The following is a 72089-nucleotide window of genomic DNA, read 5'->3' as shown; positions in this document are numbered from 1 at the left end:
GCTCTCTCTCCTTTTTTACCCCTATGCTCATCAGTTATGCTTCTTAAATTCCACATCTGAGTGAAATCCTATGGTATTGTCTTTTCTCTGACTGGCTTATTTCAATTAGCATAATACCCTCTAGATCCATCCACACCCTTGCCAATGGCAAGATGTCATTCTTTCTGATGACTGAGTAATATTCATACACACACACACACATTTCACAACTTCTCTATTCATTCATCTGTCAAAGTCAATTGACTTTTGGGCTCTTTCCATAATTTGACTATTATGGATAGTGCCGCTATAAACATTGGGGTGCATGTATCCCTTTGAATCAATATTTTATATCCACTGGGTAAATATTTAGCCATGCAATTGCCCAATCTAGGGTAGTTCTACTTTTAACTTTTTGAGGAACCTCCCTCCTGTTTTCCAGAGTGCCTTCACATGCCATTTCTAAGGTCACTTCAGCATGGTAGGAGAGGGAGAGCACCGGCTTGTAACTGCCCCAGCCAGGAAGTAACATGTGTCATCCTGTGCCTGATTCTTTGGCCAAGAGGACTCATGTGGCTTCCACTAAACTGCAAGGACAGTGAGGAACAAGGGGAAAGCATGAAATAGCTGGTGAGCAGTAACGGTCTCTGCCTCAATTATACGATTGATTTGATGCTGGGCTAAGCCAAGCTCAGAAGAAGCACATGGGGACCATGGGATTTTCAGCACATTGAAATCACTATCAAGAAGGAATCTGGAGTGCAAAGTATATGTGTTCCGAAGACAGTACACATACTGTCTGGCTTTGTCCATTTTCACAGACACTCTGAGCCTCAGAGTCTTCATCTGTAAAATGAGGAGGATACTGACACAGCAAAGTACATTAGGAGGAGCAGAGGTATTGATTGTAAAATATCTAAAAGAGGCCAAATCCATATCTAGCTTTAAAAGTAGCAATTATTATTGCATTTTAGTGATAATGACAAAATGGCAATATTATCATTATGCAAAATAATTAATTAGTTATATTTAATTTACCAAAAATAATGAAAACAATTTTGAAATAGAAGCATCTCTGCGACTCCCTAGTTGAGTTCAGAATCAGCTTTGACCCTACATTTAATTTACTTTTAGCAGAAAAGGTAGCGTATTATTACCTTTAGAATTTCTCATTTCAGTTAGAAAAAAATCAAGCTTTTAGAGTAATTGCAAAATTTTTAAAGGGACCTTAGTGGAAGCAGAGAGGGAAGTTTCCATGGCAATATCTGAACGACACAAAGGGAAAGGAAGAAGAGAAGGGGGAGCATTTAATGAGCACTTACATGATGTTAAGTGGTGTGCTTGGCATTTTACATCCAGTATCTGTCTAAAACAAGGGGAAAAGCTATGAGATCAGTAGGATGGTCACAGTTTTATAAGAGAACAACAGACCCAAAGGTAGAGAGACTTTTCTCAGTCAATTGTTTAGAATGTGATCCAATTGGGATAGGAGCCGGTGTTTGCTTATAGGCTCTCCCAGCACCACTGAGCCTCCTGCAACTGAATCTTCTTTCCACTTCCTATGCTGAATGTCGCATTTTCCCGAACTTATTTCTCTTTTTGTTCCTAGCCTTTCTTGGGGCTTCTCCGCGGTTAACGTACAAAGCTGTCTCCAGCCTGACTTCTCACCAGCTTCTATTTCCTTCTGACAATAGGTTTCCTTAGGTCCATTGCCTTGCCTACTCAGAGCTCCTCCTTATAGGAGGAAACCAATGAGACAAGTGGACAGAGCCGTGGGGGTAGTGCAGTCGCCAAGGGCAAACATCCTAGCGAGGATCCCCTGGGCAAGAATTATCTGTGAAGCCCAATCCAGGGGAAAATGTGATGAGGAACAAAACACTTCCCTGGTCTCAAATGGTCTCTCCACAGATTGCTTATTAGTTGAAAGGGAAAAACAGTAACTATGCAGTAGAGAAAGTAGATGGCATTTTGTATGATCAAAATTAATGCTTGCAATGAGGAACAGGTGGCTATCACATGCCTCTAGGTGTGACGTGTTGAGAAGGAAACATCACGTATGAGTATTGCTATCGGGATGCATAAACTGCATCTAATCACAGGGAAACAGCAGACAAACCCACACTGAACAGTAGTCTACAGCTGGCCTGGATTCTTTCAAAACTGTCCATTTGTGGACTTCAATCTGGAACCTTCCAGATTGAAGGAGGCAAAGCAGATGTGGCTGCTAGATGGACCAGATCCTGTACTGGAAGAGGGGCTTTAAGGACATTATTGGGACCACTGACAAATATGGGATATTGAATGTTGCAACAGTGTTACATTTTTTAAATGTAACAATGCTGTGATTAAGAAAATTTTGTTATTTTTAAGAAGTACACACAGGTATTTGCAGTAAAAGGGTGGAATGCATGTAACCTATTTTTAAATGGTTCAGAAAAATGACTAATTATTTTGGAATTTATAATTTACACATAGTTGTGCATTATATGCAGATGTGTGTGTGTATATATATGTGAGGGGGAGGGAGACAGAATGAGAGACACAATTTGATACAACAAATGTAGCAAAATGTTAAAAAATTTTAAAAATTTAAAAAATTTAAAAAATTGCTGGATCTGGAAAAAGTATATTGTATTTCCAGCAATTCAATGAGCTTTAGAAGTTTAAACAAATTGAACTTACTATTAATAGCAAGCTATTGCTATGTGCCCATAATACGCTATGGATTGTCTAAGGCAGACCACTGGCATTCCTTCCAAACTGTTTTAGAGTCTCTGGATGTAGAAATTATGTCTTCATTTTCATGTTTAGACATGAGCAAATTGAAACAGGCTACTCACTGCAGGACATGCTAGGGTCCTAGATTTGAATTCACATCAGGTTTACTCCTCGTCACTTCACAATGGGAAAATTCAGGTGATGTCAGTCAGGAAGAAGTGAGGCTCCAGCCTCCAGGTCACAGCCCATTGGGAAGGTAGGGAAAGAAGGTAGACAAAGTAACTAGATTCCATAGTGTGCTGTGGAACGTACTTTTAAATTCTTCCAACTAGTATTCATTGCACACCTACTATGTGCCACATGTTCTGCTAGGCCCTCTGGCACCAGAACCATGAGCAACAGAGACCCAGACTCCACCATCCCAGAATTTTTGTAGCAGTGGACAGGCATGGCTGATACTGGTAAGCATGGGTGCTGGGGGCTCACAGGAGGGGTACCTACTCTAGACCAGGAGGTTAAGGTAGGCTTCCCAGAGGATATCTAACTGCTGTCTTTTTTTTTTTTTTTTAAGATTTTTTTTAAAAGATTTTATTTATTTATTTGACAGATCACAAGTAGGCAGAGAGGCAGGCAGAGTGAGGGGGGGAAGCAGGCTCACCGCTGAGCAGAGAGCCTGATGTGGGGCTTGATCCCAGAACCCTGGGATCATGACCTGAGCTGAAAGCAGAGGCTTTAATTCACTGAGCCACCGGGCGCCCCTCTAACTGCTGTCTTAACAGATTCTCAGAGACAGAGAAGAACATGGGAAATCTTGCTCATTCCCATGGTCCAAAAACCTGGAACATCAGGAATCCACTACTGGGGAATCTGGAAAAAGGACATACAAGTGTTCTCTGTTGTGTATAGTCTGTACTAGTCCTGATTGCATGGATGAATGGATGGATGGATGAATGAATGAATGAGTGAATCCCCACCTGCGACTGCAAGGAGCCCAATGGGATCAACTTTCCAAGGAGATTAGCCTACCTGGTTAACCTCTCCCTTCCAGGTCACCAGAGCCAATGGGTAAGTGCCACCAAAGGGCCACAAAACCTGTCCTCCCCTGATGCAGCAGTGAGTGGCCATGGATGTGAAGGCAGTGTGGTAACTAAGCACAGCCATGGGGGCTCCTGCCCTCCCAGGTTTCTGTGTTTTGGTTTTAGATGAAAGGAAATGCTTTATCAAGAAAAGCTTTTCTTTATCAAGAAAAGTTCTCTCTCTTTCTCTCTCTCTCTCTCTCTTTTTTTTTTTTTCCTGAGTTGCTCAACACTTTTTTAAAGCTCTTATATTCACAGAAGAGAACAAAGGCATCTTCCTGAAACTGTACCTTGGGTTTCATTCTTGTGCATGCCAGACAAAGCCAGCGGCCCATGCACCTTTATAGGTGAGAAACAGGTGCCCTCCAGCTCCGTCTGATCTCCATCAGAATCAGCTCAGGAACGACACAATGTGCTTTTGGTTTTACTCAGTGTTTTCTCTGGCATGATCTCATTTCATTTACAGAATAGACGTACAAAATGTTTGAGAGTCTTGTGAATAAAATACTCAGGGATCTTCACAATCTTTTTGGTGATGCCCCAGGAACGTGGGAAGGAGCCTCGGGCCTGCCCCTAGGGAAGAGGAGGCCTCTTCGAGGCCGGAAGCCCAGCTGGCTCTTTTTTCTGCCCTTTGCTCAGTCAACCATGCCAGCTGGAGCTGCGGGCTTATTCTTGTTCTGTATACTGGAGTTCCAGGAAACATTCCGCTTGAAAAATATATCTCGCAGCTGGGGGCAGGAAAAAAAAAAAAAGGTTTGGAGATTAGTGATCAGTTTACACACCTTCATAAACAAATTCAGGCTGAGAAAGGGAATCATTTGCCTAAAATCACAAAGCTAATTAGCCATAGAGCAGGAACTAAGCCCTCATCCTGTGTATCTTTCCACTTTCTTTTCTAGGGCATGAAATTGGTGGATCTGGCTAAACCAATCCTGGTGAGTGGAAAGACCCAATGATTTGGTCCAAGAGGAGATAATAATAATAATAACATTATTATTATTATTTTTTAAATCCCTGAAAGCTGCTGTTTCTGGCATGCCCCTTACTGTTCTCCCCCACATACACCCTTTGTGTCTTCTGGAATCTGAGTTCCTTGACGCTGGAGGCTGTAGATGGCCTAGTGCAGGCATCTATCCCTCCAGGAGAGAGAGAGCAATATTGATAATATCACTTTCCCCTCCAAAAACTGCTCTGGGCACAGTAACTCAGCACCATCTCTCTTGGTTACTGAGTGTTCTTGCAGGTAGTTAATGACTAGGAACATTTAGCCCTGTCCTCACTCATGAAAAGATTGAACCTGAGGTGTAACTGAAACCACAGATGGGAACACTTTCTTTCTAACATAAAGTGACAAGGGTTCATCATTTTCAAGCTGCTCCAAGCTGCCTTGCTGGGGGCACAGAAAGACAATCAGCTTCCAGGTGAGAGAATGGAGCCTCCCCCACAACTTTCAAAAACCACAGAAGGAAGCAAGTCCCCAAACTGCACAAAGTTCCTTTGAGAAGGCAAACGTAGGTCTATTTTAGCTCCTTCCCAAGAGGGAACAGTGGGCTGGGAGAGGCTGCCCGGAGGCTCAGGGTGTCACTCTGGGCCATCTGGAGGCCCTGGGGCGGGAGGGGGAGGCCAGGTACCACTGCACTGAGCTAACAGCTCTGGGACCAGGAGGGATATCAGGCAAACCTAACCCACTTACACATGTGTCCTTCTCCCATAGAGATGGTCTGATAGTCTCCTCACTTATAACTTCTTGGAGTGGTTTTCATACTGTCTCTTCTTTCCTTCCTTCCCAGTGATCTCTATCTCTCTCTTTTTCTCTCTCCTTGGCCCCCTCCCTCTCTCAGTCTCTCTGTCTCTGTCTTTTCCTCTCTCCCCCTCTCTCTCCCTTCTTCCCTCTTCTCTCTCTGCCTGCCTCTGTCTCTCTCTCTCTTCTGCTCTCTCTCCATCACTATGTCTCTTCCCCTCTCTCTGTCTTTCTCTTTCTCTCTCTGTTACCAAAACATACCACTTTTCCTGTCTGATTTCTGAAAAGAGCACCGATTTTATTTATTTGTAAAATACTGACAACAGTGAAATTACTGAAAACCATAAAAAGCAGTGAAAATCTAAAAGATTGAAGTGTTGATGCTCTCCGGAATTATCCTGATTTGATAGATTCTAGAGCTGGCATTGCCTCCCTCTGTCATGTGAATAAAACATTATCTTTTCATTTTTAAAGAAGTGGTTATATCAGTGTCTCTTTGGTAATGTCTACTGGTTGTTTCTTCTCTGTGAAGATACAATGTTCATTTTCATACTCATAAAAGAAATTTGGGAATATCTACTCAATATTTGCAGTTCAGGGTCTGTACTGATATTCCTTGTTACTTTTCTGCTCTGACTGCCCAGCTGAGCAGAAGATAAACACATTTTGATGTTGTTTATTATACTGCAAGATGGTAATACTGACCAAACAAACAAATGGAATGACCTACTTTATTTTTTTTCTTTTCTTTTTTTTCCCCCAAATCCCTTGTCTTGGAATCAACCTGGGTTTGACTCTCCCATCGTACACCTGCCAAATCTGTGAAGCAAGCATATTGCCCTGCTCCTCAGGGCATCCCTGTCTGAACATGGAGAACGGAGCTAATCCGAGTACTTCAGAGGGTTGTGGGCTGGACTGAACAAGAAAATATATACTTTGGCATGATAACTTACATACAATAAGCTCTTAGTCAATGTAACATCTTCTAATTTCATAGAGCTACTGATAAGGTTTACGGTCCCAGCGCTGATTTGCAACTCCTGCTCCACAACGCAGGTCACTGAGCTCAGAGAAGGACAATGAACTGATCCAGATCACATAAATGGTAGGCATCAGTGGAAAGCACTGGTTTGCCATCAGGGGTCTTCTTGCCTCCCGGGGACCTTTGTCCATGTTCAGAAATTTGGGACTGTCACCACGGAGGAATGATAGTATTGGCATCCAGAGGTCAGGTGTGCTGCTAAACATCCTGCAATGCCTAAAAGAGCCCCTATCGCAAAGATTTGTCTGCACTAAATTGTTATTAGCCCCAAGGTTGAGCAACCCTGGTTTCAGATCTATGTATTCTGACACCAAATCAAGAGTTATTTTAATTCACCTTACATGTCCCAAAGTACCTCAAAGCACATTGTAAAACTAAAGCACTATTTTTGTTTTTTGAAAGGCAGTATAATATAATAGAAAACTTTAAGGTTTGACATATCTGGGTCTCTTCTCAACTCTGCCACCTATTAACATTTAATCTGAGTGACCTCAGGCAAAAATGAACTCATCTGAGTCCTGGTGTCTCTGTTTGTGAAATGTATCAGGATGCTTTAAAAATTAGGAAGAATATATATGACTAAGTATGGTGCCAGTACACAGCACAGGTACCTTTGCGGTAGCTATGACAAAATTATCGTTATAGTTGAATTTTCAGTCATGGATGTGTGTGTAGATACATGGGATAAATTTCATTTTTGTCAACAAATATTTATGAGTAACTACCATGTGATAAACACTACAAAAATGAACCAAATGGAAATGTTCCTGTCATGATGCAAGTTACATTACAGATGAAAGGAAATGGGTAAGACATAGGGATAAAGAAAGAAATCTCAGATAATTATAGACAGTGGTCAGGGTGGTCTTCTGGGAGGAGGCAAATGGAGTAGAGATCTAAAAGGGGAGAAGGCATAAGAGAGAAAGGAAATGAAGACCACCCTAGAGAGAAGGAGTAACAAAGGCAAATAGACCAGGTAAAATGTATTTGGGGAAGGAAATCAAGGATGTGGGAGTGTGGAGCAGCCAAAGGAAGACTGTAGAGCAAGGTCTTTCACCCTGCAGAGAACCATGGGAGGAGTGAAGGAGGGATAATGAATTGTTGCTTGGCCCCAAATAATGCTTTTTGCAGGTTTCTACTTCCAAGAATAAACCATGAGGTTTATCACCCCAGAATCCTGTCTTGAACAGAAACCATCAATCGACTTGGGTTCTCGTGCCGGACCTCTATAATGAGGCTTATTACAAAGAAACATAATGTTCTGAGTTCCCGTAGGTTCTGTGGAGATTGAGAGCCAAGTGGAACCTACTTTTTAATTACTGAGGAAGACAGAACTCAGGGCATGGTATAGTGAAGGTTGAAATATGCCCCTTTGGACCCCAGAAAATTTTGGGGAATTAATCAATGGCAGGAGTAGACTGAGCAACTAAGAAGGAGTGGTCCTCCTTTGTCTCCAGCATGGGGTTTGGCCTGGGCAAGAGTGAGGGCTTGAAACACATTCAGAAAGGTTTGGGGGAACTCAAAACATAATGAGTAACCAATGACATGGTTCTCTAGGGAAAACTTTGGAAAGAGGCCAGCCCCCAGGAGAAACACTCCCCATGGCCACACTCTGCATAAACAGAGGAGGATGAGGCTGAACAGAAGTTGAGGGAGAAGGCTAGACAGCTGGCTCTGAGGAGCTAGTGACAGTATCCAGAAGTTCCCCACTGATATGTTGGGTGGGGCGGATGGAACATTACTGAGAGTACAGATGGTTCAGCAGATGCTGAGAGTCATTCCCTGAAAGAGGGTGGGGTGTGAGAAGATGCTTGTCTCTTGGTAGAAAAGTCAGGATCTGGAACTCCAGTTGTGAGGTTTATAGGCTGACCTCTGGGCAGTTTTCAGTTCAGGGAACACCCCAGACTGGTCATTGGCTGATACCGGTGCAGACTCAGATGGTATGCATGGATCTATGAGCCCCTCTTCCCCATGTACCCTGATGCCATCTTGGTGAAAAAGAGGGGTATGGGAAATCTGAAAGACTCTTTCATGCTGTAAACATTTAACACTAAAGAAATGTGTTCTTCCAAAAAGATCACTTCAATTATTAGATAGGACTTAGCTTTCCAGATTGAACTTAATTTAGATTCTCTTCCACAGCACAGTGGAGTAGAAAGACTAAATAGGAAATAGAAAGGTATTTTTGTTTTTGTTTTTTCATGTTCTAGTGTACTACAAATACATGTGACCCCACAACAGGGGGAAAAAAATGAAATAGCAATCTAGAAGCTTCCCAAATCTGAGCTGAGCAGAAAAGTAGAATTGTCTGCTTTTCTAAATAAAAAAAGAAAATCAGGTCAACATCAAATAGGAAAAGAGACTATCCTTTTGTAAGAGGGCCAACTCCTCTATGAATGCTGGAGATGTTTAATCTTGTCTTTCGTAACTGGTAACCTGTCTTTTCCTTTTCTTTGTCTCTGGGACAGGCACTGAGGGTCAGCCTGGCCCTCTTTCTACAGGCCTATTCATTTCTGATGTGTCAGTTCCCTGCTAGAAAGAGCCTATCTGTGGTGAGAGCTGCCAATTCGAGGCCCAGGGCTTATGACCGGGTTTGCTAGATAACATAGAGAGTGTCCACTTGCATTTGAATTTCAAGTAAAAAACATTTTTTTATAAGTGTGCTCCAGTGTTCCCTACAAATATTATGAGACATAACTTTACTTAAAATGTATGTTTTGCCTGTTTTAAATGTAACTAGAAACTCTATATTTATATTTGTTAATCTGTCAACTCTACTCTGAGCAATGCCAAACCTAGACCCGGATTCTGTGCCAAATGGAAGGGTAAATGGGTCCCTGCCTCACTGTCCATCCATACACTGCCTCAAATTGAGAGACAGGCAGGACTTACCTCTAGTATTTATAGCTGTATAAATACCAACATAAATATAATTATAAACACATATGTATTTAAAACCAGGTTTCTGGGACAGAGTACCCTGGAGGTTTGAAAATGTCCACCCACCCTGGATTTCATCATGGAAAGAGGAGTGCCTTCTCTTCACATCAATAACATTGGACTGCACAAGGATATCCTGGTAGGTATTCTAGTGATGGTTTCACTGAAGGGAAACTTAGATTCAAGGGGTAAAGCAACAGTGAATCAGGGTAAAAAGTGAACTAGATTTATAGTGAATAGTTTTACAGTTTACAAGACCAAAATTTGAATTTCAACTATACCCAGATATTACTATGAGAACTACCTTGACATTTTTAAGTATCTAATAGTCATCTGCAGGAAACTAAAACATGGAACACTGGGTAGAGGGAGTATTTCATGTATTGATGTACACAAAGTACCAAATAGCACTTATGGAGGTACTGACATTAATTTCTATGTGGTCAAGTTTCCCATAAATAGTGATGCCATGACTAAAACCAGGGACCTGGTCCATAACATAATCATGGGCACATGGAGGTATTTTAAAAAGCTGGTTTGAATTCATGTCCAGTATTAAGATAACTCTTTCAGATTAAGCATGTGCCTCCTTTATAGCACTATTTTGAAATGCAAATAGTAATGGGGTATTCTAGTAGTATCTTAAATCATGGACTCTTTATTTATTTATTTTTTTTAAAAGATTTTATTTATTTATTTGACAGCCAGAAATCACAAGTAGGCAGAGAGGCAGGCAGAGAGAGAGAGGAAGGGAGGCAGACTCCCTGCTGAGCAGAGAGCCTGATGTGGGGCTCGATCCCAGGACCCTGGGATCATGACCTGAGCCGAAGGCAGAGGCTTTAACCCACTGAGCCACCCAGGCGCCCCTGGACTCTTTATTTTTTAAGATTTTTTATTTATTTACTTGACAGAGATCACAAGTAGGCAGAGAGGCTAGCAGAGAGAGAAAGGGGGAAGCAGGCTCCCCACTGAGCAAAGAGCCCAATGTGGGGCTCGATCTCAGGACCCCAGGACCGTGAGTCGAAGGCAGAGGCTTTAACCCACTGAGCCACCCAGGTGCCCCAATAATGGACTATTTTAATGACTTAAATTTATTGAATCCATTTTCCCATCAACATCAGATTCTGGGTGAGAGAAATTTCCTGGGTATACTATTAATGTCTTCTTGTGGGGTGGACCCAAGCTTTGGGTCACCTCTGAATAAACATAAGTGGAGATAGTACTAGAAGAGGGGATAGTGACATGAGCAAAGGTAAGGATGTGGAAAAACCTGGAGCACAAATGGGGCTAGTGAAGGTCAGTGAGTGACTGTAGGAACAATTTTGATTCAAACCACTTCAGTGACAAATCATCTTCCTCAATCCCCACCACTTTAAGAAATACAGGGATAGCCACAGTATTTCTTAATGAGGCAGAATCAAAGGATGAAATTTAGTGAAATATATATTTGAGTGAAACTCAGCTTCCTTTTTTGTACTGGAATTAATAGCCCGGAATCCTGGCAGGTGGAAGGGGAGGGCTGAGTATGAGGGCTACGAGTTCACACCACACACCCTCTCTGCCAAGGACTGTTGACATCACACCTATTTCCAGCTCCTAACCACCTCAGGAGTCCTGCTAGGAGGTTTACTTCTAAAGTAGTTTATGTGTATGTAGAAAATCAAAGACACTATCTGCCCTTTCTTTAGTGTTCAATGTAATTATACTTATAAGTATATTAAGTGAATTTCTCTAAATGTTTAAGCTTACACAACTAACAAATCAAAATATAAACTTTACTAATCTTCTTACACATTTAGAAGTTAATTACAAACCTTAGTCAAGTTCTTGTCTCAATAAAAGCATAAGCCTAATGTGCCATGTCCCCTTAAGTGCTTCAAACACCTTAAAATAGGCATGATATTCACAAATTATCACAATAATTATAAAACATTTATATTTCTATTCAACCTATGAGAAAATTGGTGATTCTATAGATTTAGCTAATTTCTTATTTATTTATGTACCTTAATATATCTTAATGCATCTTTCCAATTTACAGTCCCCTACCAAACAAAAAGATTGTAGTAGACCTGCTGAGCTTCTTGAGTTATCCATGAATTGATTATTGACCAGAACAAGGGACACAATTAGGACTTCCAAAGTGACTCCAACCCTAGCAGTTATTTCTTACCTGGGTTCCTCTTAGAATCCTGATTGACTTATTATGTCAATAATAATGTCCCCAGACATGCCTTTTCCTGCAATCTGATGTCTTTGCACTCTTCCTTCTTTACATCTGTGATATAGAATATGTTATAGGCTGAATTGTATCCTTCCCTAAATTCATAAATGGAAGTCCCAACCCCTCCCAATACCTGATAATATAACTGTATTTGGAGATATGTTCTTTATAAGTTAACTAAATTAAAATGAGGTCATTAAGGTGGGCCCTAATCTAAATGACTGGTGTTCTTATAAGAGCAGGAAATTGATCTTTATGGGGCTTAGGGTAAGTTTTTCCAAAATATACCAAAGTGGCATATTGATTACTTCGCATTAAAGTTACTTGAGAAACAACCTGTGTAAGAAGGACATTCTGACTCTCCTCTCTGTCCCCTGGAAAGGAGGAATAAATCTCCTGTGTTAAGGGTCCCCTCCCTGCACCAGGAGGTAGAGAGACATCCTTATCACCAGAAACAGGGAATTCAGGTACCAGACACTGCATAAATAAACTCTGCTTAGTTTGTTTACTAATTAATATTAATTAGTACCCAAGCCTAAGTGTTTTTTTTTTTCTTGTCAGTTCTACAAATTTATTGTTTATTTGGTATAAATAAAAACTGCCTGCTTTGGTCACTTCTTTGGGTCTCATATTTCCATGATCTCCCATAAGTATGAATTAAATTTGCTTTTCTCCTGTTGTGTCTTAATGCCAATTTAATTATTAGACCAGGCAGAAGAACCAGAAGGGGTAGGAAAAAGTTTTCCTCTCCTTGATGGTCTCCAAGGAGTCTTGGTTCTCTTTAGTTTAAGAACTACCTAGGATTGGAGAATGAGATGTGGGTGCTCAGTGTCCTTGCCAGTGCTTTCCACATGAGTGCTGGGGCATGGGAAGACACCACTGCTAGATTGCTAAAGGGAGAGAAGGGAAAAAACGTATTTCTAGTCAAGGTCATGAAGTTCACAACTGCACCTCTAAGTTAACCTTAGGATTAATAAGTTATTTCAATTTATTTCCACTTCAGTATGCTCAACTTGAATTTTAGCCCACACCCTTACTGAAATCATGTCTCCTTTTATTTTTATTTTCTCTTTATGTCCCATTGACCACCATTTCTAATTATTTTATTGAACCTAAAGAATTCAAAGCACTTCATAAATTGCCTCTATTTATCCTTTCTCAACTGTTAGTATAGATAAAAAGTAATTCAGCTTCTTCTACAGATGTTATAAACACTATCCATAGAGTACTGGGTCCCCATAGCATTGTATTTCCCAATCTTGTGGCCTAATTTTCTAAGGATGCAATTTACAAGTTCAATGACCTTCACCCACTCTTATCTCTGGGCCTCAACTCATATATATATATATATATATATATATATATATATATATATACATACATACACATATATACATATATACATACATATATACACACACACACACACACACACACACACATACAGACAAGAAAGAGAGAAAAGAAAATAAAAAGAAAAAGAAAAAGCCAGATCTCAAATTCTGTGATTTTGGAATGAGTTAAGTCTGGGATCAAATCTGCTTCATTAGCTAAAAGATCTGGACAGAGTGAATGTAGAGCTGAGACATCCCCATCCTATAAAACCAAACACTGAATGGCGCTCATCCATTCTTTCCCCATCTGAACCTGAAGATTAAAAAGACAAAACCATGTGAAAGCACTTTATAAACTTAAATCATGTGTAAATTGTCTGCATTTTTATGACAAATTACCCCTCATGAGTTATTTCGGGCATTAAGGTATTAAGGTGCTCACCTAAGTATCAGCAGCAAGGTTCTCATGAAGTCTGTGTATCCTGGATTTCCAGTTCAGTGATCTATCTACCCCCAGATTATGCAGCACTTCAAATATGAAAATGAATTCCATGGATGAGAAGCAATCATTCATCCATGGGCCAGGCTCTCATCTTTCCCTGCACACCTGACAGGAAGAGACCCAACCAGAAAGGCCCCACTTACTTGAGATAAAGGTCAGTCCACAAAGGACTGTGATGCCAGGTGCTCTGCCCTTAAGTCGTGCAGCAGAGAGCTGCATTAAGGTTGTAACGCATGCAAACCTTCCTGGCCTATTTTATTCATGCTTGTTCCCAGGGATGACACTCCAAACTCTGAATTAGAGGCACACCTTTGTTTCCATTCCAATATAACCAAAGAAAGAAAGCTCATGATACAGCAGTTTAATTAGAGTATGCAAATCACTATGCTCCCATTTCCCTCTTGTGTGTTCCAGGTCCTGTCTTCTTGAGAAGAGGAGAATGCAGCTCAGAAAAGGGGAGGCTGGAAACAAATAAAGTGAGCCATCTGTAGGCCTTCACCATAGTGTGGCAGAAAAGTGGTGAAGGGTGAAAAGCCACAGACTTGCTGCCACGCGTGCTGTCATGTGACATCAGTCCCGTGTTGAACTTGAGGTATCTCTTTGTTGTGGCTGGAAAGTGAAAAGCATGCCCTGCAAACAATACCTGACTTTTGTAAATTTATTTTTAATAAGCATACATTACAGTATCCTCTTTTACATACAGTTTTATGAGACCTGACATAGGCCAGGGTAACCATCACCACAATGAGGATATAGGACAGCTCCATTAACACACAGCAACTGCTTTCTGTTCAAACCCTTCATATTCAAATACTCCACCTACCCAGTAACCCTGCCGACCACCATCAGTTCTTCATCCCTCTAGCTTTGCCTTTTACACAATGTCATATAAATGGAAATCTGGCTTTGTTCATTTGCATAATGTATAATGTATTTGAGATCCATCCTGTTGTTGTGTGTATCAGTAATCTGTTCTTGTTTGTGGCCCTGGGGCATTCTATTGTATGGATACACCAGTGCTTGTTCATCCATGCATCAGTTAAAGGACATTTGGGTTGTTCCCAGGTTTTGGTGATTACCAAGGAAACTGCTATAAATATTTACGTCCATGTTTCTGTGTGACCTAAGTTTTTGTGTCCTTGGGTAAATACCTAGAAGTAGAAGTGCTGAATCTGGGATGAGTACAAGTTTAACTTTGTAAGAAATTGCCAAACTGTTTTCCAAAGTGATTGCACCATTTTGCATCCCCACCTGCAACGTATCAAAATACTAGTCTACCATCTCGCCAACACTTAGTATTGTCAGGTACTATTATTGTTGTTGTAGTTATAGCAATTCTAGAGAGTATGGAGTAGCATTTTATTCTGGATTTAATCTGCATTCTCCTTATGACTGATGATGTTGAGCATCTGTTCATGTGCTTACCTGCCATCATATATTTTCTTCAGTGAAATGTATGTTCAAACCTTTTGTCCCATTTTAGATGAGTTATTTCCTTATTCCCAATACAATAAGCAGTTTCTAAGTTTATATATTTTTTAAGATTTTATTTATTTATTTGACAGAGAGAGATCAAGAGTAGGCAGAGAGGCAGACAGAGAGAGAGAGGAGGAAGCAGGCTGTCTGCCAAGCAGAGAGCCTGATGCGGGATTCAATCCCAGAACCCTGAGATCATGACCTGAGCTGAAGGCAGAGGCTTAACCCACTGAGCCACCCAGGCGTCCCCTCTAGGTTTATATTTTTTATTAACTAATTTTATTAAGTACAGGTTGAATAGCCACAATTATTATAAACAGAATTTAAATCACTGATAGCAACAGAAATCTAGATTTTAAGAAACCCAAATATTTATAGTTCTAGAACAATGATTCTGAAAGTTTCGTGTGCAAATGAATCATGAAGGGATCTTGTTAAAAATGTAGATTCTGATTCAGTGGGTCAGAGCTTGAGCCTGAGAGTCCGTATTTCTAATAAGCTTGCATGTGACACTGATGTCAAGGATGCTTACATCACATTTTAACTAACAAGTGTCTAAAAGATCTTGGTTCAAATCCCCTTTTATAACTCCAAAACTGGCCAACACTCATCATGTAATTAAATCTGCTTTTACTTTTGGAAGAAAAAGGAATATGAAATTAATAAAGACATATAGATCTCTAGATGTACTGTTAAAACTTGAATAGGTATGCCACAGAGTTTCTGTGCAAAATATCTGTCCAAAATTATGCTGTCACATTGGTTGATTTTGTTAATAAAGAATAGAGGGATTTCCTCATTGAAATTATGCCAGTAAAGAAATAGTTATCTAAAAAAAAGAAAAAAAAAGAAATAGTTATCGATGTCCTTCATTAGTATCAATTATTTTTTCACCCTTAGAATACTTTGTTGTAGTCACTGGTTGAAGTGAAACTTTTTGTATTTTCTCCCCATTATGTGGAAATGGGTGGGCTGTGTTCAACTAGGACCTTATTTTATTGTGCCAGTCTCTTTGAGGTCTGGAATTTGTGTCTCATTGTTAATTTTAAAAGAATTGGAATACTACTAGCCAGAGAAGAAAATTATTTATGATTTTGGAAAATGCAAACACTTGTTGTGAAAGGGGTATATATATACTTTAGTGGGTAACCAAGATGAGTCATTGAGATTCAGGAAGAAAATATTGAAACTTCTATTTTCAATGATTTTAAATTAAAAAAAAATAGGAAAATGAAATTTCACTGTTGTTGAGTAGATGAATGGACACATGGGTCTTCATTCTGTCTCTATGCCATAAAGTAGAAGATAAAGAATCTCATTTTGGACATAAGTTTTAAGTATCTGAGAGTATTTTAATGGAGATGTCGAGTAAACAGACTGGCAGTCATAAGAGAAAGAGAGCTGGACCCATAAACCAACAAGGTGCCATAATAGAGACAGAGTGGAGAGGATTGGTTCAGTAACAGAAAAAAACATTCATGGGAGGGAATTATAACACTTAGAGTTTCGGTAGAAAAAGAAGAAGAATCAAGGAAAACTGGGGAAGAGGCAAAGAAGTCAAGAATGGGGTGGGGATGCAAGCAGTCTCCCGGGAGAATGGTATTTCAGAAAATATTAGACAGATGGGGGGCCTGGGTGGCTCATTCAGTTAAAAAATGCATCCAACTCTTGATTTCAGCTCAGGTCATGATCTCAGGGTCGTGGGATTGAGCCTCCACCATCACCACTACTAGGCTCTGCACTCAGCATGGAGTCAACTTGGGATTCTTTCCTTCTGTCCTTTTCCTCATTTGAGTGCACTCTCTATTTCTCTGTAAAATAAAGAAATACGGGCACCTGGGTGGCTCCGTGGGTTAGGTCTCTGCCTTCAGCCCAGGTCATGATCTCAGGGTCTTGAGATAGAGCCCTGCATTGGGCTCTCTGCTCAGCGGGGAGCCTGCTTCCTCCTCTCTCTCTGTCTGCCTCTCTGCTTACTTGTGATCATGATCTCTCTCTCTCTGTCAAATAAATAAAGTCTTTATTTAAAAAAAATGTTAAGCAATTGGACATAGCATCTTTAAAAAATAAAATAAAACAAAATAAAGAAATAAAATCTTAAAAAAAATTAAAAGAAAATAGTAGACAGCGTGTCAGGAAAGATTGATTAATCCTGCGAATTATTGCTGGAGGGCTTAGTAAAAAGAAGCAGAACATGCCTATTAGATTTGATTACTGGGACCAATGTCACTGGTGACCTCAGCAAGAGGGTAGTTATCTCTAAAGATCTCACGTGCAAACTGGAAGCACATTTATTGTTGTTGATAATTGTTTTCTTTGGGTGTAAATAAATACATGCGTGCTCCAATAAAATTTGAGGGAATTAAAGAATTTCAAAAGGTGACAAACAGAAATATACTTTAAATTGATTACCCATAACCCTATCTTCTAAAGGCACTCTCTGTCATAATGTTGTGTGTCTAACTCCTGTGTCTTCTTACTTGGTAGGTTTTTGGTTTTTTAAAATCTCTTCCATATAATTGTGATTATATTTTATGCACTGATTTTTCACTTCACGTTTTAACAAACACATTTTAAATGCTTTGTAAGCATAGCATACCATAAAGTGAACATACCATATAGATATCCATCACATTTAGATCGTTTCCAATCTGAAGGCTATTATAAATAAAGCTGAATGAGCATTTTTCTGTACAAACCTCTCCCCCGCCCCAATTATTTTGGACTATTCTCTCAACAGAAGAAAATCTGTCAGGTTATTTCTAGGTCCTATGTTATGAGTACCTTCAAACTCTAAGGAAGGACCTACTTTAAACAGATATTTGTGGCTATGGATGAAAAGAAGGACCTTAAATTACCCCCCAAACAAGATAAACTCTTGGCAGGTTTAATTCAGCAACTTCCATGAATACAACTTCTAATTTCCTTTTTCTCATGATTTAGAATATTACTCTTTCATCTCTCCCTCCAAAGGTCTAAAATTTCCCTAATACTGAGAAGGGGAACATCACTTTCAATAAAAAGAGAATAGGGTTCGAGGGGGGAGAGAGAGAGAGGTGGGAAGGGAAGGGACAAGGCAAGAAGAGAGAAGAGAAGTCCGTTTGCTGCCATTAATTTTAAGAAAGTCTTTGAGTCTTATGTAAACTTCTCTTTTTATCCAAATATTTGTATTGTCAAAAGCTGGAGCACTGGCATAGTAGACACTTACCAATTTTTAGCTTCTCTGACAGCTGACCTCCCCTGCTTCTATCTGCAGTCTCTCATTTGGGAAACCTCTCTTACATAGAGTAGCACCTGCCCCTCCCTAGAAAAAGAAAAGCAGTCACAGTTCTTCAAGTCTTGACTTGACTCATCAGGAGGTCAACACATGAATTGGGCTCAGGAAGTGGACAATTAATGCTGGGGTTTGGCCATTGAGAGAGCGATGCAATCATATGGGAACAGAGGTCAACTGTCATTGCCATGGTGGTCTGAGTAGGCGAGCCCAGGCCCGTGTTTGAGTGCTCTTATAGTCCTTGATGGTCGGCTCATCCTGGTGATCACCCATCTCCACATGCGGTCCTCCTTGTTGTTCAATGAGCCCTGATTATCCTTCAATAATCCCTCAACTACGTTAGCATGCACCAGTCTCTGTTGCTTGTAAGGAGGTCTCTGCTTAGGCCCAATAAGCAGGGTCAGGTCACATGTAGGATTTTGGATTTTTTTCTTTAGAACAATAGAAAATCACTAATGGGTAAGAATTCTTTCAGCACAGGACTGATTATCTGTGGAGAGGGGAGGAGGATGGAGGCCTAGGGAATGAATGAGGGTTAAGTAGAAAGAGTGGCAGCAGAAACAAAAAAAGCATATGTAGGTGAAGGCTTCAGGTCCACAAGGAGCAGAAAGCAGGCTGCTTATAGGAACAAGGGCACTCTCCCTTCTTCATTCAGAGGCTCTGGACACCAGGAAAGGAACATCAGGGGATAAATGTGTCTGGAAGCAGTTACAAGGACAAATGAGAATGCCTGAAAAGGCCTTTTATGCAGCTCCTGTGTAGACTCACAGAACTGTGTTTCATCCACTTCATGGGGCAAGTATAATGAATAAATTTATAATAATCTCTTCTTCTGACAGCTCTCAACCTCTCAATACTCATCTCTGACTTGCTAGATAGAAATAGGCTACACCAGCATAATGCCACCTCTCCCACCTTCTAGAAGAATTTCCTAAGCTTCACTGATAAGATTCATCTGCAATTCTGGTTAAAGAACTTAGCTTCCCAGTCCCTTCCTTCAGAGGAGGTAGAACATGAGAAGGAATTTTAACAAGTTCTGTCATGTAATCCTTGTCATCATGGAAGTTTGAGAAACATCCTTTGAGGTCTCTTACCTGATGAAGGTATGGAATAGACACTTAGTAGAGATTTTTCCTGCTAGGTCCTATGTAGTGTCATCCCACCAAGGGGTGGTTTGAAGGCCCCAAGTAAGTGTTCTTGATTGTTCAGCCACCAGCATTTCCAGGAGGACTTGTAAAAATGCACATTGCTGGTCCCACCCCCAGAGTTTCTGATTCAGAAGGTCTCAGTAGACGTCTGAGTATTGGTAGTTCTAAAAAACTCTCAGGTGCAGCTGAAGCTGCTGGTCCTGGACCACATTTTGAGAACTGCTGACATAGAAGGAACACAATATCCCCAGATGCTCAAGACGTAATTATCACTCAGTGATTCTTCCTGAGGAAACCCCCTCCAATCAACAACCCCTCAGAACAGGACAGGGGATCCTCTATACAGAGTTACACACTCTGAAGCACCTGAGACCTAGACCTTCTCCCTTACAATATGTCAGAAAATAAAACCTGGAATTCTCCATGTCATCAACACGGAGACTCAGAGATTCAGTCCCAATCCTAACACTTGTTGGAATAAATGAAAACAAAGTAGGAGATCAAAGGGAGATGAATATCTGTAGAAAGGTGATGTTTCTATAGTACAGCTTTGGGAGACCCACAGCAGAGTTAAAGCAAGGAAACTGAGGTAAAACCACCAGGGCCTTGGGAAACATCCGCTCATGTTGGGAAGAGGCCAGCTGAGATACAGGGATGCTTGTGTTGAATGTGGTGACAAGGTGGGGGCTGGGGAGTGTTGACAGAGTCAAGATGGAACTTCCCACTCTCCCCCACCATGTGCCATGCTCTGGTGGAACATAGAACATCAGGTACAGAGTTAGGACCACAGGACCTGAAGGATCTACCTTTGGGAGGGCTTTGAGTAAGTCCCAGACAATGCAATGTCCTAAGCGCTTTCCGTGAAATAAGTCTCTTAATATTCACACTAACCCAACAAGTAGATACAATAATCATCGCCTTTTTTGAACTAAGAAACAGGGTCACAGAAAAGCCGTGTGCCGTGGTAGATGTCACACGGTGGGCACTCAGTGGAGCCACATTTCAAATCCAGGTCGTTTGACTTCAGAGACTACAGGCCTAACTCAATGTACTGCTGTTGCTTCTTAACAGAATGCATATTTCTTGATCATCTGCTACCTCCAAGTCATTATTTTAGCTACTGGGGGTGGGGACTAGAGGAGGGGAAAATAAAATAGATACTTTCCTTGCTTTGAAAAGAGTAAAATCTGTTAGGATGGACAGACCCACTTACAGAACTCTGAAACAAGGCAGATTGCAAGTAAAAGCTTCTAGGTCTGGTTAAAAGCTACAGGGATTTGGGGATATAGAGAGATAAATGTGGATGGGTAGATGGCAAGTTGTGGAGACGCTGGGAATCCTTTAATTGTGGCCCTAAGTGGATTGTAAGCAAAAATAAATAAATAAATAAATAAATAAATAAATAAGCCAGTCCCTCCAGCGTTGATGCTTGAAAGAGGATATCTTGGAGGAAGAGGCAGCTGATTCTGAGGCTCTGACCTCATTTTTCAGATTCTCCTTTGCTTTGTACCCCTCTCTGGTTCCTGCTATCACCATCCTGCTGGCTTCAGAGGGTAGTAATCTTTTTCAAACACTCTGGCCCAGACAAAAAAGACCTTTCTATTAACTTCCCACTGTACAGCTGAGGCCAGGCTGGAATTAACAATAATGAAAATCAATAAGCCCTTCACTAAATGCTCAGGCACAGAAACAAGAAAATAAACTGTCCTATAATATCAAAACTCTGTCTAAGAGGACTGCTCTGTCCACACAGAACCACCTGGAAGAAGGACAGGACACCTGTGATGATGCCTGCTCTTCTTAGACCCTGGAATCCTCGAGTTTACGAATGCTATTCTCATCCCTGTCTGTAATCTGGACTCCTTGCTGTCTAGACAAGAAGATGGAGAGAGGTCTTCTCTGGATCTGGTGCCTGCCCTCTCAGGTCCAGCCTCCCATGTTCTAACTCACCTCTGCTCCAAGAAGTTGGAAATAATTGACTTTCTCCTCTGGGCTTCTCTTCATGGCCTTTCAAAAAACACCATGGCTACCTTGTCTGAAATCAAGTCTGGACACTTGTTAATTAACTGCCTGAGTTTGATCCAGGCACCTCATCTTCCTGAGTTTCTGTTTTTCTGTTGGTGAACTTAGGGGTGTGAATTAATGGTTAACTCAGTCCCAATTCTGACCTTTCTATAATTTTAGGCCCATTTGTGGGCATGAGTCAAGTTGCTCATCACATATATTTTGCCTCATCAGTAATACATTAAGGAAAATTGCCTGAACCTGAAAGGTCAAGTCTATGAGAAGGGCCCATGTGCCTAAGCTCAAAGATCCATTGCTTTCAAAGAATTAGACTGGGTGAGTGGGACCCAGGCTTCTGGATTCTCTATATCTAAATACATAGTATTGAAAGTGCATTAGGACTAAAGGAATCCAGGGGCCCTTTCCATCTCTGGCAAGTTCAGCCTCATGTAAAAATAGTGTGACTGGTATAAACACAAAAGCTGAATCATCAGCTTCCCCTCAGGCCCCTGCATCCAGTCTGTGAGCCATCAGAAATGACAAGCAGGATTCAAGCTAGTGCTTTCCTATGATCTATAAGCCAACGCCCTGGTCATTCACCACGGGATGATTAGCATATATATGGAGGCAACAGAACTTGAATATGAGGATGAAGATGATGATTAGGCTCAAGCTCTAAGAGGATAATGTCCTAGTGGAAATACAGAGTGGCCCGAGGTGACCTTACTGACATCACCATCGTATCAACTGTGTGTTGAAGGCCACACCATTGTCTGGAGGCTTTTCACCAGTAAGGCACCTAGACCACTGCATGCTTCCACTTTGGCAGGAGATCTGGGAGAGCCAGACCTCGAAGATACAACAGAACCAAGGTGGAAATGCCTCTCAATGAGAGTAAAATTGGGATCAAAATCAGAAACTCTGCTCCAATGGAGAATCAAAGTTAGGAGACCAGGACGGTAGGAAACAAATATTGAGACCTGGGTGCAGAACCAAAGAATCCAGAAGGTAGAAGAAGAGGAGAGCTAGGGCCATTGAATGAGACAGAAGGACATTCTGGGCAAAAATGGAAACAAACAAACAAACAACAACAGAAACAACAACAACAACAAACTCTATTTCTGAGGTTGGATATTAAGGTGGCTTTTTACATCCTGGTGGAATACTACATGGGAATCATGAAAGTCTCTAAATCAATCCAACTCATCAAAAAGAAATAATGGGTTTGTGTTTCCTGGGTTTCATGGTGCATTGGTTTCCAACTGAATTTGGTTTCTTTCTTCCTTCCTTTCTTTTGTTTTCTTTTTCTTTTTTCTTTTCCTTTCCTTTTTTTTTTTTTTTTTAAGATTCTTATTTACTTATTTAAGAAAGAGAAAGAGAGAACAAGCTGGGAGAGGGGCAGTGAGAGAGGGGGAAACAGGCTCCCACTAAGCAAGGAGCACAATGTGGGGGCTCAACCCCAGGGCCCTGGGATCATGATCTGAGCTGAAGGCAGATGCTTAACCGACTAAGACATCCAGGCACCCTTGAATTTGGTTTCTACCACATAGTTGAAGGGTATATTACCTACATATCACTGAGTAACAATTTACAACAAACTCTAACAGCTAAAAACAGCACACATTTATTATATCACTGTTTCTGGGGATCCAGAGGCCAGTCCCAGCTTGTTTTCTGCTTCAGAGTCTCATCTGAATGCTACAGTCAAGGTGTTGGCGAGGGCTGCAGCCTCCCTTCAAGGTTTGACCAGGGGAAAAAATCCTCTTCTGAGCCCACGTGATTGTTGGAGACATTCTGTTTCTTGCAGACCATAGGAGAGAGAGTCTGAGTGTCCTGCTGACTATCAGAGGTTACTCTCATTTCCTTGACATGTGGCTTTCCCTGAAGGGCAGCTCAAAACATGCATGGCTTCTTTGTAGACAGCAAGAGTGTCTCCTAGCAAGACAATTATAATCTCATATAATATAATTGTGTGCATGCAATCACATATATTCCATCACCGTTGCCATATTCTTGTTGTCTTAAGCAAGTTAGAGGACCCATCACAATCAAGCAGAAGGAATTATGCAAAGGCTTAAATGGGAACCATCTCAGCATCTACCACACATAAATAGACCTGTTAGTTGGGGCTGGATCTCAATGCTACTCTACTATTCTCCTTGAGGAATTAAACAAAGACACCATAATATGTGATATAGTTAATTACAGACTCCTAAACCAGACAGAATTCACTTGGTGTGCAGAGTTGGTGGGACAAAGTTATTTCTCCTTCCTGTTGTCTAGTAGTTGAATTTCCATCACCAGGAATAAAAGCTTCCTTTTCCCAAATAGCCAAATGAGGCAGAGAACTTAACAAGGAAAATTATTAGGAGTTATATTGGGGTCCCCCAAACCTACTGCACGAGTTGAGGCAAATTTTGGTAATAAAGGCTTGTGAAGAAAGCTTAAGGGATTTGGTTGACTCAGTATGAGTCAGTGGTGTGATGTGGCTGCCAAGAATAGCAAAGGCTGTGTTAGACTCAGTATAATTAGTCCAGATGGAGGATTAGTCCAGAGGAGATGACCCTTTCTCACTCTGTGCTGCTGTGGCCACACATGAAGGCTGGTGCTAATGTCAGATCCCACATTCTAGGAGGGACATGGTCAAAATAGTGTACCTGTAAAGGAGAGTCCCCAGAAGGTTAAGGGGGTTGAAACCATAGAAGATAGCTAAAAAAATGAGGACTAGGAATATTTAATCTGTAAAGGTAAGCTCCTGAACTAGATAGGAGTATTGTTTTGAAACACTAGAAGACTGTCTTATGGACAAGATATTGGGGCAGAAGGTCTTATATGAGCCCAAAGGTTAGAGCCAGTGCTCTTAGTGGAAATCTTGGAGAATCATTTGTCTGCTCAGAGTGAGAAACATTCCCCAGGGGGTCCAGCTGTCACAGCAGAGGACAGATGCTTCTCACCAGAGGTCTTCATTGTGTCATTTGTTACACAACAAACACTTCTTAGGTCCAACTGATGACCAAGGACCAAACTATGCAGATGCCCAACAAAGAAAATGCATCCCCTGTCTTTAATGACTGTACCTTGAAGACAAGAAAACAAACAATTTCAATGAAAGATTGAAAGTAACCAACAACCCCCAAGACTCAGACATGCATTTCTTGGTCATGTCAAATGCAGGGGGCCACAGCTCACTTCCTGTGGCTCCATGTGCCTTCTCATTCTGGGACTTGGGACAGATAAACAAAAGTGCTAGTAGGAATCTTGTGATGTCTTTGAAAATTTCCGCTCCAGGGAGGCTAATTTGCTCGCATTACAAAGGCCACAGCGTGTCACTGCCAAGTCTTGCCACACAGCAATAGGCACCCAGGCTATACAGGGTAAAGGAAGCAAATGATCAGCAAAAATAGCAGTTTCCTACAGAGCCCTCAAGTCATTCTGTGGGGTTGAGAGGACATGATTTTGTGGAAGACACACTACTTAGGAGGGGCTTCAAGGAAGAGGGGGTCACTCTTGGCTGTGCTGGGCCAATCCCTCTTTCTTTCTAAACTCTCTATGCTCAGACTTTTATGCGATATAATCCATTTCAGTGTGAATGTTCATAAATTAGTAATCTCTGGCTTGAGCAGGATGGTTTCCTTGCCTGGGGAGAGGAGAGAAAAAGTAAACAAACTTTCCACTCGGGGAGCGAACTCACAGAAATTTAAATGAGGTAAATGAAATTTAACAGTTGAGAAATTACAGCTGTGAAGAAGTAGGTTAATCCAGGGACAAAAGGGAGTGAATCAAGAGAAAAACGTATAAGAAGCTGAATTTAATTAAGGGACCTAGAAGGAAGATATTAGTAGCCATTCTCCATGAGGAATAATAAATGAAGGATTGTGTGTCATTTTGGGTTGTAAAGGCCTAAATTATGGTCCTCCTCATGCTCCCCTCCTGAAAAAAGAATTTATTTAATCTATCTCTGAAAATTTCACAGATGGAGGGAGCAACTCAGGCTGATTACAGTGTGTTTATTTGTTTGTTTTTAAGAAATTCTTATTGCCTTGGCCATCGGGAGCAAAGCAATTCCCAGTACGGGAGAAGAGAAAAATGGTCCCTTTTTTTCTAAGTGTGGCTGGTGAACCAAGGGAAGTTGGATGAGGAAGGAATGGGCATGTGGCCCAAAATACTTCATTGCTCACATTGCACGTCCTTTAATTTTTAATACATTTTATTTCTGTGTTCAGGGAGGCTTTGTTATTTTAACTTCCTGATGCAAAACCATTCCTTTAAAACTTTTGGAATTAACATGCCAAACGCCAACTGCAATGTGTAAGGGCTGTGAGATGCTTCTTCAGTAATTTCTAATTTAAAAACTACCTTGTTCTCCTCAGAGGAAAAGCACAATTTTAGTATTTTTAAAATAGTGTGGTGATGGTAATAAAGTTACAGCAGTGTTTCCCTCCAAAGCTATCCTTGGGGTCTTGGGTGGGCACAGTGAGCAGTGAAGATGGTGAGTGCCTATCCTTCTGGCCATGCAAGACAAAGTCATTTAGATACAGGTGACCACCAAGAAAAGAGGCAGACAAAAGCATTTATTTGGGTGTCTCAGAATCTGTTGATTTGGGGATTAGAGATTAGGGTAGAAATCCAAGTCATGTTGAGTAGGGAGCAAAAGTCAAGGGTTTTTAAAGGCAAAAAGGAATGGTTATATAAATTGTTTACTAATAATTTGGATTGATGTTAGTGGTAGAAAACTAATCTTGGCCACCTGCAATTGGTTGTTAAGGCTTTCATTCACTAAGTAAAATGCTATTACTGTGGCAACTTGCAGGTTTTTGTGCAGAGTCCTTGGATTACTTGCAGTTTGGCCCAGTTCAAAAGTTCATGGTTCTACCCAGTGAGAACATGCATAGGGCCCACCCCCCTTAATGATTCCCTGGCTCCACTGTAAGCCCCTTGATATAAGTAACTCTATTTTATTTCAACTCTCACAGAAGGAAGAAGGCCTCTCGGGAGCTCTGTGTCCACAACCTGCTAGCAGTGGTCTTGGCTGATAAGAATAATAAACATTTATTACACATGCCATATGCCACATATGAATTTAAACTTTTACATGGATTCACTCATATAATCCTGGTGATGGTATCATGTGAGGTAGATATTATTCTTCCTCCCATTTCCTACATGAGAAAACTGAGGCCCAATAACTTACCTGAAATATGTAAAGATCTTTTATAAGTTGATAGCAAAAAGAGAAACAATCCAATGGGGGGGGGGTGGGAAATGGGCAAAAGACATGAATTAGCACTTCATAAAAGGGGAAATCCAAATAGTCATTAAATGCAGGAAAATGTGATTGACCTCATTGGTCACCACAAAAATCCAAATTAAAACCAGAATGACACACCACTGCATATTCCACTGAGTGCTTACAATTAAGCACCCGATGGCACCAAGTGCTGGAGAAGAAGCAGGGCAATGGAGACTCACACACCCCTAGTGGGGAAAGAGTTGGCCCAACCTCTCCGGATAACAATTTGATATTAACCACTCAAGTCGGACATTTGCAAGTCCTGTTATAGAAATTCCACTCCCAAGTGTAGAGCAAATTTAAATATTTGCATCTGTGCACCAAAAAACAAAACAAAACCAAAAAGCCCAAAACCAAAACCAAAACCAAAAACATGCACAAAAGCATTCATAGAAGCATGGTCAGGAAAGTCCTAAATTAGAAACAATCTGAATACCATCAGCAGTAGGATGACTAAGAACATTCAGTATACACATACAATATAATACTTTCCAGCAGTAACAATGAACTTCAGCTCCAGGAAACAGCATGGATGAATCTTATAAACATCATTGAACAAAAGTATGGAACACGGAAGAAAACTTTATGGTTGCATTTATACAAAGTTCCAAAGTTTGCAAAACTAGTCTCCAGTTTTAAAAGTCAGGAGAGTTATGACATTGGGAAGGACAGGAGTAATGATGAGGACAGGCACCAGTGTCTTGAGGAATGACCTCAGTGTTTTTTGCCTTGACCTGAGTGGTAAAGGAAAACCTCTCCATGTGTCTTGAACCACTTCTTTATTTCTGGTTCAAGAATTGGGTTAGGGGTCCCTGGGTGGCTCAGTCAGTTAAACACCGGACTTCTGATTTCAGCTCAGGTCATGATCTCAGGGTTGTGAGATGGAGCCCTGCCTCAGGCTCTGCACTTGGGCATGGAGCCTGCTTAAGATTCTCTCTCTCCCTCTCCCTCTGCCCCACACCCCCTCCAAAAACAGATAATAATTGGGTTACTGGTCTACTTGACCTTCTTCAGAATTCCACACACAATCAAATTCTTTTTTCCTTCACCAAAAAATACTGAAGTATTATACAGTAATTATTTTTTTTTAATCAAACACCTTGCCCCTGTTTGCACCTATTTCCAAGAAACGGGGAATCCAAATGTTCAAGAATTGTTATGCTTAATAAAGTTAAACTTAGAGACTCTAAGTACAATAAACTGGCAGTTTCAATTTCATTTTTTATTTTCCTTATCATTTACCAAGTCTTAATCCAGGAATTGCCTTTGGGTGGCTAGTGGAATTATTGTCTTGTTTTGTTTTTTCTTCCTTTCTCATTTTCTGTGATTTTCCAAATTAGCTATAATGAGAAAATACTACTTTTGATAAAACAAGTAAAAAGTATACTTTAAAATGTAGCTTAACCCCCGGATAGGGAGAAGTGGAGATAGAAAAGTAGCATGGTCCTCTCCCATGTCTCACTCTGTGTCTGCCAAAGCTTCTCCTCTCCTCATTTTCACAGTAAACTCAGAATTTTGCCATTTCAAACTCCTCTGCTGAAACCAAGCCATGATTCTAAGACTCCAGCCCAAGTCCCACCTCTTTGTGAGGTTTTCCTTCCCTGACCAGCCAGCTGGAAGCTGGAAAGTCCCTGGTGGTCAGGTTAAAATGATCTTCTTTCTCTGAACACATCAAACATTTTGAAGATTGGTACACATTCATGGGACATAGCAGTATCCATCTCTTGAATGATGGGAGGGCTTACTGATTGATAAGTGCTTCATAATTTGATTCTGTGTTTTTTTTTTTTTATTTTCTTTATTAGAAAGGTCATGTGGAAGTTAGGGGAAGATCATGTGGAAGTTAGGGGAAAAATGTTATCAAACACGACTTAAAGGTGATATTCTCAGGATCTTGAAAAATAACACATTGTCTTTCATTGACTTAAAGATTTTTTTTTTTCGGGGCACCTGGGTGGCTCAGTGGGTTAAAGCCTCTACCTTCGGCTCAGGTCATGATACCAGGGTCCTGAGATCGAGCCCCACATCAGGCTCTCTGCTCAGCAGAGAGCCTGCTTCCGCCTCTCTCTCTCTCTCTGCCTGACTCTCTGCCTACTTGTGATCTCTGTCTGTCAAATAAATAAATAAAATCGTAAAATTTTTTTTTCTTTTTACATTTTGTATTTATAGAATTGGATTATCTTATGATGGACAGCATCTGACTGTTATTGTCGGTCATGTGGCTGTCATGACCCTAACATCATTTCCTGCTCACGGATGGACTGACTTCCATGCTTCCAAACTGGCCTCCATGATCTCTGCTTCCTGGAGTTCATGCTTTTTGGTGACTTCAACCCCTTCAGTGTGGGCTGGACCTTCTGACTTGCTTCCAGCAAATAGAATATGACAAATGTGGCAGGATGTCACTTCTTTTTTTCTTTTTTTAAAGATTTTTATTTATTTATTTGACAGAGATCACAAGTAGGCAGAGAGGCAGGCAGAGAGAGAGGAAGGGAAGCAGGCTCCCCGCTGAGCAGAGAGCCCGATGCGGGGCTTGATCCCAGGACCTTGAGATCATAACCTGAGCCGAAGGCAGAGGCTTTAACACACTGAGCCACCCAGGAGCCCCAGGAAGTCACTTCTGACGTTAGGTTATAGAAAGAAAATTCCTTCCATTTTGAGTGCCTTCTTTTGTTGTCTCACTGGTTCAGTAGGAGGAAGCCGACTGCCATGTTATAAACATCCCTATGGAGATGCCATGTACCCAAGAATTGAGGGAGGTCCCTCCCTGAGGGCCAGGGAGGACTGGCCCTCAGTCCAACAGCCTGCAAGAACCAGATCATGCCAACTGCTGATTGTGATCCTCCCTCACTGAGCCTTCATGTAACAACAGCCCTGACACACACACATACACACACACACACACACACACACACCCCTTGCCTAGAATCTGAGCTACTCTGAGCCAGAGGACCCAGGTCAGCTGTGCCTAGATTCCTGACTCACAGGCACTATGAGATAATAAATGTGTTGTGTTAAGATAGGAAATTTGGGGGGTAACTTATTATGCAGCAGTATCTAGTTATTTTTTTAAAATATTTTTATTTATTTATTTGACAGACAGAAATCACAAGTAGGCAGAGAGGCATGCAGAGAGAGAGGAGGAAGCAGGCTTCCTGCTGAGCAGAGAGCCCAATGTGGGGCTTGATCCCAGGATCCTGGGATCATGACCTGAGCTGAAGGCAGAGGCTTTAACCCACTGAGCCACTCAGGTGCCCCAACAGCAGTATCTAGTTAATATACAATTTACTATCACTTCCATTGAGATATTAGCATTATTTGAAGTACATGTGGTAAATATAATTTTTTTAAGTGTCTTGAAAAAATGTACCAAGAATTAGCTTTGGAATAAAGAGGTAACATATATGCAAAAGAAACAGAAATAGAGCTTTGGGTAATATGACTTTAGGAAGGCACTGTCCTTATTTGTAGGAGTGTGACCCAGAGTTCTACATTCTCTTACAAAGCAACAGCTGAGTGCTTTATGAGACTGTGTTAATTGTCTAGGCCTACTCTAACATGATACCACAGGCTGGGTAACTTAAATGACAGAAATGTATTTCCTCATTATTCTGGAACTTAGAAGTCTAAGATCAAGGTGATGGTAGGGTGGGATTCCTCTAAGGGCATTCATTTCTCCTTAGATTGTAGATGACCTCCTTCTCCACATGACTTCATATGGCTGTTCCTTTGTGCATGTCTGCACCCTAATCTCCTCTCTTATAAAGACACCAGTCCTTGGATTAGGGCCCACACTAGTCACCTTATTTTCACTTAATTACCTCCAGAAAGTCTCTAACTCGAAATACAGTCACATTTTGAGGTCCTGGGAGTTAGGACTTCAACACTTGCATTTTGGCATGGGCACCAGTCAACTTATAACATTACACGAGGTAACTAACGTATTCACCTTCTAGGTATTAGGATACAGACATCTTTGGAGGTCATTATTCTGCCTTCATGTGGGTACATAATGGAAGAAAAAGCATGGGAAATTTCCTACATGCCCCAGCATGAATGGCATGGCCCACCTGTGAGGGGACTAGTGCTAGCCAAATAAGAGGTAGAATACTGTGCTCTGCACAGGAAACAGCTCCTGTTCCCCATTATTCCAAAGGAAAGAAGCTAGTTGCTTGGTTTTCCATCGGGCCCTCTTCCTCTTGCTCTATCGTGCCCATTCAGTGTCAGTCGCTTTTCAGGTGAATGTAAGTCAGCTGAGGCAATATCAACACTCTGGTTAATGGCACTATTAGAAATCAGGCACGCAGGGTGCCTGGGTGGTTCAGTTGGTTAAGTGTCTGCTGTAGGCTCAGGTCATGATCCCAGGGTCCAGGGATTGAGCCCCGTGTCAGGCTCCCTGCTTGGCGGGATATTTGCCTCTGTCTATGTCCCTCCTCACCCCTGTTCATACTTGCTCGTACCCTCTCTCTCTCTCAAAATAAATAAAATCTTTTTAAAAAATAAATAAAATCAGGCACAGAATTAATATTTTCTGTATTTAGCCACTCAATATATATTTGCTATGTGCCACATAGTAGCTAAGTCATCTTACCTAAATCTCAAAGTACTGCATTCTGCAGAAGTACCATTGTATTTGTTTGTTTTATTTTATTTTTTTAAAGATTTATTTATTTAAGAGAGAAAGTGTTAGTTCAAGTGAGCACGAGTGGAGGTGGGGATTGTAGAGGGAGAGAGAGAATCCTTAAGCAGACTTCCCAACTGAGTACAGAGCCCAGGCCTGGCTGGATCCCTGAACCCTGAGATCATGACCTGAGTTGAAACCAAGAGCCAGACACTTAACTGACTGAGCCACTCAGGCCCACACATCTGCTTGTTTTCTAAAGGAAGAAATGAGTTCAGAGCAGATATGCAAATGGACTGGAATGGCAAACTATCATACTCAGCTTTGTTTGAACCCAAAGCTTTGCTCTTCAGAACTTGCTTTCTTTTCTCGTCTGTGATTTTTTTTCAAGCAACAGTGACTTCTAGGCAGATGTTGTCTGTTCACAAGAAGAACTGTTCCCTTAAAGGGCCTGTAATCCAGAGGTCATTCAGGTTCTTATTAGGAAAGTAGATGGGTTTTGTTGTACTATTTCTTGCTAAGAAAACAAGGACCATCCGATTTAATTCATTTTTTATAAGATTTTTCTAAAAATTTATTTGACAGAGAGAGAGAGAGAACTAGCACACGTAGGCAGAGGGGCAGGCAGAGGGAGAGGGAGAAGCAGGCTCCCCACTGTGCAGGGAGCCTAATGCATGGCTAAATCCCAGGACCCCGGGTTTAACCGACTGAGCCACTCAGGTGCCCCTGATTTAATTTCCTTTTATAATAACAGTACATGTACCTTCAGTATGCAATATGTGCCTGGTCCTTTACAGGTAACAACAAGAGAAGGGTGCCATTGTTCCCCTCCCCCCTTTTACACAGGAAGAAACAGAAGCTGTGAAACTCGGGCAAAATCTGCAATTTCTGCAGAGCTAATACTGCAGCACCCCAGCAGTCTGATTCCGCTACCTGCCCTCCCGGGGTTTGTGTTATCTACTGAATTCTGGGGAAGTTCACGTCAGGTTCTTTCTCTAAGCCTGAGTAGGGCGAAAAGACAGACTATGAACACAATAGATTTACAACCACCCCAGGAAAAGACCATGGCCATGGTAACCATTAGAGAATAGGCCAGGACATAATGAGCTCTGATTGTTGGCAAAGGGTCCGCGAATTGACAGCCAGGAAAGAAAAGGATCAAGGGAGTTAATCAGTTTTGGGGTTTTAAATTGGCCTCAAAAATGCCCTCCCTCTCCCCTGCCCGTGTTACAAAGACTAAGACAGATGAGAGCTGAGTAAGTCCGGTCTCACAGATAGAAGCTAGGTTGCACAACGTAATGGTGTGAGAGCCAGGAGGCCCTGCTGGCTCAACCCAGAATAGAGTGTACCTCCCCAGGGAGAAAGAGACACCCCCACACCAGACCAGACCTCCTTCCCACAGTGAGGACCCCGAAGGAGCAGGGAAGCCTCGAAGGTTGGATGCTCCCTGCAAGCACCCTGCTCCCAAGGGGAAGGGCAGAGCTGATGAAGCATCTAGCTTCTCTCCCCAAGTTTGCCAGTAACTTAGTCCATCTGTCTCCGTAGGCAGGCAGAGTGTTCCTGCCCAACCCAGCAACTTCCAGAAAGGGGTGAATCCATAAAGGCAGGCCAAGGGTACATAAGGAAAGAGAGCTCAGAAGGGCATTGCAGCCACCACAGGATACGCTGACACCTTTCTGATTTCCAACCGCATGACAACTGTGTCCAGCTCACTTCTGATTTCCAGGGCTGGAAGAGAATAAGAGCTAAAGAACTTGGTGACACCGGAATGAGTGAGCAGGGACACGAGCGCTGAGATCAGAGGCACTGCGTGAAATCGAGGGCCCCAAGGTGAGATAAAGTTTGCCAGGAGCTGCATCTTCCTAGCAGCTTTTATTTTTAAGGGCTGATCGTAGGTGGGGAGAGAAAAAACGATTATACAGAGAATTGAGCTTTGTAAGCTTGGCTTTTCATTTTGTCAATTAGTTTACAAAATGCAATTGTAACAATATCATGAATATTGGATTTAAACACCTTATGGATAGTTAAATTTCTGGAATATAAGTACGTTTTGAGCACAGAGAGGAACCCAGATCTCTGCTCCTTCATTGGGAGATAAAATATAAAATACACTGGAGACTTCTTTCTAGTTGTATGAAGAGAACACATGCAGTTAAAAGAGGAAAGAGAAAATTATATCATGAGACAGAAAAAAAGCATAAAAGGACTTGATTTTGACCTGGTTCTAAATCTAGCACTGCTAACTCAGTGACCCTCAGAAAGTTATTTAACTTCTCTGCATTCATATGAAGAATGGGGATAAAAAGAGAATGCATTCAAATCGCCTAGCATAAAGCTAATCAATAAATGACATGATTTTTATTTACCTATACATACCTCTTACTGGTTTCCCATACTGTTTGATGGATTTTCCTAACTATACAAGTTAGCCAATTTTACAGCAGTTCACAACAAATATTGCTACAGATAGATTGAGATATGCTCACTTGATCATTTAAAATACATTTTTTTTTTTTTAATTTAAGAGTTAGGTTGCCTGAGCTTTGAAGCATGCTAAGAAATACTATCACCATAATGGAGAAAAAAAATATATATATATAAAAAATATAGCTAGTTCTTTTGAGTATCACTGTAAACCTTTTCATAGGAACAGTATTCCAAAAACCTGGGGAAAGAGAACTCTAGTATCTTTCAAGAGATGCTTGCTCTGGCTTTGTTTTCAATCTGCAATCAAAACAAAGCTTAGAAAAGAGAAGGCAATGCTGTCAGTTTTCAGAGACAATAGGGCCACCCTGGAGAACTTCAGGAGGTACTCCCAGAGGAGAGAGCTACTGGAAGGATGTGCTGCTTGAAGCTGAGAGCAGAGAGGATGTGAGAGTTTGATAGTCACAGTCCAAATGCTCCTTGGATCTTCCTAGTGTTCAGAGAACCAGGAGCTCATGAGAATTGTTGACTGAATTGTAATTTTTTTGTTCATGCGTATCTGTGAGCACCTTTATGTAAGGCATTAAATTTTATTCCTATCCATAAATATACCTTCTACAGGGCTGTCATACCTGACGGACATTGTCAGCAACCAGTAAAGGTTTCAGCTCAACTGATGGGGCTGGAGAGAAAGGAAAAGATCTTTATTACTATTATTATTATTATTATCATCATCATCATCATCATCATCATCTTTTCTTTTTTTGGAGAGTTGAACTTTCCAGCATCCTTGAATAAGGCCTAAAAGAGAAACTCAGCAAGACCTGCTCTTCAAAGCATCGGTCAGTTTTGGTCCCAGCAAACCTAAAATCAAAAGGAGTGCCACAATTTCCTACCTCCCTGAAGGCATCCCAGCACACAGCAGGGCCTAATGATTTGAACAAGGGGGCCACTTCAGGCCTGCAATATTGTAATTTCTGCAGCACTGATGGGTGTGATTTGGGGCAAAATTTGACACGGGACCAGAAATAAATGTGATATGTTGTCTGGGGTTGTTTATCCAACACAACAAATGGACTGTAAGGAATGTGTGGGAAATTGCGTTTATCATGCGTACTTTACCTGAATCAATTAGGCATTCATTCATACATTAGTACAATGTTACCATCTGCACAGAGCCGATGATTTCTTCCTTAGAAGTTACAGGAGACCAGGGTACTTTCAGAGTTCCCAAAAATGTTTTTATTTCTTTTAGAGCTTCCAGGCCTCAACAAATATGGAAATAGATAAGAATAATATATTCATCTTTACACAAGTGTGGTCATGGAACTTAATTTTTAATTTATTAGTTAATTTTGAAGGCTAGGTCCCACAAAGGTCAAAGTTATAACTCAACCCTGCAACCACACAGGCAGAGAATAAATCTGGGGTCACGAAGGGGATAAACATCCTGTTTTCAGAAAAAGGCATCAAATAATCTCTCAATCTGGATGGGTGGATTTTTTGTTTTGTTTTGTTTTGTGTTTTGTTTTGTTTTGTTTTAAGATTTTATTTATTTATTTGACAGAGAAATAGAGCACAAGTAAGCAGAGCGGCACGCAGAGGGAGAAAGAGAAGCAGGCTCTCTGCTAAGCAGGGAGACCGATGTGGGGCTTGATCCAGGACCACAAAAGCATGACCTGAGCCAAAGTCAGCTGCCTAACCAACTGAGCCACCCAGGTGTCCTGGGTGGATTGTTTTTAAGGATGATAGTAAAGCTGGAAGTTAGACAAGCTGGTGGGGGAGGCATGTGATGGGTGAGCTGAGTCAGAAGGAACCTTGATCCTACATGTTTTCTGGATATGACCCTCATTCTCTCTCTCCCAAGCCGGCTGCTCTAGCTAATTAGCAAATCAAAAGAAATGGAAACAATTCTAGACCTGAGCACAATCAAATTAGCAGGAGTTATTTGAGGATACCATTTTCACATAGTGTAATCATGCTCTCTTTGTTTTGGTCAAATGAGCGAAAATCATCATTGAAACCCAATGCCTGCCCTCCACTCCTGCCCAGCCAGCTCTCTGGATGGTGACATTGCATATCTCTTCTCATACCTCTTCTCAGTTTTACACACGGTCTTTTCTATAAAGACAGGAATGCACAATGTACAATTAGGCAATACACATCAAGCTTCCCCTACAACAAGCACCTTTTAAAAATGCATCTGACTTTTCAGGTGATTCAGCAGCGAGAGCCATTAGTGCACCATCTAAATCGGGACTTGGAAAGTTTATTAAAATTGGATTTTTAACCTGATCCCAATTTCCTCTGCTGCTAAGGAATCCCATTGGACTCCTTAATATTCATGCTATTAACCTGAAAGATTCAAACTGTCATTATGGGAGGAAAGACGATACAGGATAGGTAGCCCCATAGGCGGGAGTTGCAGATAAAGTCACACTGAGCCCAGGCAGGTAAAAGGACTCTGGATCCTACATCTCTAGGAGAAGCAAGCTCTCTCTTTTTCTCTCTCCCCTTCTTCTAAACTCCTTAGCCCATGACATATTTGGGGAAAGAAAGCAAACAGAAATAACAAAGGCAAACATAAGCAAAGCATTTAATTACAGAGAGCACTAGACCAGGAGTCTAGTTTTTACTGGAAGGATAGCTGCCTTGATAACTCATCTCCACTTCTGGTGCCCTAATTACTCCCACTCACTCACATCATGACTTTAAACTTCTGTGCCTTTGTTTCTGTAAGATGAGGAAATCATAGGGACGCCTGTGTGGCTCAGTCAGTTAGGTGTCTGACTTTGGCTCAGGTCATGATCCTGGGGTCCCGGGATTGAGCCCCACATCGGGCTCCCTGCTGAGTGAGGAGTCTGCTTCTCCTTCTCTCTCTCCCCTTACCTGTGCTTCCTCTCTCAAATAAATAAATAAAATCTTTTAAAAAATGAGGCAATTATAATTTCAAAGAGGTCTGGTACAAGGACAAAACGTACACATACTGTAATCCATCTTGCCCATGTGCCAGGCCCCAAAGCCTTGAACGAATCCCAGTCGGTATTAGTACTGATTAGTACAGATTGTTGGTTGAATGCATAGCTCATTTGGTTTTGTTTCCATTTTATTCTCTCAGGCTTTGTCTTCTGCAGAACACAGTTTACCACTTAACTGATGCCAGTGAGTTTTGGTACAGTTGGGTTGTGGGGATCAGTCTGGTTTCGTCTTGAGATAAGACTTTCTGCTTCTGTAGGGCATGGGTGATGTCTTCACTGTCCACTTCTTGCTCAGTACCTGACATAGAATTGAACACATACTAGGTGCTCAGCAAAGAGTCTGGTATCTTATAACAGGTAACAGATCATCTATTAAACCATCTCATTTTCCAGTTGATGACACTGAGTAAGAGGGTTTTAGGCCAGATATGTATCAATGGCAGCCAGTCTTCAAGAGCAACCACCACTGTGTCTCCTGTGAGCCTCCATTCTGACACTGACAGCCCTGATAGGGAAACACATCTGACCCAATCCAGCAGTCTTTGAGGGGTTACACTGTTTTAGATAATGTGCAAGGTTCTGGAGAGACAACACAGAGTTCTCTTTGGTTCCCAGCATGGTCCCCACAATCTAGTGGGGAACCCAAATCTCTAAGCTGATATTTTCAATACAATATTTGTGCTGTTACACCAGAGCTGAGTTCTGGCAGTATGTAAATGCCTGGTTAATAAACCAACTCATGCCCAGAACAGGTCAGAGAAGGCTGTTTAAGAGAAAAGACAAATTCCTTGCCAGAGACATAAAGCTAACTAAGAACAAAAGAGCCAAATAATACTTTCTTACTTGTCTGAACAAAAGAATGCTGATCATTGATCAATGAACATTGGCAGACACTTAAAAAATGAGAGAAGTTAAAATCCAGTCCTCAAATTCTTAATCACTTGCCAGATCTACTTGGGGTTGCTTCTTGCAAGTGAAGTTTCTAGCAGAGACTCGGGGCTGGGGCCTAAGGTTCTCCTTCCTTTTCAGGACTTGTAGTAGGGAACCAAGCAGACCTGTTAACCTGCTCTTGGCTCCCAATGTGCCAATGGAATCACTGCCAGCCTCCCTTCGCATCTGGCAAATGAGTAGTGAGACTCAGACTATGTAACAAAAACACTTTGAACTCTCAAGGAAAAGTAATCATACCAACTTAGAACATCAAAGCTGCTCCCTATTTTGAAGAACCCATGATCTGCACTAGGCTTAGCTGCTGGTAGAAGCTTAAGGATACCAGTAATTGGCAAGGGTTTATCTCAGACTACCATTTGACCTGCACAACCTCTTACATGATTTTATATAGCTTCATAGGATGGGGGGTGGGGGAATACTCCTTTTTAAGCCAACATAAATTTAAATGCTGAGGCTTTTCAAAGTGGGGCTTTAAAGTGACACTATACACACACACACACACACACACACACACACTCACATATTAACATTAGTCTGGCTCAGAGAAGTAGCCAGGGTCACAAAAACCCCTAAAAGCTTATTTTCCAAAATAAGTCTTGTTCTTGGCCTCCCAAATGCTATTGACTTCATCAGATAGAGATGCTGGTCTTTGCTTTGCTTTCTTAAAGGGCAGTAGGTAACAACTCATGAGTAAAGGGGTCAACTTCCTATGGCAACCATTCCATAAATGGGAAAGTATTTTTAAACCAAGCAAAATTAATGACAGAATTTTTAAAAATTAATGACAGATTGAATGACAAAGTCAAATTCTTCCAAATACTTATCTTCCAATATTTAAGATGTGGAAGATCTAGTGAAACTTCACTTAAATTACTTTGATGTTCATTTGGCAGTTTTCTTTTCTCTTTCCATGTTTCTTTCCTCTCTCCTTCCTCCTTTCTAACGTGTTTGCTGACCTGCCTTTGAGGGCAGCTTCCTTTGGCTCAGGTAAGCTGGTAAGCAGGCAGTCCAGCCTCTGTAAGGAGATTTCAACCCCACGCCCCTGGAAATCTTAAATCTGAAGTTGAGCTACTTGGATGCTGGTCGAGTTCTTCCCCAAAACCTCCAGCTACAGGATCTACAGGATCGGGGGAGGGGACAGAGAAACTCTGCTTCATTTCAGGGCTGGCGTTTACCACCTTGGGGTGCTAGTAAAAGAGGTGAATTCTCCAGGCTCTCCCGGTAAACCTGCATACTCCCGGGCGCGAAACCGAAGTAGAAGGGCGTGTTCAATGACGACCCGGGGTGTTCCGGGGCCTGTTCCCTGTGCGGATTCAGGCTCCAGCTGCCTGGCCGCTGGCGTCCCGGTCCGGAGGCGGTATAAGTTCCAGGGGATGGCGCCTTTGGCCTCCAGGGCGGCGCAGGGAGCACCCGCACCAAAGGTTGGTTACCGGCGGAGAAGGAAACTGTGCGGACCCACCTGACAGGAGCACAGCTCCGGGAACCCTGGGGCTGAGAGTGCGGAAGGAGGTGGGCTGGAGTTCGCACCTACCCTTCCCCAGCAGGGGGTAGGGATTAGACAGGACGTCCCAGGTTCGCCGCGAACGCAGAATCATGCAACCCACAACCGGCCCCACCCTCCTGGACTGAAACAAGGAGCCGCGGAGCCGTTGGGCCAGATGGACTCGTCCGAGACACGGAGACATCCGGACTCAGCGCAGCACCAGAGCGGGCCGGGCAGCAGTGGGCGCTCGCGATCCTCCTCTGCCCCGCGCTCTCTCCCTCAGGACCCGGCCTCCTCCGTCCCCTCCTCCTGCTCCTGCTCCTCCTCCTGCTCCTCCCCTCCGCGGGACTGTTCGCCGAGCCTCCCGCCTGCAAAGTCCCCGGCGCGAGGGCAGTCACCAGCCGCCGCCACTGCCTAGTCTCCGTGGGTGCCCGCATACCCTGCCTCGCCAGCCTGCCCCGAGGCGCCCCGAGGCGCCCCGAGGCGCCCCGAAGCTCGCTTCGCCGGCTGCCTCTTCTCCGCGGAGCTGCCCATGGCTCAGCCCGAGAGCCGACTTCGGGCGCCGGACCGGCTCGACCGCGGCGCTGCTCAGGTGAGTGCCGCGCGCTAGGGGCGGGGGCCGCCCAGCAAGACGGAGTAGCAAGACCGGGGACCGTCGGGGTGCCCTCAGTTGGCGCCGCGGATTTAGGGTGAGCGCAAAGCCCAAGGTGAGTCGAGGCTGGAGCAAGTGGAGTGGATGTGGGGGAAACAAGGAAGGAGAGACACGGGGTTTTCCATCCTTCTCACCTCCTCTCTTGCCCTCTCAGGTCTGCAAATCCAGAGAGACTGTTTTTTGTTGTCGTTGTTTTTGTTTTAATAGGCAGGTATTCGGGTTTCTGAGTTTGTGGGTTGGATCCTCCCCCAGCAGAGTCAGGAGGCTCGCTCCTGCCCACAGCATCTCCCTAGGACTGTGCGGGGCAGCCCGAGCGCAGCGCGCAGCAAAGCCAGGGTACCACTCTGGCTGGGAGCTGGGGCAGGGATACAGTCAGCAGAAGTCAGTGGGTCGAGTGAGCATTCCGGGTGGGGAAATCTAGGTCTGTTTGCCCTTGCATTTGGTCGGAGTGGAGGAGACATGGGACATCTCCCGGGGGGCGGGGATGCTCGGGAGGAGAAATATTATAGGTAACCTTTTTTACGAATGCCGATTCTATACCGTCCTGCTATTTCATTTTACTTTTTACCTATTTTTTTTTCCTGCCTCTGTTTCTATTTCGAGCATCTCGGGTGGTGGCGGCAAATAAGGGTGCAGGGAGGCGGGGCGCCCACCCGCGGAGGGAGTGAGTAGACCCTCTTTTCGATCCAGGGGCCGACTCGGCGAGCCTGACGTCTCCAGGTGCGCTCTCGGAGCCAGACCGCGGACTGCGCGCTACTCCCCCTTCTGGCTCCAGCTTGTCCCGGGAGCCGGAAAGCCGGCTTCCAGAGCCGGGAGTAGGATGGGGAAGCCGGCGAGAGCAGAAACAGGGATCCAGGACGCGGGTGTGGGGTGTGCTTCGCTCCGAGGTTGTGTGCCGGCGCTGTGCACCTTCCTTTTCACTTCCTCGGCGGGCGGGCGTCCCCGTTTCCTCGCACACCCAGGCCCCTCTCTTGGGAGTGGGGTTGCATCCCTCCTCCGCCCTTCACTGTGCAGGACCAGACGTTGCCTTGCCTTGCCTTGCGCGAGTCTCGCTCCTCCCCCAGCATTATCTGCCGGCTATTTTTATCCACTACTTGCAGGAAGATGCTTTTGGGGGGATTCTGGGGAAGAGACTCCAAACCCGCTCTCTTCGCACTGCGCTCCCAGAAGCGGTACCCTGCTAAGAGGGAGCGGCCACAAGGAATGGCCAAGGGATTGGGGATGGAGTGTATGCGCTCCTACTCCCGAAGTCAGAGCTCTCAGAACCCGGCACCACAGGCTCGGCTGCGCCGCTCGCCGGGGGAGCCGGTCCCGGGAGGAGCCCCTAGCGTCCGGGCGCCTTCCTTGGCCGGCTTTTGTGGCTGCAGCCCGAGCGCACGCATGATCCTTTGGGTCCTAACTCTTGCGATTGCGCTTTGCAGCCAAATCTCACTTTATTATATTGAAATGGAATTACCAACTTCCATTCAAGGGTTAATTACAGGAATTCCGTCTTAAAAAGGGGAGGAGGGACATAACCTAACTTCTACCCGCCTGTATTTCTAAAGCCCATCCTTTGGCATTTGGAATTATTCTTACTTTCAGCATTTTCAGTAAAAATTGGGTGCAATTGGAATAAGCCTGACCTCGTGAAATTCCAGGAGATGGACGCCTCAGAGCCAAATTCCCGCTTTACTCTTTGTATTTCCAGGGCTTACATTCTTCTACTCCCATAGGATTGCAGAACTAACACGTTCAAATGGACCCTTGTGTTACATAAGGTTTTCTCCGGCGCTAGAAAGAAAAAAGATCAGCTTCTTAAGGAGTCTTTAGGGCCTTCCGCGGGTCCCTCTAACTCTTGGCCGGCCAGAGCTCCGCCCGGTGGATCAACAACTTAGTGACTAAGCACTCCTAAGTCCTAGCAGTTAATTAGGACAGTAGCATTGAGTGAGGATTGGGGAAGCTGCCTGGTGTAGGATGCACTGTAGCTTTAAAATGTTTAAGATGGGAGTTTTTGGGGTTTTGTTTTTGTTTTGCTTAAGAAACTGGTGATAAAGAGGTACCTTGAACTTGCAAATGGGATCAGGAAAAGTCTAGGGCTCTTAGCTCTGTAATTGGTACCCCTACTATGAACCCAGTAGTCCTCCAGCTTGAAGCCATGCTTTGCACAGTGTAGATGTACGGAAGCCCTTTACTTGGACTCCAAAATATAGCTGAAGCTTGTGCTTTTATTGTCAAAAGAGGAAACCCCCTTCCTGGAAAAGTCCTGAAAGAGCTCTTTGAAGGGAAAGCCATGTGGGAGCTTTTCTTACTTTGAATCACCATTTGATGGTGCTTGGAAGGGGCTGGAAATATGGACTGCCTTTCCCCTCTGCCAGGGCATCTACCCAGGGTAGCACATGCCTGCTGTGAGTACTGAGTCCTGTTCTCTCTGTTGAGGCTAGAGTTTGGGGAGAGCAACACTAAAATGGACTGATGCTCTGATGGCCATGAACCTGTACCCAGGGTCAAGGCTCAGAGAGCAGGTTGCAGGGCTTGTCTCTAAGCCAGAGTCCTTGCAGTCTTAGAGGGGGTGAAGGCACAGCTGGAGAGTAGTAATGTTCTAGCACCTATGTAGGAAATGCAGTAACTTTTCAGGGGGCATTGGAAAAGAAGGGGGTTGTTCCCCATCACTTTTGTGTGTCATCCTTCAGCTCTACCAATGACCTAGTGCTTCGTGTAAAGCTGCCCTTTCTAAGTGGGGAGGCTGGGGAATCTGCTAGCTGCTTTTGGAGCCAGCTTCTTGCCCCAGACCCGAAGCAAAGACTCCTTCCCTCGCTAAGGGAAAGAATCTCTCAGATTCTGCCTCTGAAAAATAGAGACTGAAAGGTTATTATGAGAAAGTGAGAAAATGTATGTGAAGAGCATTTTGGCAATTCTAAAACCCTGGTGGAAAATGTTTAGGGCTACTGAACATGCTTTTCCTGCAAAGTTCATTTGGCCTATTTTAATTACAATTTTTGTATGCCTGTGTGAATTACATATGCTAAATATTAAATGGGGGAAAGGATTTCATATAACGGGTCAGTATCTCCTTGTGATCACCTGAAGTTCATCAGTACCAGGCCTCAATGTTTCTCAGAACGATTAATTTCTTGTTTTTGGGGTCAGAGTTAATTTTTTAGAGTTCTTTTTTTTTTTTTTTTCTTCTTAACTTCATGGATTTTATATGTCCTCAATTCTTTCTTTCTTTCTTTTTTTTTTTTTTAAAGATTTATGTCTTTATTTGACAGACAGAGATCACAAGTAGGCAGAGAGGCAGGCAGAGAGAGGAAGGGAAGCAGGCTCCCTGATGAGCAGAGACCCCGATGCCGGGCTCAATCCCAGGACACTGAGATCATGACCTGAGCCAAAGGCAGAGGCTTTAACGCACTGAGCCACCCAGGAGCCCCCTCAATTCTTTCTATCTATCTTTCTATCTATCTGTCTGTTTGGAGGAAGGGCCCTGATACTGATTAATCAGAAAAGGAAGAAAGTTGCAAATGAGTGTATCAGTTGGGGAAAAGTGATGCATGCTCTGTTTCAGGAGATAAGCTAGGTCTCCCTTGTCTAAATCTGTCATCAGTATGAAGGACTGGCTCTCTATTGCATTTTCAGCATTCCAGATTTGCCCTTAGGACCTAGCTAAGTGCCTGGTCACTTAGTAAAGGCTCCATAAGTATTTTTGAAATAAGTGAATGAATGATTGAACGGCATCTTCACAGCAACCCTGTGTTGTGCACAGGCAGATGGCACAATTTCTATTTTAAAGATTTGGAATCTGCAGATCAGAAGAAAAGTTAACCAATTTTCTGAAGGTACAGAGGATTCCAGATTGGAGTTCTGGTCTGTCTGTTCTCATTCGGCTCCGCTGTACTATTTGCATTGTCCTATCCCTCCCTTCACCACTAAAACCCTCCTCATCCACAGTGGACTTTTGCATTTTGGAAAGGTGTTCACAGAGGGACTTCTCAGTGGGAGGTAAGGCGCTCTCTCTCTCTGCTGGTTCATCTCTCTGGGCCCTGCACAGAGGCTCAGTAGGATGAACCCACCTGGGACCTGGCATCTTGCGGGACTAGCTAAAGGATGCAAGGATAGCTAAGTGTTCATTTACCACCCTGAGTCATGAATCAGGTGGCGTCAGCCACAGTGTGAATATGTCAGGATTTCCCCAGGGTTCTGTTCCCATGGCATGATCCTGCCATATTCCCTGACACTAAGGTTCCCTCCATTCCTTCCCTTTTAACAAGCCTGGCTTCTCAGCTTCTTCTCAATTCCTAGAGGTAACCCTTAGTTTTCAAGTCCATTCCTTTTTCTCTTTGAGTTAGCCAGAATTGTAACGAGCTGATGTGCAGCCTTTCCAGATCCATCTGCAGGCCTGCCTCTGGCATGACGCTTTCTCAGCTTCCTCTGCCCACAGGGAATTAAGCTCATAGCTTTTTCAGTTCATTAGAATAATATTTACTGGGCCACAGTTTTTCAATAGTTATGTGGTACCACCAGACTTCTAGAAAAATGAATACATTATTCTTCCAAGGAAATGCTGTAACATAAGGGAAATAGATCCCAGTTGGCATCTTTACTTTTTTTTTTTTTTTTTTTTCTTCCCCATGCTGCCTGCTTTCTGGGAGCTTTCCAGCAGGGGTCGCACACCGAAATGCCTTCAGTAGCCAGGCAAGTCAGGGCCTCAGCAAACAGGCCTTAACAGCCTGTGCCTGGGTAAGAAGTTTGTGTGTTGGGGGAGCACTGGAGCTCAGACCCAACATCGGTTGCCAGTAGGACCTCTGGCCCAGTCCAGCCACATCTGATTTTCTTGTTTTTTTCAAGATGGGCTGTAAGTTCACGATTTTATGTAGAATCTACTGAGTTTTAAGTGCCAGGAGCTAAGGCAGTATTTTGAAATAATCCCATGTGGGCCACGCAGAACACTTCTGTAGGTAGCCCTTATATCCATCCCATGGGCCTCCAATATATGGTCTCTGGTTTCCGGGGATAGGAAAGAAATGGTGAGAATATGAGACTCCGTGAAATCAGCTACCTGGGGTGTTGGGGCAAGGGTGTATTGGGTGTGCTGTGTAGACAACAATCTAGTATATGGAGTGTTTGCTCCTGCTCTTCCTGTTCCTTTAGGAGGCAGTTGCAACACTACATTTAGACCTTTAACACATGTGTACTGAGTTCTGACCACGGACCCAGGATTGTGTGACACCATAGGGAGTAACACAGATGGGAATCCTTGTCATTGTCCTTAGCTTCTAGTGGATGGGACAGAGGAAAGCAAGATAAACAGGTACAATCTGTCCTATGTTAGAGAGCGATGTGCTAAGGATAAATCAGGGGAAGGCCATCTCAAAATCCAGGGTTCTGGAGGTAAAACCTCAGGCAGGTAGCCGGGGATCTCAGAGTTCAGTCTCTGACACAACATATTCAAAGTGAAATGTCACCATCTGACGTAAAAGATTTCTGCGTGTGGGCGTTTGGACCCTTGATTATATTCTCAGAGTTGCTATTGTGGATAAACCCCTGATAATGGACTTCTCTCCTAATTTTAATGAAATTGACTACTGAGCCCATTTACTGAGTGTCCACCATGTGCCAGACACTGGATTCAGTGCTGGTATGCATTAACACACAAAACCCACCAAGGACCAGTCCTCAAGGAAATTGTAGACCAGCACAGAAGACATCAATAAATGATCCCCATAGAGTAGATAGCTAAGGTAAGCCAGCAGCAGGGGAAGGCTGTCTTCACCACTGAGTCTGGGCACTCAGAACTCTGATATTCAGCACCTTTTTACGAGCATCTGAAATGTGCTACAAAGAGTTTCCCTCTCTGCTGCTCTACCTAGTTGAAACGGGGACTCCATCATCAGTGAGGATATTTTGAAACTTTCATTTCTTTACCTGGCAATGACATTTTGTATTATTACCAAAGTTCATTCTGCATCACAAAAATGAAATATTTTAAAAACTGATTCTATGTGTGAAATCTACTTGTGCCCTTTGGAACTCTGATACACCCTCCCCCAAATTGCCCCAAGTTTTTATGTTGACTCTTGTCACCCAGGGCAGTTGTGCAGAAGAAAACAAACAAACAAACAACAACAACAACAAAAAAACATCTTGTTCTTAACGAACTTAGAGATAGTCTTGCAGTCAGATAAATTAGAACATTTTTGCATATGAGGTGGTGAAGGCATAGTGCTTGGGCCTCTGCCTGGGTCAGTGGCAGCCCTTTCCGGGAGAAAACCTCCTTGAAGTCACTGTGTTTATTTCTCTCATTGCAACCTTTCTCTCACAGCAGGATTTGTGGCAATAATGATTATCTGGAGTCCTCTTGTTACTTTCTGTCTCTGACTCCCCATCAGAATCCGTGCCCTAGGCAAGCAGACATCTGGACCCACACCAGTGTTTCTCCCACCAGCTCCTAGAACAGTGTGCCTCCTTCCAAGTGGTTGCTCAGAAAAGAAACAAGAGGCAACGTTTCTGTCTGGGGGAACTAGGGAAGGCATCGTGGGGGAAGAAATATTTAAGGAAAGAGAGAGGCATGGAGGGAAAAGCCAAAGAAAGATGATAAAACATAATCAACATGTGTGTAGACCACCCCCCACCAAGCCCTTGCTGAGGCTCATTTGTCCCAATTAGGGATTCCCCATGTGGTCAGCAGGTGAGTAACTGGCATGTTTACACACGCCCCCTTCACTGAACAGATTCCTTTTGTGCAAAAGCACTCTGGCATGCAAAAAATGAAAAAAGAGATTTCAAAAGAATTTTTAAAAGATGAAGAAAAAAAGAGAGAAAAGAATGAAACTGATAATTCCTTATTTCTGTTTACTGAGCTAATACCCGTGTTCTCCTTTTTGTACCCGGTGCTTTGAGGGAGACAGGGAGCTTCTAGCATCTTCATTTTTTTATTTAAAGAAACTGAGGTCTGGGCGACTTTTCTTAGATCCTCAGAATGAGGGCGGCAGACCCCAGATCCACAGCCGCAATTCTCCACCTGCAGTGAGCAGATGGCTCAAGGTGGAGACTCCTTAAGTCCCTGGAGGACCGAAGAGCCCATATTTTCCATAAACGAAGAAATATATTTAGATTTAAAACATTCACATCTCCTTTCATTCGTCAAGAACTTCCATTTCAGCACTTTCCGGGATGCATTTTGTGTCTTGTTGAATTTCCCCTAGAATTCCTGCAGATTAGGTACACCCTACAGTAAGCTGTTTTATGTAAATGTCTCCACTCCTTAGTTGAGGAGAGTAAATCAGAGTCCTGTATCAGCAGTTAAATACAGCGGGAGAAAGGTGATTGCAGATGCAGCTGAAATGAAAAGCACGCTTGCCTCGCTGTGCTCAGAAAAATAAATACTCAGAGTGACGAGGAGCAAGTGCAGGCTGGGCGGGAGCGAGCCTGGTCTGGGCGCCTGCTCCGGAAACCTCCGCTGGCACTTTATTTAAATTACGTCTTACACCAGATTTTCCTGAGTCTTGGAGAGGAAGGAGGGAGAAGGTGACGGTGACAGATTTCTGGGATTAGATTTGGAGTTATTCTTGTGGCGGAGAGAGCATGGCTTTTGAAGTCACATCTGTCTGAATTTCTGAGCTCGCCCTTACTGACTGTGTCATCCTGAGAAATAGACAAATCTCTGGGCTTCAGTCTTGTCAGCGATCTAATGAGAATTAGAGGGGATTGCCAATATTGCCAATTAGCTTAGCGTAATGCTCAAGAAAATGTATATTCTTCTTGGGTAGCATTGCCAAATTTTACAAGTAAAACTACAAGACATCCCGTTAAATTTTAATTTCAGATAAACGGCATGTAACATTTTAGTACAGGTGTATCCCAGATACGAATGTTAAAAAATTATTCATTGTTTTATGAAATTTAAATTTAACTGGAAGTCCTGTATTTTATCAAACATTCCTGTGCTTGTGGTGACAGTTCTGAGCGATTACTTTGGTGAAAGTCCTGTTAACTTTAGGAAGTTAGAGAGCGGGGAGCACAGTGATCTTGACCTTGGACCTGGGTGTGGTCCAAGGAGAAAACGAAGGGTTGTTTTCTCTGGTGAGCTAAGCAACCAATCAAACCAAGGCAACCATAATTATTTGTTTGCTCAAGGAAGTGAAAGAATTATGGGCCAAACCAGATCTCTCAGTGCATTCAGTAAGTGAGACAGATTCCCTCCCAAGTGGGAAGATGCAAAGACGAAGCCCACACAAGGCCTCTCCTGGGCCACTGAAGGAAACTCTGTGCTTTGAAAACCCGCATCTGCAAATGCTCCCTCATCTGCTGAATCCAGAGCTAATAAAACTGTTCCACGGCCTTCCAGACTGGCTCCTCCAAGTAGATGACCTCAGGTGATAAATTGAGTCAGAGAGCTCCCCTAAGACCCCTGGAGTAGGTTGTTCTGAGGATGGCAGTGAAAATGTTGTGTTTCCATTTTAGGTAATAACCTGGTGGGGAACTAAATTAATAAGGCTTCTGTTGCATGTGGACATTCCAAAGCGGTTTTATGCTCTCTTCAGGACCGAGATATTGCTCAAGCCCAGATCATTAGTTTCTGTTGCAGAGCACATTACTAACTCTTCATTTAACCCGAGCTGCTCACTAGCTGTGTGTTTATGGGCAGCTGGGACCAGAAAGTAGGCAGAACGCCACAGCCCCTCGCACACAGGCTTACCCAGCAAGAGATCAGGTCAGAATCCACTTCCCTGCTCCTCAGCTGCCCTGCAGGGGGCGAGTTACTTCTCATCACCAAGCCTCCGTCTCCACATCTGTAGAATGGGCTCAATTTATAGGATCACAGAGGATCGTTTACTGCACATTAAATCAAATGAGTATGGCAAACATTGCCAAGGCATCTGAACCTTAGTTAACATCACACACACAAAAAATATGCTGTTATTAAGATGACAGGAGAAAGCCACAAGCTCTAGATTGCACACCCAATATCATGTGTAGAGACCAGGACTCATCTCACATGTCATATTCATGGGAGAGAATCTGAGTCTTTTGCTCTTTGTTTCTGTTGTCTTAATTTATATAATTTAAGCACAAGTTATCTCATTTTCTGGGCCAAGAGATGAGAAGCAGCAATGTAGAGAAGGTATGGAAGGATCTGTTAGGACAGGCATGCAGTAGAGAGAGGAAGGGGATCCCCAGTGAGAGGTAAGGGAAGAAAATGAATTGGAGGAGAAGCCAGGGCAGGGAACCTCTTAAAAACAGATGGGAGTTCGAAGAACGTGGAATGTCACAACATGTTGTAAAGGGGAAGTCTTCAGGAGCCTCTGCCTAAATCCCCATGCTGTCATTTAAGTAAATGCCAAACCCCTTCCCGTCCTCAGAGTTTCTCAGGACCCCACGGGAATGTCCATGGCCTTGAGGGAAGGACACAGAGTCTTCATGGGGATGCTGGGAAGAACAGGGAGCGGGATATAAAATGTGAAGCTCTAGTTTCTCTCCAGTCTGTGACAGCAAAAAATCACAGATAAAGACTGAAGATAAGGGGACCCAGTGCCATCTTGTGGAGGGACTGGCCACGGTGCCTCTCATGGTCCTCCTCTGACTGCAAGGGGCTTAGTTGCTCTAGTTTGGTTTTAAATTCCATTTATTGAGCATCAGCTGTTATTAAAGAGGGTTTCGGGGGCATCTCTTCTGTCCTGTTTCTCCCTATGAAGTCATTATGAGCTTCGGGTCTCCAAGCCCCGTCTATACACAGCATAGGAACCGATCCTTTCTGTGGGTTGGGCCCATCCCCTTCAGTCTTTCTCCAGAGGGGAGCATCCTCTGGAGCTCACGGTGACTCTGGGCACAGGAGGATACCCTGCTCCAGAAGGCAGTATATCATTTGACTTCGGGGAAATGACTTTGTTTTTCTAAACTTATTTGCCTTACATGTTCACTGGATGTATATCCTCACGGATCTTTGTGGTGAGAATCACATGACATAATACCTGTAAAACACCTCTTTGAGAGCCTGATATGGACTAAGCCTCCATAACACAGTTCTTGGTAGCACCCCTTAGCTGCTTGTGCTGGTCAGGCTGATTACATTTGAAAAGAAGGAATGTCCTAAAAAAAAAAAAAAAAAAAAAAAAAAAAAAAAAGAAGGAATGTCCTTAAGGATCTAGCCAGGTATCACCTTCCAGTCTGCCTCTTCCTTCTGGCTGATTCTGTCTTGGTGGTAAGGGGGTCATGCTGTCCCCGGGTGGCCTGTCTCATCATCCTGCTCTAATTTAGGTAGAGAACAAGGTGGGGGGACTCTCTTCTTTAAATCAGGGAAGGAAATCATTCTCAAAAAGCCTGTGCAAGATTCCTCTGTAGGGGGACACCCAGCTAGCTCAGTCAGTTAATCATCTGCCTTCAGCTGTGGTAACAATCTCAGGGTCCTGGGATCAAGGCCTGCGTTGGACTCCCCACTCAATGGGGAATCTACGTCTCCCTCTCCCTCCGACTCTCCCCCTGCTTGCTCACTCTCTGTCTCTCTCAAGTAAATAAATAAAATCTTAAAAAAAAAAAAAATTCCCTTGTAGGTCCCGTTAGCTAAAAACTAGGGTCACATGCCTATAGGTTAGAATTACAGAAGGGGAAACAGAGGCATACAGACACCTGACAGAGTGAAAGATAGCAGTTAATCGAATATGGTAACCCCGGATGGTCTCTCTTGCCTTTGAGCAACTATTATACTCATGTTTGTACATTGCAGTCGGCAATTGATCCTGCTCTGTTTCATAATGTCTCTTTTGTTGCTGTCTTCAGCTGAAATACAGATCTTGTGTTCTTCTGCTTTCACTTTTAGTTTTCTTCCCAGCCCCGTAACTTTTACCATCCTTTGCAATCTGCAGTAGTTCTCTGTGTTAATCCTTCCCCGTGATCCAAGCAAATTTTGCAAAACCTAATCAGGTCCCTATCCAGTCCCCTGCCCACACTAGGCTCTAGTATTTCAGTGAAGGACCCTTAAACACAAGGAGAGATGTGGGGCCAGCCATGTGGCTTCGTGGCAACACCCCCTTGGGCAAGGTCATAATCTCTCTAAACTTCACGTATTCTTTGTGACTTTTAATTATGCATTTTACACACTTATCTTTTTAATAGTTAATCTGTTTCAGTAGATTACATTGTAGGAGGCTGGAGATGTTGTTTAGAGCCCCCAAACCGGCATCAACCCCAAATCAATGCCTGGCCTCCAAGAAGTAATTATGGCCCCCGATACCCTCTGTTTCAGAGTGGTGGGGATGAAATGTGGTGATTCGTACAGAGTGTTTAATGTGCATAGTGGGTGACCAAGGGTGAGCTTTCCTTTTGCCATTTTTTTTTTAATAAAAGTAATGAAAAATCACATGCCGCAGCATGACATCCAGGTTCCCATCTTCCAAGCCTCACCCCTGCTGCTATCTGTTTGATGCAACACCTCACATTCAGACCACAGCACTACCAGCCAGTGTTCCCCCAGATAAGCCAGGAATGTGGACTTTTCCACCCTGAGCAGGAGGTGTTGTTCCCTTCTGCCTTCCTCCCCAGATTCAGACTCTCATTCTTTCAGGCTTGTCTTGGATGCTCTCCCAACCCAGGGCCCCCACCGCCTGATGAATAGCTTGTGTTTGTGGTTGCCCCGTGGACAGATGGGAGGGTTGCACTTTTCCCGTCTGGAGGTCAGTGTGGCCGTGTGACTTGCTGTGCATAGGGAAAGCGAGGGCAAGTGATGAGTGTCGCATCTGGCTCCATTTTCTCTTCCCTCTGGCTTGGTGATGGGCGCTATTTGAGACAGCAGGTGTTCTACCTTTCTAGGTCTCTGAGAGACTTCAGTGAGCAGAGGCCTGCCACCAGCCCCTGTGGGACAGGCAGCCAAGGGAGGAGGCACTGCTTGGGGAGGGGGTGTTTATCTCCCTTAGCCTTACGTGGCCCAAGTAAGGCTCCACCTTTTCAGTTGTCCCAGAGTGTGCCTTCCCACACAGGCGACATTGGTGTAATGACATGCCAGGTCAGGAAACGGCTTCCCCGGAGAGCAGGACAGAGGATGGCTTCTGGAGCAGAGAAGATATCCACTGTCCTCTGTAGAATGCTCACCATGGCTGTGTGCCCCATACTAGCCTCCCCGAACCCCCCATCCCAAGGACATCTTTACACCTTCAGTCTTGAAGGTCGGGCCTGCCTTGCTGGCTTATGATCCCGGCTACCTTTCCTTCGCCTGCCCAGATCCCAGCAGAAGCAGCAGAAGGGCTGTGGGTTGGCATGGAGCCTACTGTTAGGATCCTGGTCACACAGGCCACAGGCCCTGCTGATTTCAGCCAGCCAGTGTGTTCACAAGTGCCTTCACCTGCTGCCTTTTCTCACTTGAATCGTGCTTTATAGCCCTCTGCTAAAGATGGCACAAAGGCTAATTATCTCATAATAGTTGCCCTTTAAAAACATTACACGAAGAGCCACTTTGTGCTTTGAATCCTGGCTTTTTCTTAGCATCTGCATCTCTCTGTATGGCTATCCGCACGGCAGAATTTTCTGCTTTCACCGAAGAACTCTTTTTTTCTGATTTGCCAGTTGGGGGAATGCTGCAGTTCTTTCTTAGGACAACTATTTAAGCAGCCTAGTTAGTCTAAAACCTAAATCACTGCTGTTAGTGCCCTTCCGTTCTTCTCTCCAATCTAATGTCATCTGACTGCTGTTGGTTGAGCAAATACTATTGAGGCCTATGCATTAAGGATCAACCTGTCCTGTGTCCGGTGGGCTAGATTTTTTGTTTGCTTGTCTGTTTTTCCTGTGATTTTTAATTCTTAGAGCCACTCAAGGTGGTAGGAAAACCATTCCCTTTCTTTGGTTGGGGAAACTGAGGCCCAGAGAGGAAAGCAACTTTTCCATGGGCAAATGACTAAGGCAGAGGCTAAATCCCAGTAGATCTGAACTCCCTTGCCTAGATCTTCCCTCACGATTCATTTCATTTCCCTCTGTCCCTGTTCCTATGCTTTATACTGGACTTCGGTTAAAAGCACTGAACTTGGTTTTTGCCTCACCTCAGAATGCTTCTCAGGGGTCTCTTCCATGAAGCATGTCCCAAACTACCCTCTTCTTGGCTGATTTTTAAGTTGCTAAAATAGTGTCTGTCCCATAGCTGTCCATGTCTCAGGGGGTTGGAAGTATTTGTCTCCTTGCATTTCCCCCTACACAGTGGGTCCCCTTGGGGGGTTAGAAGGGGTCTGTCTTCTTCCTGTGTCCCTGGACAATGCCAGGGAGAGGGCACACAGGAGGCCTGGTATCTGTGTCCTGAGCGGGTGACCTACACTCCTGGGTAGCAGCTGAGGGAAAAAGGAGGTTAGCAGCGGTAAAAGGAAATCCTCTTGGAATCCAGTTTGATGACTCACATTATTCAATACCTTTGTCTCTAAGACTCTAAGCATTTGAAGACAAATTACAGAAAACCAAAACCAGAAATCTCAGCATGCTCTTCAAAGCCTTATTTAACTGGAACCATTGTTCCTTGTCAAACGTACTCCTTTTCTATGACATGTCAGACACTAGTAAGCCTGCTGGTGTAGGTTCGGTACCAGCGTGGAGTAAAAGGACCCGCTGTGTGTTCAGACCAGTGGGTGTGGGAGGTGATGGTGGTTGTCAGAGTCAAAGGACAGTGTGGCTTCAGTCGGTTTTGTTCTTTTGACACCTCTGGAAAGTCATGGCCATAGAAGCGTTCCATGGGCTGACAGATTGCAGGGCCTCTAGGAGTGTTTTGGCTTCATTAATGCAGTTAATGGCCTTGAAGGGGTGTTAGAGTAGCAGGGAGCCTCAAAAACGTTCATCATCGGAGCTCTCACACAGGTGCTTACACACACGTATACAAACACGAACACACAAGCACTTGCAGACACTCATACAGATTTGGGGCAATGGATTCCTTTTGGGAGGAATTGCCTGGGGTACCACATGAGTGAACCCTGTTTGGGTCCCTGCCAATCCAGCTGACATAGCTCCATGCACTCCTCCCCCACCAACACCTTTGCTTTTTCCTTTTGGTTCACCAAGAGTTAGAGGGAAAAATGCAGTCAATGGGACATGGTCATGCATTCCCACATCGTTTTTCATTGATCTTGAAGCACAAACATGAACTATTTCTAAATGTAGTTCTGTTACATTTCTTATCTCATGACAGATAAGTGTGGCCACATGATTTCATGTATGATGCATGTATGTGTATTATTCTGTTGCCCGTGCATCTTTCTGCCCTGCTAACAAGCAGCCTGGAAGCTCCCTTCCAGCCCTAAGCCCAGTGCTTCCTCCACACTTGGTGCCTCCTGCCCCTCGATTCCTGCCCTACCCCTGGCACTCTGACATGTACCTGAGGTGTCGGAAGGAAGGGGCAGGATGCCAGCTTTGTATGCAATTCCAGTGCCTGGTACACAGCAAGTCTGTTTAGGTCTTGTCTCTGAATTACGGGTATTCTGGGCAGACTGATGCTTCGGTTTTCTCACATCCCACTATTCTTCGAAGGTTACTTCTTCATTTATTTAGAGAGAGGCTATTTGTTATATGTGTTAAGAACCAAGTAACCAGACCCCTGTGGCAGCTCTCACCCCTCCTCTGCTGTCCTAAGCAATTGTGTTCACCCCCAAACTTCCATACCTCACTTAAGTAAGCAAAAGCCCTAGAGTAAACTGCCTCCCTCTGGCCTGGAAGGTCATTAAGCTGGCCTTTGGGGGTGGGTAAAGGAAAACCTTAGCTCACTACATGCAACCCCTCTGTGCCCACCCCGGGCTGAAGGGCTTCTTCTGATTGTATATTTTATCGTCCCCAAGAAACTTTTCATATCATACTCATTTCCTCATCTTGTTTTGTTCCAGTGATGGCTAAGCCTTCCTTATAGATCGTCCCCAAATCTAGCTGATCCACCTTTCAGTCAGACCTTAGGTTCAATTAACATTCATTGAAGAGACACTGAACATGATCTGAGTAGGAGCAATGGCAGCAGGTGCCGTTAGGGAGCTCTGACCACGGGGACAGTCTCTTCCTGCTGGAAATGCTCTTATTCCCCATTATCCAAAAGACCTCAGCAGTGTAGAGACTTAATATATGTTACCATCTTTAGCCTACCTAACATTTCTAACATGAAGTGACACAAGGCACAGAGATGGTACAAGTGACGAAATTAAATTGTTTACTTTCCATAGTATGGTTTTGTTTGGAATTTTGTATCATAGTATCTCGCCATGACAAACAGTTGTGTTTCCCGATTTCTCTCAAGCCTCCCCAGTTCATACAGATACAAGAGAGCAGGGGATCGTTGGATTTATGACCCTGTTGTTCCCTGTTGTAAGTATTTCTGCTTCCTCACCAAGGTCACCCAGAAGTCAGGGCAGAACTTGGGGCTAGACCTCAGCTCCCAAAGCCCCAGCTCAGCATCCTGTTCACATGCATGTATCGTTGGCCATTTTGAGCAAAGAAGACTTCATGGAGATGCATTTTATGTGCCAGGAACAGTTTCTGCTAGCGGTATTGACTACCTGAGTAGGACCTCTCTCAGCTAGAACAATGGAGGCTGGAGATCAGTGACAATAATGGCATTTGGTAGGGGTTTTCTTCTTAGCACATCATGTGCTAAATTTTCTTGAATCCCCATGACAATCTACAAAGTTGTTGCTGTTGCCAACCTTATATTTCAGGGGACCAAACGAGGCCCACAGTGTCACATAACTTGCTCTCGGTCACCCAGGGGGAATAAGGGATGAGCTAGAATTCAAACCCACCCTCTTAACCACCAGCCTCCCCTATCTGAGCTCTTGTAATTCATCGTGATGATTCCTGAACGTCTTCACCTAATGCCAGGTTGTTTTATATGCTTTAAGTCATAAGAAATGAATAATATTTTAAAAGCATAAGCTATAAATCATTTTGCATCAACATTCAGAAAGAATAAATGATCAGGCTGGTGATGACTTAACCCGAGTATGATATTGAATCTGAAGATACTGGAACAAGATAACAAGAGACCACAGAGAAGGTTGTGTCAAGTGCGAGGTCTTGGTGTTCTTCTCGCTAGATTGCATGGCCCCTTAGGAGCGAGATAACTAGGCTGGTCCTACTTGTTTAAGTAAGCTCCTTGTAGACAAAGTAAAGCGACAGAGTCAGAGGACATACGGACTCATTTCGTAGCGCCCAGAGCTTCAGAATAAAGGAATATTTGGCTTGATTGGTGTTTAATTTAAAGTTTATCAAGTGCAGGATAGAAAGAAATCATAGTCGTGTGTGTGTATGTGTGTGCAGTAGAGGAAGAAAAAACATGCGTTCTCACTTTTTCCCATGCCATCACGTGAACAGCAATGATTTAATTCAGGAAGGGATGAAACATGGGAGATATAAAATCAAAACCAGCCAAGGCAGCCTTCTCTAATTGTCCCCATCGCCCGTTTCCCCCTCAGCTCCTCCCAGACAAGGCCAGCTTGCTCATTGATCCGCTGCTGCATTTCCCGGTCCCTGTCAATGCTAAGTTCTCACTTAAATGTCTGTTTTTAAATGATCCCGTTAAACCAAGAACACACATATTCAAAAGGAAAGACAAAATCCTGGGCCAAACATGAATAGGACTTTCCAAGATTTTCCATTAACTCACCCCAGCTTGGAGCATGTGAGTGATGTTGCTGGGATTCAGGCTTAGGTCTTGATGCCTCCTTCCATCTCCACCGCTCTTTTCCCTCCCTGTCTTTCTAAATCCCTGAGCCCGAAGCCTCCCAGACACCACACCTGCTGGCTAGTGTAGTCCTGCCTCTGCCACCGTGTCCCACAGAGGGCACCTCCAAACCAGACCCAGCACAGGAGCAGATCCCGAGTCTCTTCCCAGATGGGTGCCCAGAGATCGGGGGCCTTTTCCAGGGGGACCGTACGGGGAGTCCCCTGCTCTTCCTCCAGCTCAGTGTCACCCCTGGGCTGTCTCATAGCTGTGCCCAGATCTATGCTCACACTGAACATGGTGACCACTCTCCTTCCAAGTGTGTCTTCTACTTTACAGGGTGCTTTGAGGACAGCGGCTAGATTCTTTTTCTATCCCCCGTAACTCAGAACAATTTTAGACACACTGTGGGTGCCTTACGGAAGCGATCACCTCTGGGCAGAGTCTGGACCTCAGGCATCACCAGTGTCTGCAGGCTTACCCATCAGTCTTCCCCACCCCCCACCTTCACCTTACTTGGCGACTAATACCTGTCTGAGACCTTCATAAAAATCAGGAGTTCTCATGTAAATATCCAGTGGTGAACCTTGACAGCTTCAAAGATCAGACCACCCTGGTCCTTTGTCTCCACATCTGGGGAGTGACAGCAGCTGCATCCTTAAGACAAATCCATACATGGCTGCTTGCTGTGGCTCCCCCCCAGCCAGCCAGCTCTGTCCCTAGATGTCACCTGTTACCCCAGGAAATACACAGTAGTCCTGAGAAAACCCCTTGTCTTTGCTTTTACCTGTGAGGGCTGTGTATTCATCAGCCTGGGCAACTGTAATGAATAGCACAGACCACGTGGCTGAATCAATAACACATTTTTTCCCACAGTTGTGGTGGTGTCAGGGAAGTCGAAGATCAAGGAGCCCCCAGGTTCAGCTCCTGCCGAGAGCTCTATTCCTGGCTTGCAGGCTGTGTCCTCACATGGCAGAGAGAGCCCTGGTCTCTCTTCTTCTTATCACTAATCCTGTCCTGGGTCCTTCCCTTATGACCTCATCTAACCCTAATTATCTCCCAGTATCCCTACCTCCAGATACCACCCCATTGTGGATTAAGGCTTTATCATATGAATTTTGAAGGAACACTGATACTCAGTGCATAGAAGCAGGCTCAAGAAATGAGATAAACCCTCCCTCCACTTTGCTCGTCTAGGGGAAGAATTTCCTTTGGTTTGCTCATATTTACTTCCAGCAGCAAATTATCCTAATGTTCTCCACCCTCACACAAGAGAAACACAGATTTCCATGTGTCTTGCGTCCAGTGGGGGTGGGAATCAGGTGACCTGGATTTCCAATTCGCTTTAGCCCCTGTGTGCTTGACCTTGGGGTTCCCATGCTCCTGCTATCTCACCCCCTCCTGTGGGGATAAGGACCTGTCCGGTGATGGCCCATGGCCCTTGAGCTTCTGATAGCCTGTGTTCTTTGTTGGCTACTTCTGGGGAAATGCTAGGGATTCGTGGCTGCCGGCAACCTGCGGGGTAATGATGACTGTCTGCCCAGCCGTGGAAGTGCCCACAGTCACGTGGCCCCCAAGGGGAGGCTGGGTCACACCCGAAGCAGGGATCGAAGCTGCACACCCCCAGGTACCCCAAGGCGGCAGGTCTCTGGTCTTCTTTCGGCTAGCACAGTCCGCTTTCCAGCCAGCTGCACCGAGTAATAAGAGAGGCCCGTCCGCCCTCCTGTCACAGAGCTCTGCTGTGCCCAGTGTGTCTGCTTCTAATGAAGGATTTATTTAGGTCACCGCTGCCTTCTGTGCACACCATGCAGATTAAACATGTCAAGGAGCTCCTCCTCCTCCTCTTCCTCCCTCACTGGGCCCTTGCTGGGGCCGCACACCTGGCCACTGCTCATTCGTGCAGGGGGCATTTATGGGGGACCCACCGTGTGGCCCTCCACAGAGAGCCTGCATCCTTTCTCCAACTCATTGTCCTTTCTTCCTCGAGGCTGTCTGGTTGAGTCACTGCAGTACTCTGGATCATGAACAAATGTGTTTGACTAATTATCATCCCCAGATCCCATTTATACCGCACAGCCTGCTTTTTTCTTTTTTTTTCTTTCTTTCTTTCTTTTTTTTTTTTTTTTCTTCTAGGGACAAAAATAGCTACCAGGATTTGAGGGCTTACCATGGGCCAGGCAATATGGCAATATCCTCAGCTTCCACACAGACCGTTTTAGTTAATCCTTGCAATTAGTATATAGAGCCAGTGCGCTCTGTCTCAGGCTCCAAGTTTCAATGCCGTCGTGTGGATGTGAAATTATAGAGCTGAGATTTGAGCCGGCGTTTTTGGCTCTAAATCCTCTTTTCATTCCAGTATGTCCCCTCCACCCCCCTCTGCAGCTAATTCCACCTCTGTGGCCTGGCCGATCCCTCTCTATTTTGTCTACCACAATGGTTACCAATCCTGGAACTAAAAACAAACTGCCCCAACAATAGGAAGGAACAAAAACTAAAGAACACTGGCTTCCCTCAGCCACAGGCCAAGGGGATCAGAATCTGTACCCGAATGGGCCCAGGGATTTGGAACCCTTGCCCTTCTAAGAGCTGAGGATGGACAGGCCAGTGCCCCAGGGAGCTTGTTAGAAACGCAGACGCTTGGGCCTCTCTCCAGACCTCCTGGATTAGAATCTGCGTTTTGAACTAGATCTCCCGGGGAGTGGTTTGGAAAGCACTGTGCTAAGCGATGGCAGTGTGGCATCCAGATCTCCTAGGAAGGATGCTGACCTCACCTGCCACCTGCAGCTCCTCATCCAGATCCTTCAGCCCTAATCTCTCATCTCATCTGGAGAAGAATGTTGTGTGGGTTGGCTTCAGACGTCCTATGGGATAGGTTACATTTATAATCCTCATGGGATCATGGAGTTCTCAGAGGCTCAGAAATCCTCTGGCCTGAAGCCCCTGCCACACCATGCTGCCCTCCCTGGCTTGCCCAGGTACCTCCTTCCTTCAGTCCTTCGGTGTTCTCTTCATTACCCAGGTAGGCTTTTGTAAATATGGAAACGCCCTGCACTGGTGTGGAATGCTAGGCAGTGCAGAAAGGCTAGAGGAGTCAGTGTTCGAAAAGTCCTCTTCTTTCTCAAGGGGAAAACGGGGCCAATTACGCTTCCTTTCCCCAGACAGTAAATGTGACCCAGGGAAACTTATTTACATGATGTGGGCTGACCTTGGGTCTTTTCTGCCAGGCTCCCTTTCCACCCCATGTGAGGTAGGCCTCACAGCAATTACCATAAGTCAATCCAAACAAAAGCGGGCGTCAACATTTGTTGAAGAGTGTCATGTGCAGACAATTTCAAGAAAATAAATATTTATGGAAGTCTTGAGATATCACTGTCCTTTCATAGACTGACAGGCACAAGCTGAATCTGTTTCCTCTTTCTTGGTTTCCAAGATGACCTGCCAAGGATGGAAATTTGACACCACAGCAATGTGCCCTTAAGTAGTTGCTTAAAGGTGAAAGTGAAGATGTTTTTGACTCCTGGAGATGAACAAAAACAACAACAGAAGAAACCATACACTGTAGATTGCTCAGAAATTTGGTTGGATATGGAAATGACAGTTCTGTTGTGCTTACTGAGGTTTCAGTATGTTTCAGAAAATTAAATCACTCAGCACCCTTGGATGCTTGTTTTTGTCTGGCAGTATAATAGCTCTCATCTTTCTCCTCTTCTCATCTTCCTGGGTAGGCTCTGTCCTCTGCCTGGAGTACACTCCCCACTGCCCACAGGGAGGCTTCGCCATTCAAAGGAAAAGAAGCACGGGGGCTTTAGAGATGGCCCATGGGATGCTCCTTCTCTCATTTCTTAGGTCTGTGACCTCAAGAAGGTCATTGGACATGATACCATGTTTGCATATCTGTCATGGGAAGAAAGGCACACCATTCCCATTTGTTGAATGTCTGCTTTTGGCAAGTCCTATGCTATATATTTGGCAAGGGTAGTATTACTTAATGTTGATGGCATTAGGTTTTGCCCATTTTGCAGAATGACATGTTGAGTTCCAGACAAGGAAGATACTTATCTGAGTTCAGAGAGCTAGGAGATACTAGCCTGCATCTGCCCAATTGCAAAAGCGCCTTAGCTTTTCCACTACTACAGGTTACCTTTTCATTGCTTCAAAAAAGGAAGATAAAATGAGAATAACCACCACTTAGTTTTGTTGTGGGTATTACAAGAGATAATTTACGCACTCGTGCTCACCACCTGGGTGCATTGGGTGCCCAGTTGGTAATCTCCTTTCCACCCCTTTTGTCAAATCCCTTAAATGACTTGTGGCTGAGTGTTTTGAGCATCCCTGTTATCCTAGAGGATCTTCCGATCTGTGCCAGCTGTGCCACTAGTTTTTGTTGAGGGGCTGGAAGGGTGTCCTGCAGACAGAGGGATTATAGGCAGTGCTATTTCCAATGTATTAAATTTACCGCTCATGGAATATTCTAGTTATTTCACTTAATGCACGAATATGTTGCAGTGGTGGGACTGAGGGAATATATTGTAGTTAATTACATTTGAAATCTAGGTCATGATGTGAATTATGTAATAAGAAGATTTAAGGAGAAAATTAAAATATTTTGAGGGCTTATTTCATGGTTTCCCCTCCTTTTTAAATTAAAATATTTTCTAGACTCTCAGGTGATCTTGTCCAGTCACCACTAGAAATCTTGACATCTGGTTTCTGCCGGATTCTCTCGGGATGAAGAACTCACTACCGTTTGATACAGTCTTTTTCGTAGACAAACTGTTGAGGATGTCTTTCTATTGAATTAAAAGCCTTCCTTGGTACCTTGGGCCATTTGCTTAACCTTCCGCTACATTCGACATGTTCATTCAGCAACTAGGATCTCTAGCCCCTACTGTGCACAGAAATCATGCCAGGCCCTGGGGGATGCAGCAGGGAGAGAGTCAGGACACTGTCGGGAGGCTCTGAAATTGGCGTTGTCGGGCAGAGGGGCAGACGACAAACAAATTTATATAGTTTTGGGTAGTACATGAGGAATATATAATGGGATGATGGGAAAGCTTGTGGTTAAAAGAGAGTGTGTCAGCCCATGTTGTAGGGAAAGCCAGTGTTTGAAATAAAATCTGAATGAAAGGAAAGAGCCAGCCCCAAAAAGCCTCAGACCCAGCATCCTGGAAAGAGGGAGCAAGAAAGGCCAGGGTCCAGAGCTGGCATGAGCTCAGGGTGTTCAAAGAAACAGAAAGGTCAGCGAGGTGGGAGCTTGGCTTGAAGGAGCAGATTGAGGCCAGAGGGACAGGCAGTTCTTATCCTGGGGGATAAGGAATTTGGATTTAATTTCAGGTGCAAGGGAATCTCCATCTAAAAAATGCTGTGCGTGTCTCTGGGTCACCCAGACCTGGCATGCAGTCAACACCTTCAGCAGGGCCCAAGGAAGCCTGGTGTCGCTGATGGGGAAGTCTCTTGCCTTTTGAGTTTTTGCAACTCAGGGCTTGGTTTAGCACTGCAGGATCAAGAAAACAGCATCTTTGATAAAGGGAAGTGAACTGAGAGGGAGGTAGATCTCTCTTTGGGAACTCTTAACCCATCTACAAAGGAAAGGGGAGGGTTTGTTTTGCTTATCCTTCCAAGAAATCCTGTCCCTCCTTGAAGGGTGGTTACCAGGTATGAATGTCCAACAGGACCAGAGAAGCTCCCGTCAGTCCCAGGAACTACTTGTACCCTAAGTCCAGGCATTGTCAAGGGGCGAAGTGGCAGTAACATCCCTGGCTTTGCCTGCTCAGACTGAGTTTGGATACTAGTTCAGCCTCTACCTTTCTGGACAAACTGATGAATTTCCCTGAGCCTCACTTTCCTGTAGTGAGATCAGTTCTCTTGAGGGTTTGTGGTGAGCATCCCAGGGGCCCCCAATGCAAGGTTGCCAGCCTGGCACCTGCTCAGTTACACGTGGTGTGGATGGGAGCTGCCACCACTGCTTCTGGTGAGGCAGGTGGCCGGGGTTCCAGGTGCTGTTGATCCTTCTTGTCCAACCCATGCCAGCTCAGGGCTCCAAGCTTCCAGAAGGTTCCAGTTGGGGTCCTGACTCACAGGTTCACCTGAGCTTGAGGGCCATCTCTTTTCTGAGAGTCTTACTAAAAGGCCCAGAAATTCTGGCTGTGCCACTGAGGTCAAATTAACCAACTACCACAGGAGGAAGTTGGCTCACAGCGGCCACTCTGTGTGTGTGATATGTATTTTATATGTATATAATATATAATATAAACATATATTATATATTATATATATATTTAGATGTCTATATATGTGTGTATATGTACAAATGCATGTTTTATTTGTATATATATATAAAACTTAAGTTCTGTACATATATATGCTATTCATATGTATATATACAAATATTTATGTATATACACAAATATATATATATATATAACTCATACATATCTCTACTTCTCTCTATATAGTATGTGTGTATGAGACTTTAGCTTAGTTTTTTTTTTCCTATATACCTCAAGTATTTTTGAAATGTAGAAGGCTTTAGACATTTAATACATTTTTAGGAAGTATTAAAGTAGAAATGAGGAAACTTTAAATTACTAATGGCCCCTTTTTTGTTTGTTTCAGTAAAAAGTATGTGTGTGTGTGTGTGTGTGTATAGATAGATAGGTAGTTTCTTCTCTGCTGCCTGTTGGTAATTCCCCTTTACAAAAAAAAGAGAAAAAGAAAGAAAGAAAAAGAAAAGAAAGAAACTCGGATGTGCACTATACTAATCAGGATGCCTCATAATAGAGTAGAAGAAGTGTGAATAGTTAGACCAGATGAATTTCAGATCTGGTCTCTGGTTCTGTCCCTAAGGTGTTGAAGGATTGGGATCTGTGGCTGCTTTCTGAGTCTGAGTATGGAGCTGAGAGATGGGGTCAGCAACACTCATCGCTGAGAGTAGAGTGATCTAGGGATGCATGGGGACTCAGTCAGTTAAGCACCTAACTCTTAATTCAGCTCAAGTCATGATCTCAGGGTCATGAGATCAAGCCCCACATCTAGTGTGGAGCCTGCTTAGCATTCTCTCTCTCCCTCTCCCTCTGCCCCCCTCACCTCAGTCTCTCTCTCTCCACATTAAAAAAAAAAAAAAAAAAAAAAGAATAGAGCAGTCAAGTATGGAGTGGTTACTCTGTCCTGCACATCACCCAGCTCACCTCCACAATGTGCACATGCATACAAGAGCATACACACAGGTGCAGACATACACAGGCATGCATAAGCATAGCATGCATACCCCAAACATGTAAAAGGCATGCACAGTGGATCCATTTTGTCAATACATACGGGGCAGACCCTCACTGAGAAGAAAATGAAACTTGATTGAAACACATCAAAGCATTCAAACGAGTAAGGAAAAGTTCCATTAAATTGAGCTCATTCAACCAGTAGAAAACTTGGGACCACATCTTGATCAGTCATACCTCCTTAAACGTTTTCTTCTCTTTTTCTTTTTTTTTTCCCGAAATAGTTATGTCAGCTGATCTTGCAGGTCCCTTCTTCAGTTCTGTGATTCTCTAAAAATGTCCAGTTTTTAATTGCTTTTCTCAGTTAAAACATTTTAATATGCATTTTTCAAAGCAGCTAATATAGTTGCTATCTGAGGTAGGTAGTGCAATTGGTTTAATTATAAAAAATGGAAGACCATAAAAATTCCTTGTTTATACATTCTAGACAACTTTTAAACGAATAAAGTGAATTTTAAACCTGGCATATAGAAAACGATGGGTTCTCTTGATGGAGAACGTTTTACTGGCTCTCTAAAGCCCATGGTCCCCAAGGCAGGCCTGTCACTCACCCTCTCCTAACTGTGTTTGGACAGAGATGACTTACAAGAACTTTCAATGCTCTCTTCCTGGGAGACAGTCAAATATGTCCTGGTGATGGTAGTTTATCAGTTCCCTGAAACATGGACGTGGTTCCTCTATCCTTGGGAACCCCACTGCCATCTGGCCCAGCAGTGGCTGTGTCCTTGTGGGACTCCAATGCCTAAGTGATATGAAGTTCAGATATAGAGCTGAACTTTATAAAGAGGAGAAGGTATAGAGGAGGCAGTTTGTGGAAAGAGCCCTGCATCCAGAGTTCTGAATCTGGGCTCTGAATTTTGAAGTGCATTAAATTCTCGTGTCCTTGGGCAAGACTCCTATCTATACCTGTCCTGCTTGCTACCTTGCTCTATTTGGTCACGGTGCCATTGGACTGAGCAGACTGCGAAACCACTCCATGAGCGGTATGGCTTTGCACACGGGAAGGAGTTTTGCTCATTCTAGCCACCTCCCCTGTTTGTCCCTCTAGGCTGACTTCAAACAGTTTTTCTACCATCCCAATTTGTTCCAGGTGAAATGAGTGAACGTGTGCCCTCATATTACCCTGCTAAACTATAATCAGAACGCGTATATAGCGCTGATGACTGCAGTCCGGTGATATCAATTAACCTTGGGCACATTTATTCTGCAATACCAACTATCCCCCAATTCAAAGCCACAGTGGTGTGTTCTCACTCACGAGCCAGTATGGCTGTGTTGGACACAGGGGACTTGCATGGTGCTCTGCTGTACATGTCTCTCACCTTCCTCTGGAGCCCAGGGCTGGGCAGGGCCCATTCTGCTCAGTCATGGCAGAAGCGCAAGAGGGCAAGTGCAAACACGCAAGGCTCAAGGCCGACACTAGGGACTGCCATCTTGTCATTTCCACTCAGAGGCCATTGGCCAAACCCGAATAAAATCGCTGGGGAGCACACTAACCCCACAGCAAGAATTGGATGCAGGGAGGAGTAAAGAATGGGGGCTAAGCATTCAGTGTTTCATAAGGGTTCACCTGTCCTTTTAGATCAGGAGCCCTTGGTGGGCGGTGAGGGACATGAACAAAGTCTGCTTCTATATCCCCAGCCCCTCTGCCTGGGGCTGGCAGGTAGTATTTCAGTGATGTTTGCTGAGGTCCAGAAGACCTTTCCCACCCTTCCCTTAACAGCCAAGGTTGGCAAACTGACCACAGGGCCAAATCTGTCCCTGTTTTTGTGTATAGAGAGCTGAACATATAAATTGCTGAAAAAAATCAAAAGAAAATTGTATTTAATGATACATGAAAATTTTATGACATTCAGATTTCAGTATCCAGTAAGTAAAGTTTTATTAGAATGCAGTTGCACCCATTCCTCTGTGTACTGTCTGTGGCCACTTGAGCAAACAGCACACTTGGGAGTTGCCATAGGGACTGTGTCCCACAAAACTGAGAACTTTTACTATCTGGCCTTGTATGGAAAATGTTTGCCACCCCCTGCACCATAGGATAAAGAAATGGAGAGAGCCCCAGGGAGGTGACTGCGGTGCCCAAGACTAGAGTTGCAAGATTCCAGTAAGCCCTGTATTTGGACTTAATATCTCCCCCCCTTTGTTTCCTAGTAATTGGCGGCCTGCGACACCCATGTGTCACTGATCAGAAGGCATTCCCCGCGGCAGTGCTTCATGACCCAGCGGCGCCGGGCCCAGTGAAGCCACCATGGTGACCAGCACGGCTGCACTGCTCCTGGGCGCTGTGCTGCTGGTGGCCCAGCTCCAGCTAGTGCCTTCCCGCCCGGCCACGCCCGGGGCTGAGCCGGGCCAGCTGGAGCTTGCGCGCAGAGGGGCCACCCTCCAGGGCGAGGGCCAGGAAGGTGCGGCCCCCAACGGCTCGGCCCAGCAGCTGCCTCAGACCATCATCATCGGTGTGCGCAAGGGTGGCACACGCGCACTGTTGGAGATGCTCAGCCTGCACCCCGACGTGGCAGCTGCCGAGAACGAGGTCCACTTCTTCGACTGGGAGGAGCACTACAGCCAAGGCCTAGGCTGGTACCTGGGCCAGATGCCCTTCTCGTCGCCGCACCAGCTCACAGTAGAGAAGACCCCCGCGTACTTCACGTCGCCCAAAGTGCCTGAGCGCGTCTACAGCATGAACCCGGGCATCCGGCTGCTGCTCATCCTGCGAGACCCATCCGAGCGCGTGCTGTCGGACTACACCCAAGTGTTCTACAACCACGTGCAGAAGCGCAAGCCCTACCCGTCCATCGAGGAGTTCCTGGTGCGTGACGGCCGGCTCAACGTGGGCTACAAGGCGCTTAACCGCAGCCTCTACCATGTGCACTTGCAGAACTGGCTGCGCTTCTTCCCTCTGCGCCGCATTCACATCGTCGATGGCGACCGCCTCATCAGGGACCCTTTCCCCGAGATCCAGAAGGTTGAACGGTTCCTGAAGCTGTCGCCGCAGATCAATGCCTCGAACTTCTACTTTAACAAAACCAAGGGCTTTTACTGCCTGCGGGACGGGGGCCGGGACCGCTGTTTGCACGAGTCCAAAGGCCGGGCACACCCCCATGTCGACCCCAGACTCCTCAATAAACTGCACGAATATTTTCACGAGCCAAATAAGAAATTCTTCGAGCTTGTGGGCAGGACATTTGACTGGCACTGATTTGCAATAAACTAGGCTCGGAACCTTTCCTATTGTAAGTTCTGGTGTACATCTGGGGGAAGAAAAAAAAAAAAAGAATTTTAAAAGGGCATTTAAGCTATAATTTATTTGTAAAATCCATAAATTACTTCTGTACAGTATTAGATTCACAATTGCCATATATACTAGTTATATTTTTCTACTTGGTAAATTGAGGGCATTTTGTATTGTTTTTCATGGTTGTAAACATTGTGTAATATGTCTCTATATGAAGGAACTAAAATATTTCACTTCAAAAAAAAAAGAAAAAAGTCCTGGAGACCCTGTCTTTTTTGAATATAATTAACTTGCCCCCAACTCAGAATAGCTGTCTGTGTTGTACTCATTGCAGAATCTATATTCCTTTGTTGCTTTAAAAAGAAATGTTTTTCATGGCTATTATGCTTCTCTCTCGCCCTCTCCTTTCTTCACTGTTCATTTTAATTTTTAATGTCTCTCTGTGGTCATCAGATTTATTTTTTACTTGCATTGTGAGATTTGTCTTCACTCAGATCCCCTCTTACTCTGGAGGTGGCAGGTTCACCTACTCCTGACTTCAGCCGGTCCCTGAGTGTGGATTTCAACCCCCTGTTATTAACCCTGAGTGGAAAAAGCAATATTAAGACTGGAGAAGTAGCGAATACTAGCAAGAAGCTCCCTTGTCGCACGTCTTTGCCTCGAAGAGTGCTTGCATACATTTCTGATCTCAGCAATGGGCAAAACCTACAATAAAGGGATGAAACCATTGGCCTTCAGAATGGTCTTGGGGCTGTGTGCTTTGCCCGAGGTGGCAATGGGTCTCTGGAAACCCGTTTCTCTTAGAAAAGAGAAGTTGTGGATTGTATGTGTTCCCATCTTGTAGATTTTGTGGAAAGCTGACTCATGGTGTAGACAGACTTTTGCTTAGGTTGGGAGTCTGTTTATCTATTTCCTGAAAGATCGATATGCATTTATAGACACATATTCTGTATGCATTGAGACATAAATATGTGTGTGTTTTAAAATCAACTCTGAATGTGTAGTCCTGAAATGGAAAGGAAATTTAAGCTCCCAGGGGTCAAAACTGCAAAGAGAAAAACACCAAGTGGAGGTAAAGCCTAAGGCAGCCCTTTCACCTGCACCTGGGGGGCAGAGGCCTAATTGCAGTTTCACTTCTACTCTAACAGCTGGCTTCTTGGAGGTGGTCATGCAAGCCCCTTGAGTCTTGGTTTTCTCAGGCATTCTCATTCAGTCATCCTTTTACAGAATTATATTCACTGGATGGGTTTTCTTTTTATGAAAGCAAAACATAATCGTTATGTAAAACAACAACAACAACAACAACAAAAAAAAAAACAAAAAAGAAAGAAAGAAATACAAAGAAGCAAAATAAACCCCTTTCCTGACAGTTTATATTTAAGGCAGAGGAGTGAAATGGACATTATATGTAAGAACTCATTGAAAATGCCCCCAAACAACCCCAGGAAGTAGGAGTTATTATGGTGAGTTCAAGGAGGAAGAAATAGGCACGGAGGAGATAAGGAACTTGCCAAGGTCACACTGACTCCAAGCCAAGGCTAGGAGTCCACTTAGAGCTGAAGCATAGATTTGCGGTGTTTTGGTTTTATCCTGCCCTACACCTTCTGAACTCAAAAGGAAAGGCCCAGACTCAGAGACCATTCTTCTGACTTAACCTGACAGATTCCTTCCCTGGTGCCAAATGTCTTCCACCTCAAGAGGTATGCTGGAGCCAAAGGAGAAGGACAAGAAAGAGCCTGTGCTTCTCTCAGCGGTGCTATCAGGGAAGTGAGTCACCTTGGTTAGAGGCCACAGTTGCAGCCTGGCCTGACCTTGGCATGGCCCAGGCCCCACCCCTGGCCCTGCAAAGGCAGCAGGAAGAACGCCTCTCACCTCTGAACATGTTAAGGTTGTCATTACACAACCAACTCCCTAGAGGGTGTGGCCAAAATATTTCTAGCAAGCTTCCCCCGTGGACATGGCACTTTGCAGTCTGGAGAGAGCGTCCCTCCACAGCACAGGGTTGGAGGTTGGATCTTGCTTCATCACACTCACACTCATTAAGAGCTGAAGAGAGGAGAGGCCTGGAGAGGGTCCAGTCAATTGCCAGGATTGCCCAGGAGTTTGGTGTGGAGACTCAAAACTGAGTCTTCTGACTTTTCCAAAGGATTTTTCTTTTCTTTTCTTTCTTTCTTTCTTTCTTTCTTTCTTTTTTTTTTTTTTTTTTTTGTAAAATACCCATGGATGCCTGTGCCCTAAGGGGGATGCCACACTTGAAGCATGCAGTGTTGGCATCAGAGGTGGTGGGCAGGAATGGAGGAAGGAAGGACTGAGCACTGGGGACATGACCTGGTGCCTGGGGCTAACACAGTTCCCGGTAGGAGTGGTCCAGTATAAAATGACAAGTTGGTGTAAATTCAATAATTGTTGATTTAGGGTGCAGGGTCTTGACTGAGGATGTGTTCATGGGAGTCTACATGGGCAAAGGTGCCGGGGTCCTAGTGGTTCTCTATTATTCCATTTATGGCAAAAGTCCAGCCAGTCCTTAGGAAATACAAGGAGTACTTGTACTCCAGTAGCTCAGGCATTTCAATCTCATCTGAGCACTCCCAGATTCAGAGAAGGCCCTGCAGGGGGCCCGGGCCTGCCTTCCCAGGGGCACAAATGCAGGGACTTGGAGCCAGATGGGCACTTGATCCCTCTCCAAACACCATATCAGTTCTATTACAGAGAAATGCCAACTAGAGGGAGTGAAGTTCCTCCCTGACCAGCCCAGGGCCAGCAGCTGCCTGGGGGCCTCCAGGTGGGGCGGCCCAGAGAGGCAGCTAGTAGCAGTTGAGAGCAGAGCCTCAGCCATTGTGTTCACAATATTCACTGCACTTGATGCTTCTGCATCTGGACAGCCCCTGCCCCCTCCCTTCCTCCAGGAATCAGGTAGTGCTGAAATCCAACAGACACTATTTACTTATCAGCTCACAGTCTAAAATGTGCTAGTTTAGCACCAATGACAATGCATCTCTGAGGGCAGGGTGGCTTGCTCTTTCAATCCTGGGAGACTGCTGTTGGGCTAAAGGGAAATGTAGGGCAGAAAAGTCCCAATGCACAGGGTGACTGCTACTTAAAGAGGTGGAATCTGAGATCACCACCCACCGAGAGTTCAGGTGTTCACTATAATTCTATTTTTCCTTTGATCCCTACTATGTGCTTAGCATGGTGTTAAGCCTTCAGGAGTATAAAAGAAAACATAATAGGAGTTAAGAGTCACTAACTCTTCTGAGTTTAAATAAAAAACATGGAGGGGCCAGGAAGGCAATGGGATGATGCTTAACTGTGTTTGGACTGGCCAGTGCAATATGTTCTGTACTTTCTCGTGTCATTTTGGAACATCCCTGGGAGGAGTCCGCTAGCCCCACTATGGAGAGAAGGAAACGGAGGTGGAAGAAATGGACCTGCCCTCATTGTTCAAGAAGAAAGAGGAATATCACTCAGCCCAGAGTGATAGTTGTCCCCGAAATGGGGAGTGTGGTACTGAGGGTCATAAACAGAAGGTGAGAGATGGTAGAGGTGTCTCTCAAAATGCCACTATTCAGAAGTAGGAAGAGAAGAAGGGTCTTCCCAAAGGGCATGATCACTTAACTTTCGGGCCACAGGACCATGTTCTTCCCATGGAAGGGTTTCTTGGAGGAATCACCATGATGCTGGGGAATGGAAGGCAAAGGATGTAACCAAAGCAAGGCTTTCTGGACAAGGGCAGCTTGAGGAATCAAGAGAGTGGTGATGGGGAGGGGAAAAGAGGAAGGCGATGTGGGCAACAGACTTTAAAACGCATTGAGAGCTCACTAGGCAACAGACACTTGTGTCCTTTCTCATCTGCTTTCCAAGTGGTGGAAGCTTTCTTAGCAAACAACCATGTATCTCTGTCTCCTGTGCAGGTGTATCTGTCACAGAAAAATAACTTTCCTTTATTGTGCACCCATCAGGTGCTTTGTGTTTTAAGTATGTTCCTTCCAGTCCACGTGATAATTCTGAGAAGTAGGAAATGCCATGGTGCTGATTTTGCAGAGGAAGAAACTCAAACTCAGACCATAAAGGGCTTGTCTAGGATGCCAGAGACAGTGATTTGTTACAGTTGGAACTTTGTCTCTGGATGTCCTCGCTCTGCTACTCTGTGGTCCCTGAAATCTTAAGTGAGGGGAGGGAGAAGTAAAGCATAAGCATCTATTACACAGAGCAGAGCATGGAAGAGAAATGATGGGCAAACATAACAGATATGGTTATACCAAGTGAAAGAGTGGCTGGGGACTTGACACAACAGACACATAATAAAGCAGGCTCCTTCCTGGCAGACCTTCATTTAGGAAGTCTGCACTTGGGCTAGCATGGAGCAACATGGTGAAGCTCTCCAAATGGCAAACAAGGAGTGAGGACCACAGCTACAAACACTCAGCAGAACTTTGAGCTGCTTGGCTGAAATACATAGATGTAGGAAATGGCCCTGGTTCTTTTTCAGTTCCTGCTCATATCAGCATCTTTACTCCTTTTCTTCCAAATTCCCCTGTTAGGTCACCTGAGAGCAAAAGCATTTAGAGCCAAGAGTCCTGGGTGTGTATCCCAACTTTGCCAATTATTGGGCAAGTGGACTGGGGTTCAAATTCTCAGAACCTCAACATCTATCTCAATATAAGTGGGCTGAGATTTACTTAATTTTGTTTTGGGGAAATTCAATGAGACAAAGTAGGTTTAAAAAAAAAAAAGTAAAAACTCTGCGGGGATATGGCGTAGTGGTTAAAAGCATTTTTAACCATAAAAATAGCATAAAACCATAATAATAGCATTTTTAACCATAAAAAAAGCATAAAAGGATTTTAAGAAACAGACCAAAACTGATTTTGAACCGGTCTGCAGGCACCCACAGCCTTGGCCTCCCTATTCACTTCCACTAAGGGACTGTAGTCACTGCTGTTAGCACCACATCCAGATCCCATGACTAGGAAGTGTCCCGCCTCCACCTATCAAAAGAATTGGCTGCTCAGGGCTCACCCTATATTGCTTTCTGGAGGACTTCCCTGAGTTGAAGGAGTTGCCTTACCTGAAGGTGCTAG

The 72089-nt window shown here is 44.1% G+C and overlaps 1 protein-coding gene across 1 annotated transcript; it reads left to right on the top strand.

The window, feature by feature from the left end:
- Positions 1 to 39579: 39579 nt before the first annotated feature.
- Positions 39580 to 67740, top strand: HS3ST1 (heparan sulfate-glucosamine 3-sulfotransferase 1). Its single transcript, XM_080797161.1, has 2 exons — positions 39580 to 39794; positions 65928 to 67740. Exon 2 carries the CDS (start codon positions 66025 to 66027, stop codon positions 66970 to 66972), a length of 948 nt encoding a protein of 315 aa, XP_080653287.1. The 5' UTR covers positions 39580 to 39794; positions 65928 to 66024; the 3' UTR covers positions 66973 to 67740.
- Positions 67741 to 72089: the final 4349 nt, after the last annotated feature.

The sequence above is a fragment of the Martes martes genome (genome assembly GCF_963455335.1).
Source record: "Martes martes genome assembly, chromosome: 2".
Classification (NCBI taxonomy): Eukaryota; Metazoa; Chordata; class Mammalia; order Carnivora; family Mustelidae; genus Martes; species Martes martes.
This window is presented reverse-complemented; position numbering and strand designations above follow the sequence as displayed.

Coding starts and splice junctions, on each gene's coding strand:
- HS3ST1 (XM_080797161.1), top strand. CDS start 66,025: ATGGTGACCAGCACGGCTGCACTGCTCCTGGGCGCTGTGCTGCTGGTG.